The following is a 72,089-nucleotide window of genomic DNA, read 5'->3' as shown; positions in this document are numbered from 1 at the left end:
TAGCCAGGCATTTCACTAGCACGGGGAAATATCAATCACGGGGAAATAAAATTATATCAACGGGCGCTGCCGAAGATAATGGCCGACTATAACGACTCGGTACACTCCGTCACGGGCGAAAAGCCGAAAAACGTGAACGCCGGACATGAAGTAGCTCTGTTCAACAGATTGAATCGTAAGACGACCCTGCGCGAGAGCAAGTATAAAGCAGGGGACCAGATGGGGCTCGCGTTAGATCGCGGCGTGTTCGCCGAAGGCTACGATCAAAGGTCGACGGCCGAAGTGTTCGAGGTGTCGCGAACGAGAAAGACCGATCCACCCGCAATGTACGTGAAAGATTCGACGTGAAAAGAAATACTGGGATCATTCTACGAGCAGGAGCTGCAGCTCGTCCACCATCTTTCCTCGTACGATAAGCGACTCATATCCGTGGTGATTAGAAAGAAGAAAATTAGCGGGGTATTGCACTACTTGGTTCGTTGGTTCGGATACGCCAAAGATCACGATTCTTGGGTGCCCACCAGCGATGTCAGAAAATGAATTTTACGTGTATCTGCTCTCGAACCCCAGCATGGACCTGCACCCGTCCAACACGCTGAATGACTTCACGATCGCGTTCACTACACCTGGATGATTCGTACGTCGTCGGTCTAGACGGATTTTCCATTCCCAACAGCTTCCTGAACGTGAACCAAGCGCCTAATAACCTGATAACGCTATCAACGGAGAAGTGGCAAACAAAATAGCTCACGTTCGAAGACACGGACACGCTATTGAATAAAATATTCACCGAATATGGGATAGAGTGGACTTACCGAGGAAGATCACTACATGTTTAATCTACCGTCGCGCGTGCGCTCGGTGAAATTAATCGACAGACCGCTGCATCTGGCCTTTGGAATCGTCGACATCGATGGAGATCACCCGGAGGGCGGTAGAGTACGCGCCGTCCCAAACGTGTTAGCGCTCGCGGAGGAAAGAGCCGTTATGATGCGAGTTCGCCGGTTGATAGTGATCAATAATTATCTAATTTTGGAACCCCGATCGCTAATTACCGACACATCGAATTCTTCAGAGCGACGAACGATACAGAATCAAGGGTGGAATACAAAGACAACACTTACTCGCTCTCTGTCCCGGTGAATTTCAACTTGTCGACTGAGTTCCTGGACCTCATTCAGGTGAAGCACATCCACGTTGAAGGATCCCGAAAGCGCGTCACGTGTAATCCCATAGTAAAGACGTACCGCATCCACATAAACACTCGAGAGAGAGAGAGTCGGCGCATTGCACTTCCACCAAATTACTCACACAAAGTACATTACAACAATTAATTACGACAATTACAAACACCCGAAGCTCTCGTGAGCGCCATCCATGAGCGTCTGCAGCTGGAGGCTTCCCTCACGTACGATGCATGGGCGAGGAAGTGTTCGTTGAGTTTGCGGGAAAACGTGTCGCTTACATTATAAGATTACTTTGCGTACCTACTGGGTTTCGGCGCGAAAACCGTATTTACCGAAAACGATACGGGCGTCGACGAAGTGACCATAGATCTTCCCATTAACTGTATTATAATATACACGGATCTTGTCACGCCCTCCGTAGTGGGAAACGGGCGGCATCCGATACTGAAATTAATTCCATTCGTATACGATAGAACGAAAACACAACTGAGTTTCAGCTTTCTTCCCGTTCAGTATTTTAAGTTAGTGCAGCGCGAAATTTCCTCAATCACCGTCTCTATACGCGACGACACGGGTCGCAAGCTACCGCTACAAAATCGCGGTAGATCGACGCTGACGCTGCACTTTAGTACACTAAAGCGGTACCAATCTACGGATTTGGCGTTCCGACGGTATACAGGTCGCACCTGTACCAGAGGGGAGGCAATTTCTTTTCTCAGCTCGGGCGTTTCGCTATTCCACTCTTTAAACACGTATCGCCCTACTTAAAAAAGACGGCTGTTGCGGCCGCTAAGCGCGTGGCCAAAAATCTGAAGAAGGGAGACTCTTTCCGAAGTGCGCTTAAAAGATCGGCGAAAGATACGGGCCACGAAATTCTCCGAGACCTCGGAGGGGCCGGGCGAAGAAAGACGAGAAAACCGGACGTCTTCGACAACATAAATCACGCCGGTTGCGCGGCCACAATTTAGTTGCGAGATGGACACGATTAACGTCGTACATCCCTAGACTCCTCTGTTGGATAAGTCGGAAACACAGTTATTTTCCGTGCCGGGAACGCAGTGGTATATACTGAAGGGGGAATATGAGGTATTCTACCTGGTCGCTGGCATATCCTCCGTCATAGAGTTCCAGCTTTCGAATTTGGGGCATCACTATCTCGATTTGAACTCCGCGTACATAGTGACGAAAGTCGGCATCGTACGTGACAATGGTTCGCTACCGGAAACACACGCTGGCGATCTGACGATCTACGACGAGGTCTACCCCGTCAACGCGTTCGCCAGCTCGCTTTTCAAGAACGTAGCCGTCTTCTTGAATCAGACCATGATTACGAATAATGATTTGTATAGCTATAGAAGCTACCTGGATATTTTGCTTCACGCCAGCATCACGGAGCAAAATACCGTCCATAAAGCGGGTCTGTACACGCAAGAAGAAGCGCGACAATCGGAAAACAACATTCGCGCTCGTGGACCGACCGAACGATACAACCTCACACGGGACGGCAAGACCGTCGACCTGGTTTCCAAGATCAACTCGGACATTTTCCTGCAGCCTAAGCTACTCATATCGGGAGTGGAAATTAGGCTTGTTTTTTATCAAGGCTCCGACGAATTTATTCCGCATTATGAAGACCGATCAGGAGCAGCACACGCATAAAGTGGAAATCATGAGTGCCACCTTGTACATAAAGAAAATCACCGTGTCTCCCAGCCTATTCCTCTGGCACGAAACGGAATTGCAGCAGCGCACACACACTGGCCGGAAGTGAATCGCGTATTCGTTCGCTACCAGTTGGCAACCTGGATGCATGCCTGGAAGATTTATTTCCAGAGAAGATACCGTCTAAGGTGGTGGTCGCATTCGTGCCCACCCTAGCCTACCAGGGAGCATTCAATCGGGACCCGTACCGATTTGTAAACTGCGACATTGAGTCGGCGACGCTCAACGCAGCGAATAGACACGTTCGACTTCAACAATAACCTGAACCACTGAAGCTACTTCAACCTCTTGGAGCAGCTCTGTGAGAAGCACGTCTCCTACGAATACGACCACTACGTTGGAAACGAGTTCCTACTGTACTACGACCTGGATCCCGATCAATCCTCCGTCCACCTGTCACCGATCAGGCGTGGAAGCGTTCGTCTGCAACTCAAGTTCCGACGTGCGTTGGCCGAACCCACGACCGTATTGATACTGTCCGAGAGTGTGCGAATTATGTCCATCGATAAGAACAGGAACGTCACACTGGATTAGCGATGTTCGAGCAAGATATCGAGAGACTCCTGAAGTACAACGATTACACTTCGGCACTCTTCCGTGGTGTATACGCTCGAGACAACCGTCTGCCAGCGCTGGATAGACCAGGAATAATCGTGGTGAACACCGATCGGCGACAGCAAGCCGGGAAGCACTGGATTCTGTACGCGAAAATGAAGGATGACCTCATCTACTTTGATTCCTTCGGATTGCCACCCATCGAACCCGAGTTGAAACGCCTCACCGTCGACGAATATAATGATGTCTGTATTCAAAGCCTGTATTCTCCCATGTGTGGTGTGTACTGTTGTATCGTGGCGACATTGTTGGTGAAAGGGAAATCACTGAAGAGCATTGTATTCCTGTTTTCCCATAATCTCGCCGCTAATGACCTAAAATCAATAAAGCTGCTAGAAAAGTTGTTTGTCGCTTAAAAAAGTGTGGTGTCCTTTATTCTCCCCCACTGCAAACTATCACGAACGCATAGAACACTGTTTTTTATCGCTGTGTTTTATTCACTTTTGTTTACAGTGCGCGTCGTTGTCCTCGACCGGCGACGGCGAAAGGTTGCTGGTCGCTCGTGTGCGTATTGAGCGCCAACCCGCGCCCGCGACCCCTACCGAGTGGTTGTTGTTGTTGTTGTTGCTCTAAATACCTCGGTGGAGGCGGTTCACTATAGGGAGGCGGTGAAGCCTCCGGGCCTCTCACCACGAGCACGCGAAGATGTGAACCCTCAGGTAATGGGTGGCTGCAGGTGGGTCATTGCATCTGAAATATGCGCGCAAATCTATAGCTAATGGAGTGAAAATAAGTTGGTACTCACGGTTGCTCTTTCCATGGCGAGACTGAGGCGAGTAACGCTCTAGGGGTACCACCCACGGAAATAAAGATTTACAACTTCGCGAGGGGAGCTTTTTCTTTTTTTGATAAAGCGCGTCGCTTCACTTAAAGGGACTATGAAACGATTTTTTTCTTCGTTTCGTTCGAAAGAAGCCATTTTTCTGAGTCTAGAACCGAAATTTTACTTTCGTCGCGCGAGCGGATTTCTCGGGAGCGAATTTAAACGGAGCGGCGAAGGGAGGACAGCTGGCGCCGCGCCGTGATGAGCTGCCGAGCGGAGACACAACGGGTAACTTGACGCGACCACGGCCGGCTCAGCAACACGTCATCGTGACGTGTTGCCGAGCCGAGGAATCCCGCCAGGAGCATGCGCCGTAGGATCCCGCGTATGCGTTCATCGGGAGTGGAAATCTCCATGACACCAGCTTTCGCGCGATCGGCAGATTTCGGCAGTGGCGGCAGCCACAGCGGGAGCTCGCGGCATTACTTGCCATTGTGCAACACCGGTGACGTAACGGGGAACCGAAGAGCGGTCCGTACAGTTACACCATCGGCAGGGAAATATGCGCGGGAGAGGAGGAACGGGGAAGAGACATTTCCAGCGCGCGCTCCTCGCAGAGTGGAGCGATTTCGTCCGGAAAAATTTGTGGCATATTAGTTTCTCTGCGGGAAGAACGGTTTCCATCGAAAAAAAGTATGGGGGTTCGGGAAATTTCATAGTCCCTTTAATGCGAACCCCTCCTCAACAAACTACGATTTATAGGCAATGGCTGGAAACGTTTATTTGCTAAGCAGCGGTTGATAGCATGAAAAAAAAAAAAACATACATGGCTTAGAAGCGACGCTCCTCATATGTGGCACGAGCGCAGCTCAGGTCCACACGTATTCCAGCGATAGTAGAAAAAAGAGGAAGACATGGAAGCGATGTTACGACCGGTCCATAGTTCAGCGATAGTTGAACACAGAAGAAGGCAGCGCGTGCACTTGATGGCTCAGCTGTTGGGCGGTGTTGGCGGTAGCAGTGGTGAGAGTGCATTCAAGTCGATACATATGTATTCAGGCTCTGGCGAGGGCTGCAGTGGTGGGGGTGGTGTTGCATCCTGTACCTTAGGTCCCACGACCAAAACTCGGAAGTGTGATCCTTCGGGTAACGGTTGGGAGCAGGTTGAACAATTCATCTGAAACACGTGGGGAAAAAAACTTTACCCATTGGATAACGTGTAATCTATTTGGTACTTACGATTTCAGTCTGGAAGTGACGATGGTTGCAATCGGGTGAGCAGTGGATGAAGTCTGGGCTCACGAGATCGTTTTTGTAGGCAACCCCTCCTTTCCAACCTCGCGCAATCTTTTTTCGTCTGAATGCGCCAACTTGTTTTGAGCACGCAGAACGCATAAAGTTCGCGATGGTTGTTTACATGGTGCCGTGATATAAAAACGTCTACCGGTCTCCTAGTTGTTGAAACCGAAATTTGTTTACATCATCTTGAGAACATTTTCTTCGATTGAGCTCAGCATAGAGTTCTCATTTTGGCCCTGACGGGGTGGAAGTGTGTTTTGATAATAGACAGGTGGCCCCAACGTGGCCTCATCCTCAAGGTGACCGAATTTCTCGGAGACAGCCTATTTACATCACCTTGAAACATATGCAACATTTTCTTCGACGGTGATAAAACAAAGCTCACCATAGAGTTCTCATTTTGGTCATGACGGGGTGGAAGTGCGTTCTGATATTAAACAGATGGCACCATCGTGCTGGGGCTTGTCTCAAGGTGACACAATTTCTCCGAGAAGGCCTATTTACATCACCTTGAAACATACGCAACATTTTCTTCGATGGTTATAAAACAAAGCTCACCATAGAGTTCTCATTTTTGGCCATGACTGGTGGAAGTGCATTTTTGATATAAAACATGTGGCCCCAACGTGTTGGAACTTGTAGCCGACTCATCCTCAAGGTGACCCAATTTTTCGGAGAAGGTCTATTTACATCACCTTGAAACATACGCAACATTTTCTTCGACGATGATAAAACAAAGCTCACCATAGAGTTCTGATTTTGGCCGTGACGGGTGGAAGCGCGTTTTTATATTAGACAGATGGCCCCAACGTGGCTTCATCCTCGAGGTGACACATGATTTACGACTGTGCAGAAACAAGCAAGCCCCAACGTGTTGGCCCATGCAGCGTGGATGCTGGTTTATAAGCCGCGCGATCGCCTCAGGGGGGGAACAGTCTGCTTTCACCCCCTTCACAAGTAAGCTATTCCCTTTACTTGTTGCACATTTCTTACGGATCCGTTTATTTTCAGTGCCTCGGTGTGTATTCTGCTTTTTTGATCCTCACGATATCGAGGATGAATCGGACGACGATTCTCGGGACAGTGCACCTCCTACACTGTCTGCTCATGTGATGCGATCGCACCCCGACGTGGATATATCCTTCCTGCCCTTCTTCCAGACTGACACCGCATTTAGAGGTGTCGTCAAAAGATAGGTGCTATTGGCATCTGTTCACGATCACGGAGTAGAGGATTTGCGACAATATTTAATGAGTCACTTTCACGATATGGTCGCTATATTGAGAGCGCAAAGAATACCCTTTAGGTTTTGCATTTGTTCCGATGTTTTAATGGTAAAGGTAACTCGGGGGGAGATAATCGCGCACATCGCCCACTTTATGGCGTTTGCTCGCGAAGTCCACAGCGACGGAGCCGTCGCGAATACCCTGATGGACGTGATTCAGGAGTCCACAGGGCGCGTCGAAAATTATCAGCGGGAAGGGAGTGTATTCGTGTCCACCGACGTCCAAAACGTTCAAATATGTATTTCTGCGGTGAAAACTAAAAAATTCGGATGCAATGGGGCGCTTCCTGATCATTTGGCTAAGCGCAGGAACGTGCTGACGAATATTCATTTACCGGCACGTAAGGAGGGCGAGTGTTTTAAATACAATACGCTCGCCCTCCTGCACCCACAGGAAAGGAATAGATGGAAAAAATATGAAAACTACGCTGCGGAGTGCTGGTGGCCTAGCCGCTTCCCCGTTTCCTACTCTGATCTGGATGAATTTGAAGACAAAAACAAGATATCCGTGTCCGTATACGAGTACGTCGATCAGGGAGTGCACGTGTCGCGACCCCCAAAACTCGAGTATGAAAAGAAAATTCACTTATTGGCTATAGATGAACATTTTTTCGGAATCAACCCTCTCGAGCGGTTACTGATGAGAGACAATAGGCGTTTCGTATGCGAGCGTTGCACCCGCTCTTTTAACGAGGAAAAGAGCATGGCGAAACATCGTCGCCTGTGCACGGACGTAAACGAAATCATTTTGGAATTTTGCGAGCCCTGCAAAAACTTTGTAGAATTTACTAAAATACAGTACAAGCAGCAGTACAACTACGTCGTCGCGTTGGACACACTCTTAACTCCGTACCCTTTAGTAAAGGGTAAAAAATCGCAATATTTTACCCTCTATTTCAGAAGCTACCAGGTACCCTCTGAGTGACACATTTTATAAAAGTTACAAGGAAACCCACTAATTAGAGGTTACGGCCTTCAATCCAGCACCTGCCCGTAAAGGTTACGCCAACGTGCGGCTTTTTATACAGGTTGTTCAGTTTTATTCGCAACAGAGTAGCGCTCATTTGGCAGGTGGGTTATGTGAATCTTTGCTAATTAGTCGATCCGTAGTTACAAACACATGCGTCAGGAAATGTCGGAAATATTTGTAACTACGGATGGGTTAATTTGCGAAAATTAACATAACCCACCTGTCAAATGAGCGCTGGTGTGATGCGAATAAAAACAAACACCCTGTGCGTGGGATATGGACAGACATTTACAGAACACACCAAGGTACCAAAATGAACCAGCAGAAAAGGAGATCTTGAACATATGTATATTACAAAAACAGAAGTCTGTCGAGAGGTGACACATTGTGCACAAGTGCGATTCTGGTGTGAGGAGAAACCATGGTCGCTTTACCATGTATGTGGAAAAAAGAACTATCTTCTAAATGAGAAGCAATGCATAAAAGTGCGAGGAAGCTAGCGAGTCAAAACAACTGACCTATGTTTGCTAAGCTGAACACACCCAACGAAATGGAGAACTGCAGCAGAAAAAAATTTATTTCACATTCGTGTTGCAGAGGCGAGCGCAAATGGCAATACAGTATTACATAAAACGCACACAACCTTGAGGAATATGAGTGTACAGTAACGCAGGAGACACTACATTACTGCGTTATCAGCGTTGGAGGCGCTCTGGGACGAGTTTGTGAGGTACTGCATTGCGCTGGTGACGGTATGTGAACCTGCATGTGGGATCCTGGGAACAAAAGTTTGGGCAATGAGAGTAACATTTACGGAACCATTCAAATCCGTACAAAGCACAAGGTACAAAGCAGCATAAATGCGGGAAGGCGTTCACTCCGCGATTGAGTCTTAGAATATCGTAAGAATACAACAAGTAGGAAGCTGCGAATTATATATCTCGATGCATATATCCGCAGCTCGCAAAATGCACGCCGGTGTATTGACTTGGCGACCAAGTAAGAGCAGAAAAGTAGCAAGCGTAAGTGGCGTTCATATGCAGGACCGCAAAACGCTTGCCATAATCACTACAAACCTGCGCTAAGAGCTCTTGCTATCAAAATAACGCACGTACCTAGCACAAAATGTACACTTACCAGTGTATGAAGTGTGTGAATTAGGGCTGCGGTGGTGACGTTCGTTTTCGGTTATATATTCTTTGCAATCTTCGCACTCACTACACTTTCCCCTGAGAACACCGAAAATATACTTGTTTGCTAGCGACATCTAGCTTTTCCGTTGTTCCTGACGATACTATGATAAACGCGAGGAAAACCACTGATTAAAACAGATTACACTTGTTAACGGACGGACGACGAGCGTTAAAGGTCAGCTACGCCGATTTCCCGATGTGTTGAAACGGTTGTGATATTCAGAACGAGCACATCCTACTGCCCCCGAAACGCACCTCCATTTCTCAATTTTGTCTTCCTATTACGAGAATTAATTCAACAAAGAAACCAAAACAAGCCATGGGCGCAGCCATTTTTGTGACGTAGATGGGATAAACCTGCTCCATCTACGTAGATAGGGAATCGTGCGTCTGATTGGATGAAAGCTGAGGCTTTCTCCGACTTCCCTGGCGTCTTCTCCCGTTTGCGAGGAAATCCAGTTATGGCCGCCGGCTACGATGAGCGTTTCGTGTGGTTTCGTCCGAGGTAATCCCGAACTATTGAATGATGGAAACAACAACCGCGAACTCACCTCAACATCATTTTCGACGTGAAATTGTGATTCTGTGCTCGAGAACTTCGCCGTTCAACCGTTCAGCTGCCATTCACGTCAACCCGTTTGCTGCTTTTACTACAAGTGCAGGAATAGGAGCGATTGAGCAACAACGTGAGACTCGGTGATCGTTTGAGCATATACCTGCAGAGGACTGGTCTTCAAAGAAAGAAGGCCGTATTTCTGCCCATGCACATCGTGCGATTGCCAGGCTTGTTACACGAGATACATATATTGTGCAGCATCATAGCGCGACTGCAATGAACGCCGTAGGAATGTATCGTGACCACTCGAACTGCATTCGTTGAACCATTCGTCGGTTATATGAAAGTGCTCATTAGAGTTGCCCCGCACAAAAAGTGTTGGATATAGTTTTGTTGTGTGTTGTTTATCTCGTAGAGCGCATCGCGGCATGTAGGTCGAGAGCCCTTATACGTATTTTTTGCATGTTTACTTGAGTGTGCGCATTGTTCTATACCACACAGGCCATATTTCATTCATAATAGTTTCACACGTACGGGTCGTCACACGTTCACACGTACGGGTCGATCTCATATTGCTTTTGAGTTAGGCATAGTGTCTTCAGATCAGGGTATGTGTATCCTGTTTGCTGGGCCCAACAGATGTTATTAAGGGTAGTGCAACATTTCCCACTTCTTGAACCATGCTAACATTGCCAGAATAAGGAACGTTACACTGTGCTGTGTATTCCACACTCAGTTGTCTCGCGACGTAAACCCCCAATTATTATATTGGGTACTCCACATGTTCAACCAGTCAGCACTTCCCATATCCTATTTTTTTTAAACATGTGCTTAAAATTGCACAACTGCCACTCAAGTAACTTTGCCACCAAATTAGTCAGTGACAAAAGGTACATGTACTTTATCACAAATTTAATAACCTTGGTGGAAATGGTTGATGGTGTCCTCTGCCTTTGCGGTGCACTTCATAGCAAAATACACAATAGTCCAAATGTTTTCCTTGTCCACAAATGCCCTGTCAAAGCTGAAAGACTCTTATCAAAATGGGGAAGCGGGCTTGCTTGTCCAGAGAAACAAATATGGAACTGCAGTGCTCAACGTAAATAACTGCATGCTCAACTAAGGCTGGTGATGCCGAAGACCTAATATTTCTAGGTTAAAAGGAACAAAGGAGAAAAGACCACTGCAGCGTATTAATGTTGTTTCAAAAGTATAACACCACAAAATTTGTGTGAGTCAGTTGGTGTATTTAGTTATGTTGGTCACCTCCTGCACCAATTTTTAATAAGATTCAAATGCGTTGCTACCAACCAGGACCTAAGCCTGACCTATGATCTAATAATAATATTAGTATCTATCTATGACCTATATGGACCTTGACCATTAGTTTGGTCTAGGTTTCACACGTGGCTTCTAGTGAAATTTGAAGCTGCTCTGTAGAGCTGATAGGAGACTTGCAGAGTAGAGAATTTTTTATTTATATTTTCCAAAGAACATATAAAAAAACAATGTGCTGTACCAACTGTATTCAAAGAAATACAAATATACTTTGTTTTAGCTATGTGCATATTAGCAGATTACAGGTGACCGATGACACACAATGGGCGTCAAGGGTGAGAACACAAGAATACTACCACTGCAGGCACTGTCCTGAAATTCTAAGTCATCATTTGTCAGAAAACAATGACCACACACAGCCTAAGGATCATATTGAGCTCCTTCCATTATTTTTTTTATTGACAGCATGTTGGCTGCCATCCAGTCCATGAAAATGACCCTTATCGTTGCAAGAACGGTTCAACACCAAGCGAGCTGGTGATGGAGTCCATGATGGCGAGACCTGAAGAGGAGATACAAGAAGAGACATAAACACGCTATGTTGAGACATTATGTATGTCCCTTCCTATCCCTCGTCTCAGGGTTTTTCGCTATGGACCTTCATGATGTTTCCTTCGGCAAACTTTACGTATTTTTATGTAGAATTGTGAAGGTACATCCAGGCGCTGTTAGCAAATCACACAGTACTTTTCTTGAATCAAGAATCCATAGAAGGTACAGAGTCATCTTCAGCATTGCACACATCTATGGGACATGTTAATCACTTTGGAATGTCACAGACGTGTCATGGAGGCCGGCACATGATTAGTGGTGCTGAACAGACAACTATTTGTCATAGTTTAGGCATAAAAAGCAGTTTTGTCACCTGCATATTGAGACAGATGTATCTCTACATACTTTGCCATGACACAAATATATGAAGCAACAAATGTACCCTCTACTTTAATATGGTTATTAGTCAACACTGCCAAGAATGTGGGAACACAGTCTTATACCACCTACTCTCTCCAAAATGACCTTCACACACGACACATTGTAGGTCAACGAGACTCCAGAATGATGTCCTCTCCCTCCCCATTAGCTGAAAACATTTTTCAACAACCTTGCATAAGGGGAAGTTACTACAAGAAACACACACATTCCTTTTTTGAGCAAATCAGTATTCAGAGTGTTACCATACTGTGGTAGGCCTGCAGTGCATTACGTGGTACAGCACACACTGTAAAAAATTTCACCGTAGAACATGTCCCCCATTGTAATGACAGTCTTCTCCAGTTTTTCAAACTGCCATTTCCCATAGTGCTTTATGGTATGACACAGTATTTCTAAATCATTACTGTAGTTTACTGGTTGTAGCATAAAAAAGACAGCACTGTTTCCGATCACAGGACGCAAGCCATAAGTGCTATACGGAAACAGTACATGCTGCTCTCTAGCAGTTGTTCGTGTTTGGACATGGTATGGTGCATGCAGGGTAAATTCCATGGTTAAAATATCCAAACGTGAACAACTGTTAGATTACATGATGTAGAATGCTCTATAGTACAGTAAAACCTCCAAAGTCGGACACCTCCCTACCTCGGACAACTCCCCATGATTTCATTGCTCGGGCAGGCTCCCATTGAAACTACATGGGGACAAAATTCTCTATGTCGGACACCTCCCTATCTTGGAAGTAGGATAGGGTTTTCCCTGCAAAGTCGGACAAAACCCTGGCCAAATTACCTCAATGTCGGCCCATCTTTGCACCAAAAACACCCAAAATGAGCCAGTGGCCTTGACTTTTTTCCTCTATACTGGTCTCAGCATTTTGTTGCTTTAGTTTTTAGAGTCCAAAAACAAGTGCTGTCAGTCTACATTGTAATTCTTTATGTGAGCACTTGTCTTCAGTTTGTCTAGAGCCTTTGAACGAGCACTGCACCAAAGCTATGAGAAGTGGGCTGACGCTTCAGAGACAAGTCCTTGCTGCTCGAAAAGCTCCAGAGGTAATGCCATTGAGTAGAATCTGAACGGAATTGAATATACTAAAATCAGTAATAATTATCAGTGAAGAGTGGGTAGAGGTACCACTACCAGGCACCACCACCAGGTACCACTAAGGACCTTAAATTGAAGAAGGGGGACATTTCTCACAGCTGTGATCTCTTCCATTTTTTGTTGCCGTCATATTCTGTAACTCGGACACCTCTATAAGTAGGAGACGCTTCGGCTGCACCGCGGGTGTTCAACATAGGAAGGTTTAACTGTATTTATGTTCCATGTCATCTGACCACAAACAATATATGCTTTTGCTCACGCTGCACAGTGCAGGCGAACTGAGCTGCATGTGAGGATAATAACATGAAACCCGAGGCATGGAGGAAAAGGCATGACTTTACGGTCTCTGTGTCAGTTGTTTCATGTTGTAATTGCGTACCAGATGGCCTGTACCTGAGAATAGGTTTGATGCATTGTACACGCACCATAGACATGCAGTATGTGGTGTGTTGTGATAGTAATGCCACTGCCAATTGAAGAATAATGCTCCAGGTGGATTGTTTCGGTACAATCTTGAACTATGCATACCAAGGGGTAGGGCATCTGCGTGACAGGTTTACCTGGAAGTAAGAATGTAAATGTTAGCTGAAGTCATTGAATAATTAACATTATCAATATACTGCTGCATATGATACAAACAAGAGCACACAAGATGCTCCGATATGTTCTGCAGGAATGTCTCTGTACTCACAATATTAGTACAGCAGCTACAGAAAGGCATAAAACAAGTTTTTGTATACATGATACCACTTGAATGCAACACAAGCTTCTGCTGCACTGCCAGAACACCACGGCGGACAGATTTACCTTACTTTACCTGAGAAAAAGTATGTACTGTTGCACATATGATGCTGATTGAATGTCTCAAAAAACAATTTATGACCGAAAGACATCAACTGGAAGATTTCGATTTACCTTAGCCAAAACTGAGAAAAAGTATGTGCTGTTGCACACATGAAACTGCCTGAACTGCCCTTGAGCGCTCTGGAAGAACACCTTATTTGTGACCAAAATACAACAGCTGAGCCAACATTGAATTCATACCTTACTCAAAATACACAAGATGTGCTGCCGTGCATAGGATACGATGATACTGCTTAAATGTGCTCTGAAAGCGCTGGCACCTCAGGCATGGTTGCTCTAAGCTAGCGAGCAACAGCAAGGGTATACGAACACAAGAAGTCGAGCACAAGTGATGGAATGCACTTGATTAATCAGAAAATGAAATGCCTCAGTACCAGGTGTCACTGTTCCGTCAACAAAAACAGATGAACTTTGAAGGGGCGTCTGGTTGGCACTGGTGACAGCCTTCAGCTTGAAACCCAGACGGTGACAGTTGAGACGTGGAGTGCAAGCTTTTCGGTGGTGCCAGAATGCCTGCGAAATCATTTAACAAATAAGGCAATTCCAAATCTGTACTGAGAATACACCCGCTGGGGCGTAATCTCTAAAGGATGAAGCAGTAACTGACAGATAGCGTATTTTTCTCTTCTACGTGATGCAATTTGCACCGCATGACTGACTTGTCTAACATTACGCGTCTTACCTTTATCTGCTGCCTAGTCCTGCCCCTGCAATCTCCTGCTGCAGATAAGGTTTGCACCGCATCCCGGACGAGACATCTTCGGCTTCTTGTGAAACAAGTTGTGCATTGCTTCCGTAACATATTCGTATGAGCCAGATGAACAGATCAAATCGCTGCTTTCGAAGGTGGCACACAGTCGGAGTTGTAACCGATTGTTGCAGTCAATAGATTTCTCTTTCGCCTTTAGGAAAATTGTGGTTTGAAACATCGGAACTGCATGCTGAAGTGTTCTTGCAGACGGGAGCAAAACGCTCACGCATTCTCGGCACGCAGCACAGAACACGAATCACACCAGGAAGTCTGTACTGGCATAGCAAAGGCTTTGCAGTCGAAGGAAGCAAAACTCACGTTCCTCGTGGGTTTAGTGAAGTCCAGAAATGTACTGGCTCCCTAATAGCGAACTGTTTATCACTTCCCCCATGTGAATCTGCGCAGCAGACGGCTCGGCAGAAGAAACTGGCCGGCTTGGCGGAAGAAACCAGTCAAAAGTCATGCCAAGCCGGAGCGCTGGCAGACCACGAATGTGTCGTCGACACAGGGTTTGCGGGCCACAAGACGGGATGTCAGTGAAACTAAAAATTCACTTTTTCGGAAAACCGCGAGGAGTTTGGGATAACTATTTTGCATACATAATCAGTGTTCCCTTATGAACACATCGTGTGAGTACCATTCCATTCTGTAACACTCGAAAATCGGCGTAGCTGAGCTTTAAGCGTTTCAAGGAAACCGCTCTCAGTGTGGATAGACCTAGACCAGGCTCGGCTACGAAGCGAAATCGGAAATCTTGGTGGTTGCGGCATTGACAGTTGTTTTCCACCCTTTAGAAAGAAACATACTATCAGTATTTCAGACTGCGAACTTATAATCTGTGTTCATACAGCATTGATAACATGTAGTTGACGTATAGGTGACGCTGAAACAGATAAAAAATAACAGCGTAGATTCGCAACTGTCGTCTCGAATGGGAGGCTGAAACGCGGCATTATGCTGAAAAACAAAAGGAAAACAAACGATAAGAAACTAACAAAGAGATTATCGTTGGAGATTTCGCTTAGAAGTTACAGTGTCGGAGTAGAGGGTACATTTATAAGTTACAACAAGCTGTTTTTGTTTTTTCCGAGATGTAACTTCTATTCGTGTTGTAAAGACATGACCTTGGTCGCTTTTAACCTCTAAATATACGTTACAGTGGTGTAACCTATAAGAAATCTCGAAATCTACGTCTATACAGAAGTTACATGTTTCTAAAAGTTACAATAAAAGGTACGGGTTTAAGAGTGCACGGAGAGCGTTCTCGCGCCCAGTTGTGTTGGCATGCAGTGTCACGTCACCTCGAGCTTCTGTGCCGTGCTCGTGCGCACTCACGACTCGAAGGTGATGCGCATCAGGACGCACCACGGTGAAGATTCCGCGAGGCAGTGCGTGAAAGCTTTGACGGAAATGCGGGACGAGATGATCGCCCTAAACGCATGCGAACGAGCACGGCACAGAGCCGCCATTCACTGCGCGTACTGTAGGCGGGAGTTCGCGCAACATTTGCCGCGTGTCCGGCACCGTGACCATTCCAAGCGTTGTAGTGCCGGCGAAACAAATTACATCGCGACGGTGTGCAACTCCTGTAATGTGGCATGCACGACGAGGGAAAAACTGCCCATCATGGTGCACAATCTGGCCTACGATTTGGCCGGGCTGCTGCGGGAATTTCACCTTCTCGCGTGGAAGCGAGCTCCCTTCATCGTGGCCAGTTCCATGGAAAAAATCCGATCGTTCGAAATTGGTACCTTCCTATTCAGAGATACCATGCAGTACCTAAATTCGTCGCTGGGAGAGCTTGTGGAAACCGTCAAATCCATGGGGGGCGCAGAGGCGTTCCAATGCCTGAAGCAGGTATTTGGAGACGACTACGAAATTTTGCTTCGTAAAGGTGTATTTCCGTACAGCCACGTTAGCTCGTTCGCGGTCTATGACGAATTGGCTCTGCCGGCAAAATCCGCCTTCCGAAACAATCTGACGGGTGAGGATATAAGCGATGAAGACTATCAGTACGTGCAGCACGTATTTGAACGTTTTGGATGCTCGCTTCTGAGGGATTATAATGCATTGTACCTGAAAATGGATGCCCTGTTACATGCTGATGTAATGCAGCACTTCCGACGCCTGTGCTACGACGCGCGCGGTTTGGAATTCCTTCATTGCATTTCTCTGGTATCCTATTCGTGGCAATGCGCTCTAAATTACACGCAGGAAAAAAAGGAACAGATCATCGACGAGGACATGTACCGGACCATCGAATTGGGTGTTAGAGGCTGGCTCTGTCAGGCGAGCAGGTGTCATTTACAGGCTAACAACCCGCTGTCCAGTGGCTACGATCCCGATGAAGAGGAGGTGTACCCATATCGTACATAGATTGCAACAATCTTTACGGATTCAGTATGGGCCCTCGTCGCTAATGCACCAAAAAAACTTCAATCATCGTCATCATCAGGATTCAGTATGATAAAGCACCTCCCCGTCGGCGATTTCGAATGGGTCGAGGAATTTAGCTCCGTGGATTTTATGCATCACCCCACGGATTCGGACATGGGATACGTGTACGTGTGCGACTTGGAGTATCCAAAATCTATCCACGCGCTGACGCGGTACTTCCTCCTGGCTCCCGAGAAGGCGGTCGTCCCGAAGGAATGGCTCTCACCATTTCAGCGGGGGCTCCTCGAAGAATTGATGTATCAGCCGGCAAACAGCAAAAAGCTGCTGCTCACATGCAAGGACAAGGTCGAGTACGTCGTTCATTACGCGCTGCTCGCGCTGTATTGTAGACGGGCATGAGGATGACGAAAATTCACCGAATTCTCAAATTTCGTCAGGCACCATTCCTGCGTCCTTACATCGAGGACAATGTTGCCAGACGCGTCGCCTCGGGCACGACGTTCGAGATAAATTTCTATAAAATCCCAAGTAATGCGGTCTTCGGGCGTACGTTGCTAAATAAATTTAATATGCGAGACATTCGAGTAGCCTTCGATGAGGAGATGGCAAGTCGCCTTGGGAGTCAAGCGGAATGCATGCGAATGGAAATTTTGTCCCCCGATTGTGTCATGTACGAAATGCGCAAGAGAAAAGTGCGATGCGATTTCCCCCTGCAGATTGGCTTCACGATTTTAGAACTGAGTAAGTTAACCATGTAGTCGTTCTACTATGAAACCCTGTTGAGTAAGCTTACTTGCCCGGTGATTACCTGCTACTTTGACACGGATTCTCTGATCCTCGGCCTATTCTGTAAGGACTACAGAGATCAGTTACGAGCTATCGCCGACGACCATTTAGACTTGTCTTCCTTCGATCGTGATCATCCACTGTATAGCGAGAGGAATCGCGGTAGACTTGGCGCGTTCAAAAGTGAAACGGGTAGCATACCCATAAAGGAAGTAATATGCTTGAAAGCCATAATGTATTCCATCAAATTAGCCGGGGGAGAACAAATTGCAAGAGCAAAAGGGGTCAAAAAGAACATTGTGCGCAAACACCTCCTCCATGATACGTACCGCGATACCCTATTCAAGCATGCTAGCGTATCGCACGAACAGGTGTCAATAGTGGGAAAGAAACAGTACATGTACACCATCAGAAATGTGAAAAAAAGTCTGATGGCGTACGACGACAAACGATACCTCTACAAGGACGTGAACTCCTACCCGTATGGAAGCTGCGAATATGGTAAGCTCGAGTGGATGACGTAGATAGCGGAATTTCACCTGGCGTTCTTTCCACCCCGCACAGATAATGCAGTGGGTGAGTAGGAGTAGCATCATTTGGACTGCGTTACTGGAAGGATGTGGTACCTCGTTCTCTTCTCGCTCGTCTCCTGCGCGCTGGCGTTGGACGCTGGCAACTGTACTGTGAGCATCAAGCTTGAGTTGTCCGACTTGAGTGTGAGGGTTAAAACTGAAACAGTTGCTAGCTTTCCTTGTGACCCTACAAACACAGGAATAATACAACATTCACTGCGACGAATATATACGCATTCTCAACGCGCGCGTCATCACCTCTGCCACGCTTGACGTTTCTCTTCCTGCGTACCCGCCCTGAAATTCGTGGCTATTCTTGTAATAGAAGAACAAACATCCAACCACACAGAAATAAAACTGCACACGCGCGTTCAACATACATAATGATGATACCTGAACGGCTAAGACAACCGCAGCTCTCATCGGTTGCTTTATGTGATCCTGGTGTCGGGAACTTGGCGCCCCCATCGCCCGGCAGCAGCCGCAGTAGCCCCCTCCTGCACCAACGGTTGGGTCGCCGCAGGAGGGAGACCCCCACGTACAGCTGTGCGTGGCTTTCTTGTGTCTGGGGAAAGGGGGATCCTGGCAGTTGAGTGAAGTCAGAGGTTGGTTTGGACCCTTCGGGGCCCCTCCGGGAAAACAACACACTGCTTTGGCCCCTGCTTCCCATAGACGGGTGGTCCTGGAAGGCCCTGCCAGGACTATTCAGCTAGTCGCCATCTCTCCTTTCATTGCTTTCTCTTTATCTTCTCCCCCCTTGCTCCCTTTCTCTTTTCACCTTCTTTGGCGGCAAGGGTCAACCTTGGGCAGTCTTTCACCCTCCAGAAGCTGCACGTGGGTATAGTGTGAACGTATCTGCTACGGCGCTAGGCGCGGTCCCCTGGTTGGGCTCCGTGGTGGGCGGCAGAACTTTTACACCGAATAGTTCCATTATATGTATGGCTTCTAATTCTTTACCACCCAATGATCGGAGCCTGAAAAGGTCCCGCACCGAGCATAAGAGTACCTTCCTATACAGACCTGAACCTGAACCATGGTATGCAAAGATACTCCTGGTACACTGCAAAGACGAAACAAAACCACTTTCGAAAATGTCACCATTTGCAGTTGCTAAAGCATTGGAAAGTGTAGTTGGCAAGAACTACAGCGCCAAGAAGCTGAGCAGTGGTGACATTCAAGTCCAAGTGGAGAACCGAAAACAAAGTAATGCACTGTATTCCCTCACCCACATCGGAGAAACAGCTGTAACCGTAAGCTCTCACTGCACTTTGAACATCGTAAGAGGTGTGATATCTGAGAGCCAACTACTTGAATGCTTGGACTCCGAACTTGAGGAAGGGCTGGCTGACGAGGGTGTAGTCTCGGCAAAACGAATCGTGATGCGCAGAAATGGGAAAGAGATTCCCACGAAACATGTAGTCCTGTCTTTCAAGCTCCACAGTCTTCCATCAACAATCAAAGCTGGCTATCTAAACTGTCATGTGAGGGCATATATCCCCAATCCGAGACGCTGCTACAAGTGTCAGAAGTTTGGCCACGGTTCGCATGTGTGTCGTGGACAGGCTGTCTGTGCAAGGTGTGCTTGCAAAGACCACTCATCAGAGACAGGCTCAAATGATATCCGTTGCACCAACTGTGAAGGTAGCCACCCCGCGTACTCCAGATCCTGTCCTTTCTGGCAGGAGGAGAAACAGGTACTCAAAATAAAGGTTGAGCAAAACGTCACGTACCGAGCAGCGAGAGCCCAGTTACAGTTCCAGAAGAAAGGAACTTTCTCTGATGTGGTGCGCAGGGGAGTGGCACCACTCAGAGTTTCAGTGGAGACCCAGACCTCTGGGCCTCCACACCACACTTCCCAACTCAAAGAGAGGGTCACAGAGGTGCTCCCTCCAGTGGCCACACAGCCAATCACCCAGGGAGAGGCCGCCATAGCCTCAAAGGAGGTTGTTGTATCTCCCTCCGTTTGGGGACGGGATTGCCAAGGGCCCGTCCCAAAGTACAAGTCAAGAAATGGATGTCGATGATGACGACTGCATATCGCAGAAGTCGTCATCGAGTCTTCCAAGTACTACTTCGTCCTTGGGCAAAGAGCAGAGAAAGAAAAACACCGGCAGAGGACGGGGTCTGAAAGGCAAAGAACAGCAAAAGGCCCCTCCACCAAGGATATAAGCTCCTTGATTCTCCACATTCATGTTTCAACATTTCACAGGGTCTTCACGTTTTCAGGTTGCATTTCAGTCCTTCCTGATCCCCTTCTTCTGCTTACTCCTAATGACTTCCAGTTGCAAGAGTATCGTTCAGTGGAACTGTCGTGGTCTTCTGGGGAATCTTGATGACATCGATCAGACAGACACAGTGCTGTCTGTTTTTGTCTTCAAGAAACTAATCGAACTTTGAAAATCCATGCCACCTCCGACGGTGGAACGTATACAGAAAATACCGAACGAATGCTGCACGTGCTTCTGGAGGTGTGGCCATCCTCACGGCGAGAGCACTCCCCACGAGAGATGTCCCACTTTCTACAAATCTTGAGGCTGTTGCAGTGCAGATTTGCACTGACCGTGTGATGACGGTGTGTTCTCTGTACCTGCCACCATCAGCTAAGGTTGAAGAAAAGCAACTTCAAGACCTTCTCAGACAGCTGCCACAGCCTTTTCTGCTGCTTGGTGATTTTAATGCACACCATCCTCTGTGGGGTTGCTCAAAGGTTGACACACGAGGTAGGATGTTAGAGAAAATGCTAACATCTTTGCCAGTCTGCCTTCTCAACACAGGGAGTGCAACACATGTCAATTCGGCTTCACAGACTTTCTCAGCTATTGACATTTCACTATGTAGTCCATCTGTATTTCAAGACATTTCATGGACAGTTGCCGACAGTCCTTACAGTAGCGACCACTTCCCTCTTGTATTAAAACTCAATCAACTGGCAGCTACCCTCACTACCCGACCACCGCGTTGGAAAACACAATTTGCCGATTGGGGCTCCTTTAAACAAGAAGCCATTCTGCCAGCAGAATCACTTCATGGACTCGGCATTAATGAAGCAAATGACATTATTACAGACATTATTATTAACGCAGCCACTAAATCCATTCCGCAATCTTCAGGTCGTCTTCCTAGACGCTGCAAGCCCTGGTGGACGAGTGATTGTGCGAACACCAGACGGGAACAGAACCGTGCATGGGGTAAGTTTAACCCAACCCCAGCAAACTTACTCGCTTTTAAAAGAGCCCGTGCGAAAGCAAGGTGGACACGGCAACAAGCGAAACGGCAATCTTGGGAAAATTTCGTATCCACCTTAAATAGTAGCACTCCATCCAAGTTTGTATGGGACAGACTGAAAACAATCAGAGGCGACTACAAGAGCTTCTCTGTTCCACTTCTGCAAATAAATGGAAGCACGTGTCAGAGCATCGAAGACCAAGCTGACGCCTTAGGTGAACATTTCCAAAACGTTTCCTCTTCTGCTCATTACACACGGGAGTTCTTGAAGATCAAGGATTCTGCCGAGAAGTGCACCCTGTCATGTGGTACTGGCGACAACTACGCTTACAATAGGCCTTTTACCATAACAGAACTTTTAAGAGCACTGAGCGTTTCAAAACAGACAGCTCCAGGGCCAGATCGCATCACGTACTCTATGCTGCAGCATTTAACACCTTCATCGCTAGAAACTCTTCTATGCTTCTTTAACTCTCTCATTAATGAGGGCTGCCTCCCGTCCCACTGGAAGGAGGCGATCATCATTCCACTGCTAAAACCAGGGAAAAGTCCTTCCAGTCCAAGCAGTTACAGGCCTATTGCCCTTACCAGTTGCTTAAGAAAAACTTTTGAACGTATGGTGAACTGCAGGCTTATGTACTACCTTGAAGAAAATGAATGCCTAGACCGATATCAGCGTGGCTTTAGAACTGCATGCTCAACAACAGACCAGCTATTGCGTTTGGAGACTGTTATTAGGGAGGCCTTGTCAGACGGCAGCATTGTGTATCCATCTTTTTCGACCTCGAAAAGGCATACGATACCGCCTGGCGGTATGGCATCCTTCGTGACCTACACTCTTTTGGGATACGTGGTCGACTCTTCCGTTGCGTTGCAAACTTTCTTCAGGGGAGAACATTTAGGGTGCAGCTGGGAACTGTACAGTCCCGCCTGTTCACACAAGAGAATGGAGTCCCGCAGGGGTCTGTTCTAAGCGTAACACTCTTTATTGTAAAGATGAACTCTGTCGTCCATGAACTTCCACCGTCTGTCACGTACTCCTTATATGTGGATGACATTCAAATATCCTGTTCTTCCACAAGCGTTTCTAGGTGTGAGAGACAGCTCCAGCTCACCATAAACAAACTTTCAGACTGGTCCACCAAAAACGGTTTCAAGTTTACTCCCGAGAAAACTGTTTGTGTTCCATTCTCAAGAGTGAGGGGTGTGTTTCCTGAGCCCACACTCAGAATGAATGGCCAGGATATTACTGTCATGCCTGAACACAAATTCCTTGGTGTCATCTTTGACCAAAAGCTCAATTTCGTGTCTCACATAAAAACTCTCAGAGTCAGGTCAATGAAGGCCTTAAATATACTCAAGATTTTGTCGCACAGGTCTTGGGGTGCAGACCGGGAAGTCCTGCGTCGTATTTATATTTCCGTCATTCGCTCAAAGCTTGACTACGGGTCTTTGGTTTATGGCTCTGCACGGAGGTCTGCCCTGGCGATTTTAGACCCAGTTCATCACCAGGGTCTCCGTCTGGTGTTAGGAGCTTTTCGAACATCTCCAGTTGAAAGCTTGTATGCAGAGTGCAATGAATGGTCGCTGGAAAAACGGAGATCTTACCTTGCCTCTACATATGCAATGAAGGTGAGATCTTACCCGCAGCACCCTGCCCTAGCCTGTGCCACAGAAACCCGTTTACAGCAGCTGTTTTTGAACAGACCTTCTGTCATCGCTCCTTTTAGTATGCGACTGTCCCTGGAAATGGAAGCTTACGGCTTCCCTGACCAGGGCAGGGTGACTCTAGTAGCAAGTGGTGGGAGGCTTCCCCCATGGCAACCACCAACAACACACAACACATCGTTATTAAAATATAAAAAGCAATAAACTTCTACAGTTGTGCTCCAGCAGGAGTTCTTATCATTAAAGGACAGTTTTGGAGACCATGTCGCCCTTTACACGGATGGCTCTAAAGCGGGCTCAAAAGTTTCCTGTGCAATGGTCACAGGCACGTCTGTTGTGTCTCGCCGCCTGCCAAACACTTTTTCCATTTTCAGTGCAGAGGTATATGCTGTGATCCTTGCTTTTAATCATGTGTTACACTCTGACATTGATACGTCAGTCGTGTACATTGATTCCCTGAGCTGTCTACAAGCTATATGTAGCTTACGGAAACAAAAGAACCCGTTTGTGCAACAGGCAAGCATTTATTCAGCCAAATTACAAACAAAGGTTTCGCTCTAACACTCTGCTGGGTGCCAAGTCACGTAGGTATACGCATAGCTGGGCGAACTCACTCATGAGGGCCCTCATGAGTGCCCCTCACCCTCACCTCACGCCTTTGACGTGAGGGTGAGAGAGGGCAAGCCCGCGATCAGGCCATCCGTGAGTGCACTCATGAGGTTCATACCCTCATGAGGTCTCCTGTGAGTGCACTCATGAGGTCTTACCCTCACGAAGTCCCCTGTGAGTGCACTCATGAGGTTTTGCCCCTCATGAGACCTCCTGTGAGTGAACCCATGAGGTCTGAGGGACGCCAGGTCTGTGTGAGTGAAGTCACTGGTGAGGCCTGAGGGGTGTGAGGTCAGTATGAGTGCATTCAGAAATGAGGTTAAATGACGCTTACTAGACGTGGGCAAATTATGAAGGCACTAGTGATATGGTTCCAGCGATCCAGCTACCGGCAGGGTGCACTTTAAAGGGCTGGTGTTCCCGTTTTTAGCAATTTCATCTACGTCGCGCTGGGAACACAGCCAAGCGTCCTGAACTGACGGATTAGTTGGTGATATGGTTCCAGCGACCTAACTACACGCAGTGTGCACTTTAAAGGGCTGGTGTCCCCGTTTTTAGCAATTTCATCTACGTCGCGCTGGAAACACAGCAAAGCGTCCTGAGCTGATGGATTAGTTGGTGATATGGTTCCATCGACCCACCTACACGCAGTGTGTACTTTAAAGGGCTGGTGTGCCTGTTTTAGCAGTTTCGTATATGTCGCGCTGGGAACAGAGCAAAGCGTCTTGGCTGACTGATTACTTGGTGACATGGTCCCAGCGACCCAACTACTGGCAGGGTGCACTTTAAAGGGCTGATGTGCACGTTTTTAGCAATTTCATCTACGTCGCGCTGGGAACACAGCCAAGTGTCCTGGGCTTTGTTGGGTTCCCAGCGCGACATAGACAAAATTGGTAAAAACCGGCGCACCTGCCCTTTAAAGCGCACGCTCTCGGTAGTTGGGTCGCTGGAACCCTATCACAAAGTAATCAGTCAGCTCAGGAGGCTTTGCTGTGTTCCCAGCGCTACGTAGACGATATTGCTCAAAACGGGCACACCAGCCCTGTGCACCCTGCCTGTATATGGGTCGATGGAACCATATCGCCAACTAATCAGTCAGCTCAGGACGATTAGCTGCGTTCCCAGCGCGACGTATACCAAATTGCTAAAAACGGGCACACCAGCCCTTTAAAGTGCACCCTGCTGGTAGTTCGGTCACTAGAACCATATCGCCAAGTAATCAGTCAGCTCAGGTCGCTTTGCTGTGTTCCCAGCGCGACATAGACTAAATTTGTAAAAACGGGCACACCAGCCCTTTAAAGTGCACCCTGCCGGTAGTTCGGTCACTGGAACCACATCGCCAAGTAATCAGTCAGCTCAGGACGCTTTGCTGTGTTCCCAGCGCGACATAGACTAAATTTGTAAAAACGTGCACACCAGTCCTTTAAGGTGCACCCTGCCTGTAGTTGGGTCGCTGGAACCATATCACCAAGTAATCAGTCAGCTCAGGACGCTTTGCTGTGTTCCCAGCGCGACGTAGATGAAATTGCTAAATACGTGCACACCAGCCCTTTAAAGTGTACACAGCCAGTGTAACCATATCATCAATGTTCATAATTTAATTTGCGCGCGTCTGGTATGCGTCATTTGACCTCATTTCTGAATGCCCTCATACTGACCTCACATACCTCAGGCCTCACCAGTAACTTCACTCACAGAGACCTGGCGTCCCTCAGACTTCATGAGTGCACTCACAGCAGGTCTCATGAGGGGAACAACCTCATGAGTGCACTCACAGGAGACCTTATGAGGGTAAGACCCTCAGGGCTTGCGTTTGTGAGTGCCGTGGGGGTGAGTGTGAGTGAGGGCCAGTGCTCGTGAGGGCGGTGAGGGTGAGGGCGATTGAGGGCATGTGTCTGTGAGGGCCGTGAGGGTGAGGGCGAGTGAGGGCCTGTGCTCGTGAGGGCGGTGAGGGTGAGGGCGAGTGAGGGCATGTGCTCGTGAGGGCGGTGAGGGCATGTGCCTGTGAGGGCCGCGAGGGTGAGGGCGAGTGAGGTTTCACCAAAATGCCCACCTATGGGTATACGTGGCAACGAGCAAGCCGACAAGGGCGCTGTCAAGGCACTGTCTGGCGACCTCGCATTTACAGAAGTGGCAGCTGAAGACTTGCGCTCAGTCACACGAAAGACGATTAATGAGAAATGGCAAAAACAATGGAACACACAGAACACTAATAAACTCCATCTAATCAAACATGACATAGGCAAGCCCACACATGCTTTCAGTAACCGGCTTCACGAAATTCTGTCAGCTCGGTTGCGTATTGGCCACACCTACCTGACACACGGATTCCTTTTACGGGAGGAGGATCCACCCCAGTGTGTGCCTTGCAGGGAACCGCTTTCTGTTCTGCATATTCTGGTAATGTGCCCACTCCACGAAGCTCACAGTCGCCGCCACTTTCCCGTCTTTTATATAACATTCCCTTCCATCCCGCACTTTTGCTGGGTGATGAGCCCCTGGTTACTTTTAATTGCGTATACAATTTTTTAAACGATCTTGGTTGCATCAAGTACCTTTAAACTAAATTTTAACTGAATTATTCCCCTTTTTAAATAGATAACATTTTATCATTGTCTTGGCGCATAATAGCCGTAGTCGCTCATGCGCCAGAAAAACCTCAATCACTCACTCACTTTATGTGATGGGACCCGCCATGTTCTTGGGCTCACATGGGCGGTCACGTGTTAGACAAGAGCATCCCAGAACGCAACCTCGAACTGTAAAGCTTTGTTTTAACTAAATCACTATACTTTTAACTTGTACTTTTTTTACCATTGTCTTGGCGCATTATGGCCTTCGTCGCTTATGCGCCAGGAAAACCTGAATCATCATCATCATCACCAGAACGCAACGCGAAGATTGCCACGCCCGTCCCAATAAAAAGCTGGCGGGAGGGCCGCTCCTGTGTTTCGTTCCTCATTGTATCATTGTTACAGCACTTGGTGTATCAGACTCATTGGCTTCAGCAGCAGCAGCAACAGAAGATGCCTTCTGGGAATTCGTAACATGACTCCCATCGTGATACAAACGTGAAAACTTTGAATTGCACTTGCAACAAGTGCTTATGATCCGGAAAAATGCTGAAAAGTACACTTGCAAAGTTAAATCCCGCGCAGCGATCGCGTTCCCTGCTGCTTGATGGAGCTTGCGTCTTCTTTTCTTTCTCGTCAGTACCTGTAGGCTTTCAAAATGTAACTAGAAAGAATCGCACACGTTAATAATGCCACTAAATTTTCTGAAAGATGCTACAATTTCCTGCTGCTCTGTGTCTGCATCAGTAAACACCTCTGCCTAAATTCAAGGAGGCTCTACATACGAATATGCAAAGCAGTATGTAGAGGAGATGGTTTTCCTCTACACAAGTCCTGACCAACGATGACGGAATGTCCCAACGGGCAGATGTGCGTGGCCTAACGCTAGGATGGTGCCGTTGGAACTGGCTGCCAGGCGCAGTAGCGCGCGGCAGCAGAGACGCGTCGTCGTCGTCCACGGGCCGCCACATCACTCACCTCAGACGCACAGCCGTGCATGCGGTTTAGGTCCGCGTCGATACCATGAAGAGGAGAATGAGGAGGACTCGTGGATGATGGACGACTGGACACACGTCTTTGTGATTGTGGCAGCTGATGCGGCAGCAGCGGGATGTCAGGTACATGAGCGCTGCGACCCGGGTGGGTTCCAGAGATGACGTGGGAGAGCCGAGTGGTTGTGTGGTTGCTAATTGCGTTCAGTGGCTGCTGATTCCGTTGAGTGCGTTGAGTTGTGTTGAGTGATCCCTCCTGAGCGTTGATTGCTACTGAGTGTTGCTGAGTGAGTGCGTTGAGTTGCGTTGAGTGATTGTTGCTGAGTGGGCGACAGTACCGCGACCGGTACAAGAGCGTGAATGCTTGTTGTCGTCAGAGAAATGCCGGGGAGGACCATCATGACGCAGGTGGAGGCCGTAAAATGAGCTTGCTCTGGTTTCCCTGCAGGTCTCCGGTGGAACGTGGTCCCGGTGCGACTTGCCTGCTAGAAGGTGGTTCGCTGCTGGTTTGCGGAAAAATTTAGGATTGTGAATGGCCGAATTATGACGCCGAACATGGTGTTCGTTGTTCGGGTCACCAAATGTAGAGGAGGTGGTTTTCCTCTACACGAGTCCTAACCGGCGATGATCGAATGTCCCCGCGGGCAGATGTGCGTGGCAGTACGCTAGGACAGTGCCGGTAGAACTGGCTGGCGGGCGCAGTAGCCCGCTGCAGCAGAGGCGCGTCGTCGTCGTCCACAGGCCGCCACAAGTATAACTTACGGCAATTTAAAAGCTCGAATGTGCAATGTTTCACATTTCCTTGTGTATTAGAGTGTCGGTAGCGCAAACCGTTCCTGCTGTGTCGATCTAACTTACGTGTATCAGTGTACCAGCCTGGAACGCGTGTAATTGTCAATATTCTTTGTCACTTTTTATTCACTTACTAACGTACTGTAATATACTGTCCGGATCCCTTAACGAGGTCGACTCTCGCCTCCTCTCTCACACAAAATCGCTTGGTCCCTGGCCACATCCAGTCCACCAACGTTCTGCCCTCAAAGCTCTCTTCACCTTTCTGGATACCATAGGATTTCGATTCGTATTGTGAAGGGGCTCTTTATTTCATTCCCCGAAGGGTCCGGAGGTCCGCAGGTCCGGAGGGTATTACATAGAAACACATCGCTGGCTTTTGACCCTCCGCTCTGAAGGCATCGTTAGGCATCATTAATAAGAGTTGGAACGACGGCAAGCTCCCAAGCTGAAAAATCAATAAAGTGGTACCTTTGTTGAAACCAGGAAAATCTCCCAGGAATATAGAGTGTTTCAGGCCAATTATCTTATCAAGGAAGGTATTGGATAGCAGGCCTCCGCGAGGAAGGCTGTCCTTCCATACCTCATAATAAGCAAGCACGCAATGTATGTCTGGTTTCCGACAGGGCAGGGCTACTATGGATGGTGTTTTAGACCTCGTCACTTTTGTTGAACACGAACGCGCCCAGAACCGAACTACTCTGGCATCTTTCCTTGACATTAAAAAAGCATATGATACGATGAGCTACAGATACGTGCTACATGGCCTGTACATTCGGGAGATAAGGGCTCGGGCTCTGCGGTGGATTGCTGACTACCTTCAAGGAAGGTCTGTGTACATACAGACCGAGGACGGGAACAGGTACCTCGGTAACCTCAGTAACATCGGTAGCGGAGTGCCACAGGGTGGGGTCCTAAGCCCTCTGCTGTTCAATGTAATCATGGCAGACTTACCGCGCCGTTTACACAAGAACGTGTACATCATCATTTACGCTGACGATATATCTATATGGCCATCCGTGTCGCAATTGCCTGCTTTGCAACAGCGACTCCAGAATGCGATAGATTGCGCGGTATCCTTCCTCTCGGACACAGACATGGACGTATCTGTCGAGAAGACTGTATTTCTCTCGTTTACTCGAAAAAGAAGGAAGAGTCTTCAGCTTACTCTCAATGGTCTGCCAATTCAGATGGTGTTTTCATACCGCGTCTTAGTAGTCATCATTGACGCACAATTATCATGGTCTGCTGACATAAAACATCTTCAGGAGCGGTCTGAGGCACGGGTCAACATCTTTCGACGTCTCTCCGGCCCCCGTTGGGGAATGTCAACGAAGTCCATACTTACGGTACATCGGGCGCTTATTCGGCAAATGGTGGCTTACCATATACCTGTACTCTATGGGATAAGCAACACAGCAGAGAGGACACTACAGAGATTTTAACAAGAGGCCTGAAAATCTGCCTCGGGGCACCTCGAGCCACCTCCAATGTTTTGGCAACAGCAGATGCTAGAGAACTGCCTGTAGACGTGCCGTGAACGCAAGAAATAGTGCGCCACTATCTGCGCCTGCCTATGCGCCATGACAAGCACCCCCTGGCACGGAAATTGAGATGCCAAAATTCTGACTGCAACTTGCCAAAAACACAGCCTCCGAGAGCGACTCAGCATCCCCCTTAAACTCGAGAGCTACCGCAGATTTGCATCTCCGTGCCTGGAGTACACCACCCCAAGTCCACTTTGCCCACAGCAGTGCTGCGACAGCATTGTCTATCTTCGATGGAGCGTCAGTGTAGCAGCACTGCAGCACTGACGGATCGACGACGGCATTAGGCTCAGCACCTGCTTTTGTGGTTCGACTGCATAGGAAAGAAGGTATGGCACTACTGTCGCAGAAAACATCTTCAACAGCAGAATTGGTAGCCATCCCGCTGGAAATACAGTACGTAGTAGCGCAGTATCATACTTTCCCTGCGTGTAAGAGCACATTGCTGCTGTACCGAGTAAAACAAGTGCTCGGGGTAAAGTGGCCAAACACAAAACAGCTCAAAAGCTTGACGTAACCTGTCGTCCAAGGGACTATAATGGCCAATCTCATTGCCAGAGATGGGGTCAAGTATTGCTCCGGGGAGCTGCAAAAATTCGATCAGCCAGGTCAGCCGCGGAGTGCTTCATTGAGGGAGGAGAGACAAGAGATTTGCTCCGAGGGTCAATACCTTTTGAGTAACCAATTTGGGAGGGCATGTCGCAAAACGAGAGGGTGATTGAATACGCGCCACAAATGAGGGCGGTAAGGTCTGAGGGTGTTTCCGTGTTGGTAGTGTGGGTGGCGTCAGCATTACTGCTGCCCCAAGAAACCGCGGGTTGTACCATGTATTAGGTCGCGTTTCAGAGGAACCCTGGATCGGCTATGTTGCGAAGTGCACAGCGTGTTCAATCGAATCCAAGAAAGGATAATCCGATTGCAGCGCTGAGCACTCTCCAAGATGCGTTTTTGCACCTGCAGGGGGCAAATTGAATGCCATTGAGGACATAAATCCACATGACACCGCAGAAAGTAGGCACTTGACCAACACGTGTTGTGGGGCAGAGTCTGCTGTCTCAATGGAATTCGCCATAGGACTGTCGCGAGATGCACACAATAAACGTACCGTCTCCTGCCGGAGCCACCGGTAAGCTCTTATTTCATGTGAATCGTGTGATTCCTGTAAAGGCTCACAAGTAGCCAGTCGTTTTGTCCTTGATCATCCATGTCTCTGTGGGGCACGTGCCGTCATGACCAAATGACATTAAAAAAGTGTACTTCAAGTGAAGTACCAAGACCCTGACATCCTTGGTGCTTGAATTATACCCTAGTTACACTAGCTTTCTCAACCACGGTTGAGTCGACTGCAGTCGAATGGCTCAACCACGGTTGAGTGAACTGAGCAACGAAATCAGTTACACGGGCTTCTGTGAGCTCAGTTGAGAGCAGCGCTAGCAGCGTCGGCTGATGAGCAAACAGAGAAACCCCAAAACCCATAACAATTTTAAATATTACATCGTCAGAAAAAGATAACGCTTTTGACGCTTTCTAGAGGTGTATAATGCCCCAAGAACGTGTGTTACGGTGTATTGGAAGGATTTCGTACGCAACTCGACATTTTTACTACTGTTTCGCATTTCCAAATTTACATTTCAGCGGAATCGCGAAATATGTTCACAACACTAATTCGCACGAACGCTTCTGTTGTACTTCGCTTCGCGTCGCTTCGTGCGTCGCCGTGCATTTTTCTTATCCGCGTTATTTAGACTTTTATTTTGTTGTACATGTCATTGTCCTCGTTGAGTTCTACATATTTCGTGTAAATATTTCTTGTGCTGCCGTGTCTCTACTGTGCGTGTACGTTCTGTTGGACAAGCGATGTGTTTGAGCAAACCGAAGAACGACGTGGTGCGACAGAGGGTCAGGAATGTTTTTCTGTACCTCCCCTACTTCCAGTCTCGACTGAGGAAAACAGAGTGTGAGCTGGATGCTGTGCGCGCGCGATAGATAAGCGACGAAAGCGGAAACCAGCACGGCAACAGGTGAAAATTCTGACAGCAACAGCCCTGCGATTGTGCACAAGGGAGAAGCAACTGCGCAGCTATCGACGGCCAGCGTCTTGGTCGGAAACCACACTGCCCAACCTCGCTGACGAGTTCTTTAAACCGAATCGGGACTATCGCGTCACCTGTGCAACGTTCAGCTACATGGTGGGTGTTTGCCAAAGCATAGCTAGGCGAGACACGGACATGAGGCAGGCTGTGCCTTTGCAAAAGAGTGGGAGGTGCCCTTTATCGCCTATTTGCATCTGCAGAACAGCCTTTTTGGTGTCAGCAGGCATTTTGTGAACTATGTGTACTGGGAGTTTTTACTTAGTGATTGTACAAACTACAATCCCAGTTTGTGAAGCTCACAACACAAGCAGAGCCACCTACGTCGGTTTGACGGAGTAACAGGACTCTCTCAAGATTCTGGACGGATGCCACATTGAGATGTGCTCTCAAAGAACCAAGGCTCAGACTATTACAACTACAAGGGCTGGTACTTAGAGACAATGCAAGGGTTCATCGTGAGTCTAGTCATCCTATGTGACCAAGTGTTTCCTTTGCAGCCGTATATGATGAAGCTATACTCTGACAGCAATTTAATGCTTGACTGTCAGATGCAAGACAGGTGGTTGAAAATGCCTTTGGGAGAGTGAAAGCACAACTCTGCATCCTTCTAAAGGGGATTGAATGCAACATCAATAACTTGACATGATAATCATGATAATTAGAGGTTGCAGCATTCTACATAACATGTGCAAAGGCATGAATGACAGTGCAGGACAGAATGCAGGACTACCGCCGTCATGTCAGGGAAATGCCACAACATTCGACACCAGTTTCCGCTGAAGGTGGGGCACGTGTGCAGGATGCCATCGCATTGCACATTTATGGAGCAACGCCTTCATGAAGTCGACATCTAACGCGTCACCCCCACACCAAAAAGGGCCTCGAAAAGGCCAACACAATTGTCTCCACCAAAGGACATCTCAGCATTAAACAAACCCTGCTTAAATGCTAAGCATTTGCTTGTGAAGTAAATTATTTTAATGCCCATAAACCAATTAGATTGATTAGCATAGCAAAACGGTGCAGTATTGAAAATTTTTGCCGTAGCAAATAATAATGATTTTAGATGAGAGGTGCTGAAAGCGCCCATCATGCTTCAATAACATGGACGATTTCCCTCCCTCGTCAGGAAAAGCCACCCTAGCTCTACGAGTTGGGAGATTGTGTACGTGTACATGTGCAGCCAAGGGCAACTGTGTGTCCTGTTGTATGAGGTTCGGTCATGTCCGTTGCACTTAGCTGCAACTTTAGCAGGCAAAAACTATCCATCATAAGAAACAAATGTCCACATTATGAAAAAAAAAAAAAAAAAGATGAAGAAAGCAACACCAATGACATTTTACAGTCTATGTTCATTTGAACTCTTATTTCAATTACTGGACACATCCATCAGGTGGACCCTGTTTGTTTGTTTTGTATGTTTTTTCTTCTTTGCCTCTTCGTCATCTTGAGGTTGGCTTTTCTACTGTTCTCTATTCACGAGTTCTGGAGCACCTGACCCGAACACCTCCACATTTATTTAAATCTCAATCAATCCAACAACGTTTTACAACACTATGACAGCATATTTATTGCGGGCAAGTACATTTCTCTAAAGTGGATAATTTTACTGTCATGTTTCCTTATATGTAGATTTTATAACTACGGTAATATGCCTATGTTTTCTTGTTTTTTTGTGTGTGTTTTTTTTTTCACGCAATGACCCCTTTTCAGCTTAAGTAACAAAAGCCGAGAATCACTGACATAATGCATTACACATATACATTTAATGAAGCTTTGCAAGAACAATGCACTGTTATAAAGCTAAAAAACAAACTATGTATGCAAGATTTCTCTGTTATAGAAAAAAGAAAATTATTGTGGTGGCGATGATTGAAAATAAGTCTGCATCGAATGAAACATTTCTTTGAAGGAGGAAACATTTGCTTGAGTTTGAGGAACACACAGTATGAACTGAAGAAAATGTTAGCTCTTTCCACAGTACACCATCTATCGAAGCATTTCTTGTTGCATTCTATTAACTCCTTCCTGCAGCCTCAGTACTTTGCTTTGAAATCTTCCTTCCTTTTTTCAGCTTTTGTAGCTCTCATTTCCACAGCTTTTTAAAGCTCTAGGACCTGCATCATAACAGTCTGGTTTTTGGGCTACTTTCTCTGTGAGGTCTGTGCAGGTTCCGAACTTGTCTCTTGTTGCTCAGTTGTTTGTTCTTCAGGCTGGGATGCTGCAACGATGGTTTCCATCTGGCTGTTCGTGTACAATTGGAACCTTGAAGATACACAAGAACGTGTGAAGCATGCAGTGAGACAACATATTACTGAGGAAGATGCCTCGATGTTTCCTCTGCAGTTTTTTTTATTTGTTTTGTCACTCCTTCGAAGTTTATCGGGACAACTTCCAACATAGCATGCTTTTAGTGCATCACATATACATACACAGGGGATAAACAGCATGCATAACAAATGACATACAATACACACAAGCTACTATTATGTCTTTTCTTGTTGCACATAAATCTCCTGACTATGGATCCCCACCCGCTAGTTGCCTTGCTATGCTTAGTAGTAATATGCATATGATTACATGCAGCATTGCCAGCACTGGCACTGATTTCCAGCTTAGTAAATGCTCATCCATATTTATCATTTTAGTGACTTCAAAATTGTTGCTCTTTTATTTTTTACCACTTAATAATGCCTTTACAAACTATTACATGTTTTAAGCACATGCTTGGTTCACAAGAGTTCAGAACAAGCAGTGATATACTAACTGCAACACATATTCCAGCGAAGAGGATGTACACACTCCATTTCCATATCCCCTCATCATCCTGAAGCAGATCAGTCAGATGCAGAGTTCCACACATCATATCAGCACACAGATTTACATTTCAGCTGTGGTTATGCTCACCAATCATGACATCACTGTTTCTGAAGTAGTCGTTTTGTAGCAGTGCGAAACCGTGCAGTGTGGCTGTAGTTTTCATAGGTGAAGCTGGAAATTCAAGTATGACATGTCATCAGTTGTACCAAATAGTATGAAACATCGAAAAGGGCACCAAACAGCATGTACATCATATACGCGCTCGCAGGAATGCGACGAAAACGCCACTGATCGCACGGAATCATCTACCAGCATGTTGTGGTAGCTGGATAAAATAGGCGTAAGTAACTATGACATACCCAACAAAGCAAGCAGAAACAAGAAATGAACTAACTGAGTTTCCTACCTGTATTCCATCGTCAGACTTTCCATTTTAACCCGCACTTGCATCCCGACGAAAACCGCAGTAGCTGTCTCGACGCGGTCGTAATCGGCGGCGTTTCTTTTCTGGCCTCTTTGGTCCCCGATACGGCTACACTGTCTTCCCAGGGGTTTATCAAATGCATCGTCATGGCATCTGACCAAACGAAGTGTTTTTTACTGGAACTGAACCGGTTACCAAAAATTTACTGATGACTTTTAATGTTTCAGCTCAAGTTCAGCTCATAGATGACGCCAATAGTTTCGGTCTGGTTCAGTTCAGATAGACTCTCTAGAAACTGTAATGAATACATTTTGACCGAGTAATGCTGGGTGTCATTACTCACGACTTTCGTTGAATTTGAAATGTGATGATAATTATGCGAAACAATAAAATAATGCTACCTGGCTCTGCTCAACCTGAAGTTGAATATCCTCTTCTCACTGTCCAGCCCTTGACCAGGGAATGGTCTCAAGAAGTTTGGCCGTAATTGGAATGCCTCATCTCCCAGAAACACACATGGGGCTGTGCAGCTAGTGCCAGGTAGCTGTTAAGGTCCTGGTAACTGCAGTGTTCCAGCGTCCAGCTTCTGTCCAAACTGAGACTGCCTCAGGATGCCACCGTCACTCTGCTTCCCATAGGCACCGACATCAACTACCACAAACTTGTAGTCTCCGTCGGCTACAGCCAGTAGAACGATTGAGAAATTGTCCTGAAATGGAAATGAATTGGAAATATGATGAAATGGAATGAAATGAATTGGAAATACTGATGCTTGTGGAGCGAACCTGAGCAGGGCACTGCGGTTATTCCTGCATCACCTGCACACAGACATTGATGATTTATTGACATCAGAAGTATGCATACCTTGTAGTGATGATACATGCTCCCAGAATTTGGTGGAGCACGGATTCGGACATGTTTCCCGTCGACAGCTCCCAAACAATTGGGAAACTGCCAGTTTCGCTGAAAGCTCTCCGTTATTTTCTGCCAGTCTGCAGTGCCAGGTTTCTAAAAAGAAGTTACAGTTACGGATTTGGTTATAGTGTGTTGAACGGTCTATGCTTTCTGTAGTGTTGTCAGGTGCAGAATTTAATGGTAGGCCAAGGTGCAGCCTGGTTAGAACAGGTGTTACATGCAAGGGACACAGGAGATTAAAAGATGTTCAGCAGCCCTATAGTTTTCATAGAAATACTTATTGCAATTTGCATAGAAAAATAATACAGAGCAACTGTCGCACCTTCATGTATAATGGCTGCAATCTCGTCCACAAGGCCCTGCACGTTTCACGGATGGACTCACTTGCTGTGGAGATGCCCACTCGGAAAGCAAGGGCAATCTCCTTAACGAGGTCACCAGACGACAGGTACCTGCAAAATCATATACCACTAGCCTTTCAAAGCACAGCCCTGAATTGGCCACCATTACACAAATACAAATTCAATTACATTAATGCGGTTAAGGTTAACTGCAATTAAATATAATTACAATGTCCTGAAATGCTCGTATTTGCTTGACTAACAATCGTTACAGTTTGACCAGTACACCACAGTAGTTTTACAGTAGACCACAAGTAGAAGGCGAAATCGTTCACGTGTCACTGAAACTGTGAAAATTGCTAGACTTTTGTACCTCAGTGTCATGGCCAATCGTTGTGCAGGACAAAGCGGCTCCCTGCACAAATGCTCCCTTTGCAGGTCAGCTCTGATTAGGCCGACAAGGATGTCGAACTGCAGCTCAGGTGTCATCCTGTAGTACTTTTTGAAGTACTCCAGGTCACCTTGTCACATCAGCTGCATATGCAAATCATTCAGGAACGTTCATCTGGTGAGATAGTCAGTACCATCCAATCATTCCGCTTACCGAAGTATACAGGGTGTCCCAGAAAACGTGTCATTGAATTATAATAAAAAAAACTACACCACCTAGAATCATGCGGTGAACCGCATTTGTTCTTACTAGGTTTTTGCCACCTCCTGATGTGAAGGTCGTGTAACGTACGTTCAATGATGTAAATTTTTTCGCACTGAAGTCGGAAATTTGCCAAGTAAAGGTCACTTTTTTACCCCACCAATGTGAAGAGCGTGTCTGATTTATTCAAATAATGATAATTGACAGGAATATTCAGGGGCTATCCCATCAGAGAAAAATAGCCAAACATCATGCTCTACGGAGCTAGCGCGCGACAAATCTTTCAGCGCAATCCTTGTCATCCGATGAAAGGAGGTTGGAAACCCAGCCCACACCTGCAACGCAAAAGTGATAACACAGGTATGGCTTATCGCGTCCAACTTTCGGTGGGATCGCACTTTCCCTCTCCCAATTTCAGGAACTGTCACTTTTTCTACTATCACTCTGTGGGCTGGGTTTGGAACCTCCTTTCCGTCGGACTGCGAGCGATTGCTCTCAAAAAGTCGTCGCGCGTTATGGTTCGGTGCTACGAAAAGCATGATGTTCGGCTATTTTTCCCGATGGGATAGCTCGCGAATATCACTGTCAATTATCATGAACATGAGTGAATTCGGTACGCTCTTCATATTGGTGGGGTAAAAAAGTGACCTTTATTTGGCAAATTTCTGAGTTCAGTTCGCAAATATTTACATAATTAAACTTTCGATACATGACGTTCACGTCAGGAGTTGGCAAAAACCTAGTAAGAACAAATGCCGTTGACCGCATTATTCTAGGTGGCGTAGTTTTTTTATTATAATTCAATGACACGTTTTCTGGGACACCCTGTAGAACTCGCTCTCGTTATGCCTGTTCCTCCAGGGAGGCCTCACCCACCAAGTTCGCTTTTTTTTTCTTGCGCTGCCCTTTCAGCAACAGCACTTTCTTCTTGAGCAGCAAAAGTTTCGTGCGATGGCTGATGTGATACATTGTAACACGGGCGAAAATCACAGGAATGAAGCCCTGATACGAACGATCTGTAGCGAGCGTGAGCGGCTGCACAACAGACAGGGTTCCCAACACAAGCCCCCGCAGTGCGCCTAACTGTAGACAAACGCGATAAATGGTTCGGCGCGGGTTCAGTTTTCGGATGGGTATCATGGAAGGCCTATGAAACACTAAAAAAAGTGTTTTAGAATAATGAGTTTTATTCTGTGGGCACATTTTGTTTCGTGAAATGAAACGCAACCAAGCATTCCAGTCGCCTACTCTGGCCACGCTGTTTCAACGACACGACGGTCGACTGCGGCACGTCGTGAGGGTGTCGTATCTCGTGTGTCCCAGGGTGGGAGATACGACATGTCGCAACGCGCGTATGGTACGACACGTCGCATGTCGTGTCGCGTGTTTTGTCGTACATGTGTCTTGCCCTTAAAGCAGGTGATATCACCATTGCCAAGATTGAATTTGATAACTTCCTTTATCCTATCGTTTTCGTTCTTCGTTAGTTCTTCGTTTCGTTCAGTTCTTCCGATGTACAGTGCTGAACAAAAGCTTATGGAACATGCTCCAGTGCATTCCTTCCTCAGAGTGACACGCTTGCAGCCAACGGTACCATGCGGACTTACAAATAGGTGACTGGGTTACGTAGGTCTGCAAGTCCGTACGATCCCATTCACAGCTGGCGTGTCACTCTGAGGAATGAATGTGCCGGAGAGTGTCCCGTAAATTTTTGTCCGGTACGTAGAGTGCTGGACAAAAGTTTACGGAGTGTTGTCCATACGGGGCATTTTCTTCTCGGCGCCACACCCTTGCGGCGGGCGGAAGCGGACTAGATCACTCGTTCAGAGGGTTGAGCGACTGTGCTTGTTGCGACATACCAAGATAGTTTCGGCATCGCTTGAACGGGCTCGCGAAGTGGTCTGGATTAGTGTGGCTACCGGCGCACTCCCCCCCGAACAAGTGAACGAGCCCGCTTACGCACGCCGCTAGGGTGTCGTGTCGAGAAAACGTTCTTGATGACCTTGAGGCGAAAAAACTCGCACTAGAGCAGCAGAAACTGAAATGCTTGTTGACGGTTTCACTAAGGGCGGTAAGACAAATTTATAGAAGTGAGCGAGCGGTGGCGTGTTTCCTCATTTTTTAAAAATTCACATTATCGTCAAAAGTTCGACAAATAGTGTTTATTGCTGAACTATACGCTCTGTCGATTATTCTAGCTATGATTGTGGCAAAAACAGCCAAATAAGCTTCACGAGTCATCAAACGTACCAGCGAACTCCTCGCTGCAGGATAAGAGCTTGCACTGAAGGCTTGCCTGCGTTGAGCAAAAACAAGGCAGTGTCCTTTGCTGGAGAGCAAATCTGCGTTTTCTTGTACAATATGAACAAGGCAGCTCCATGGCATGTCACTGCTCTCCGCGTAGTAGGTTATGCACATACAGTATCACGTAGATAGTATCCATTCGGGTGAATTTCCTTTTTTACTCGTCTTCTACGTACTACCTTTTAAACCGGTTTAAAATTTCATTCTGTGGTAAAAGAGCTGAAATGAAATCTGTCTCGGATGAGACTTTCGGACGAAAGATGGTGTGGCGGGATCCTCAGAGCGAGGGGGGGGGGGGGGGACAGAGCCAGCCACCATGAAAACTCGAGGAGGGGTGGGTCCCCCCTGCCCCGACATTCCGAAGCCCTGATTGCCCCAATTTCCGACGATACCGAAACTAAACGGGAGCAGTTTTCGAAGCGAGGGCTCCGGAACGAACCGACAACAGTAAAAAACGATAAAGAAAAAAAGAAAAGAGAGGACGGAAGCAGTAAAAAAGGTATATTCGCTGAAACCGCAACGGGACGAAAACCATATTGCAAATACGTCATCGGCATTTAGCAGCCTTGCCGAACACTGATGTGGATTACGGGCCCAAATAATGACAAATGAGCAAGCAATCATCCTCGCTGCTCACTTATTGGTGTTTTACGTCGTTTGAAGTGCAAATTGGTGCGCCCAACACAAGCGCCACCTTCGCGTTCACCTAAAATTGCTCCTCTGTTGAACTGTCCTTCTCGGCTCGCATGGCCGCGCACATGAAATCAGCAATCAGCTGTTCTCGTTTTCTGGAGTATTCACCGAACTGTTTACAGTTCAGGGTACAGGTTCTTAATACGAGTGGGAGAGCTTCGGCAGTCTTACTGTGGATTCGTGGGTGCATCAACGAAGATGGACATAGCTTTCGGGATGGCTGCGTGTGCGACAGCTGATATCTTTCTTCGTCTGTGCATGTGTGCGTGTGTGTGCCCTGACACATATACAATAATATAAATGTTAGACTTCTGTGCGCAAGTGACGTATGCTGTAGGTTCGGGGGTCTCGTCAATTGTACAGTGAGAAATGATGCGACGGACCTGGGGGAGACGGAAAGCACGTTAGCTCGGTTCCCGAGTGTTTGTGTGCTCAACTGAACCTATATATTTTTGTAAAACAACTTCAATATATTGCAGTTGTAGCGAGATAGTTTCCTTGGTTTTGTCGCATATTGCTTTCACTTCATCTGCTTTCTCTTTTCGCCAAGTGGGGTAACCTCTGCTTTGACTATTGCGGCCTCCCTAAGGTTCATGCGTCAGTTTTGGAAACACTGAGGAATACTAATATTGTTACATGTAACACATTGTAATGTATTGCAGCCAGCTTCACTGTTTGACTGGTAATCTGCACGCTTACTTCTTTAATATTATTTGAATAACTTTTATCAACTTTCATGAACCATTAAATAGGATGGGAATCTATTATGGTATAGAATTTTTCCTTTTGCGATGTTCGCACACTAATCTCGGTGACAAGTTCTCTCTCATTAAGTTCCTTTTGAGTTGTATTTCACAGTGCCTACCGCATAATGTGAGAATGAGAAAATGTGGGCTTCACACGTTCTCAGCATCCTCTACAGCAACTGCTCTTGGGCTAAAAATCCAGAAACTACACACGAAAAACAAAAAAACAAATGTAGAACAGACGACACAGAAAAACGGACACGACAAAATGATTGGGACTGTGTTATGCTGTAATTTTTTTTATGTGTGTACGTCTCTCGTTCTGTATTTTGGTGAACGTGTGTTGCCGGCACCCTTGCCCTCTTGTCACAAAATGAGCCTCAGACATAAAAATTCAGGTTGTGAGAGGCACATAAACACTGCTTACATTGCTAACCTGTCTATCACAAGACATGTGAAAGGATGACCAAATTAATACATATACAATTAATGAATTAATTAATAATACAATACAATTAATCAATAATACAAAAATGAGGCTGAAATACATAATTCCAATAGAAGGGAGAGGAAACGTTGGAATAACAGGTAAATGTAAAGCGCTGAAGTGTTGGCATTCTTCTGATGTGTATGATAGGCTTCTCTATTTAACCCATGACATATACGTTGTCAAACATTGTAACTTCTTGTATACAGCATCAACGTGCTATACCTATTCCATCTAAGCGACTCGTCTTTACATGGGCACATGGCACATAATTTTGGCACAAAGATTCGATACCTCTGCTTGTTGGATATATCAAGCAAATACTGTGCCAAAATTGTGTTACCTATATGACATGCTGCATCTGCTGAAATATGTTACGGGAGAGAAAGACTCCTGGAGCGATTAAAGGAAGTGCATACGAGTACATATGCTTTGCAAACAAGTTGTTCTAAAGTATAATTATGTTCGTGTTGAATTGGCAAAGCATTAGTCATCTCATAACAAAGCGATAAAATAAACTAGTGAGAAATGCAAAGCCGCAAGCACTGTTGCATGACCATGTTCACAATGGGCAATGATGCGTTTCACTTTCCGTACCGCGGACCGACTATGCTCAATGAGTCGTTTGCAGTGTTTATGATTGATGTAGGCCATGGCAACTACAGATGAAGTTTGCAGAGTGTGCAATGATTTCTTTTGTGAACAAGACAAACCTCAATATATTCCCTTGTAATTTTGGTCCTACTATTAATTGAGTTTAGGGTTTCTGGTATTTAGGTGTGCACCTCTCTTCCGATCTTTAGTGGAAATCACACATTAGTTACGTGTCTTCTAAGGCTCTTAAAAAAATTGTCTTCTTGAAGTGCACACGAAAACTGCCTTTCGCAGACGCTACGCTGCTGGCATACAAAACCCTTGTACAAAGTGCCTTGGAAACTGTTTGGAAATGGTTCAGTTGAAGGCTGTTAGGTTTATCACTAAACAGTATGCTAAGGATCAGCATAGAGGATTCATACTTTGTCCTCCCAGGATCCTCTTCACTAGGCTGTGCAGATCATCTTGGATATTGTGCCCTGGGTTCAGGTGTCAACGTTTTTAAATACAGCTTTTTGCTTTCTAGAATTGCCAAACAGAATGCTATTGGTGGTGGAAACAGCTAGGAAACATACTTTGAACAAACCTTTGCAGACTGCTTGTTCCTGCCATAGCCATGGTAATGGCTGCAGTATCTATAAATAAGTTTGTAAAACGCTGAACAAACAGGCAACACGTATTGTCATATTCTGGCTTGGGTATGGTGAATGGGCGCAAAATAAGTACTGTTTCCCAAATTGCGGGTTGAATCTCCCGAAGACAGCTGCAGAAGTAGCACAGGAAACAAAGAGAGCTTAAGAAAATGGATAGAACTGCACAGAAGTATGTGGACTTTATATCCTGCTGCATCAATAGATCTCTTCCGGTTTGTAAACAAATGACATTATACTGTTCAACAGGGCCACCAATTTGGTGGAGTTGAGCTACGCTCAAATCTAGCGACAGACAAGGTCGCGCCTAAAAGGCACGGTGTTGAGGGGATTACAGTGGTCTCTGAAAGGGCACGCGACTTTCGGTCCTACTTTTCTTTCAAGCGGAGGCAGCGAACAAGTGCCCATTCGAGGAACCCAGCTCTCCCCTTCCGATTCGTTTCGGTTTCAATCTGTCTACCAACGTCAGGATGACATTTATATTCTGTTGAGTTTCTTACCGGCCGTCCGGGACATGTATGTAAGTAGGTATAAATAGTTATGCCAAGAATTTTTTTTATTATTAACCTTTTTTGTAGTTTTAATCCCTTGAAAAACCATTGCACAGCACTGAACTAAGCATCTGAACTAAGATGAACGGTCATTAAACTCTCTGCTTCACTAAAGGAGTTATTATTACTGAAACATTCACCACATCACCGATGTAAAAAAGAAGTGTGTGTTAAGTTCAAGAATTGGCAACCCTCGATCTTGGTTCAGTTGACCAGAGTTGGTGAAACCGGGCCTACGGAAGTCACCGAAACATTCATCACATCACCAACCAAAGGTTTTAAAAAGAATTGAGTGCTAGCATGAATTTTTGGCAATTGTGAGTAGCATTTTAACTACTGCCTATGTAGCTGCAGCATAATTACAACTAATTCAGAAAAAGTAGTACACAATTTGAAGGTACTCTACTCTATCTTCCTCTGCCTTCCACTAAAAATTGTGATCATTCGAGGTGCTCATCCTCTTCGCCCTGATTCTGTAATTGTGACATGTGTGTAATTGTGACATGATTGTGTAATGTGATTTATCAGCCATTTGTGTTCCTATTTCTGGTACTGTGGCAAACTAGCCACATCACCCACATACCAGCATTCCTAGGTTACATAGAACACATAGTTAGAAGAGTGGTTTAAACCACCTCGCACAAGTTGCAGATGCTGTTCAAGAAAGTTATGAGAAATGGAGTTATTCGTTCCAACATCAACTTTATTTTGAGATGGACAGGTAGTTTCATCGCCACGGGCAACACTCTACCCCATAGCTGCTGGTGGTGTGAGGAAGGAAATAATGGCTCATGGAGTCCAAAATTGTCAAAAGAGCTTTGAGGGCAGGCATTCGTGGGCTCGATTTAGCCATGGGCCAAGCAATTTTAGAGAGAGGGGCAGGAGTCCAGATTATTGAGAGATCCGAAAATGGCAGTTTGGAAAGCTCGGTAGTGTGGGCAATGACGAAGAATATGCTCTAGGTCTTCTAGAGCACTGCAGTGACAGCACCTGAGGCGGTCAACTTGCCTCAGGTGGTAATGCCACTGAGCTGTAAATGCCCCATTGAATCACAGTCCATGAGTCACAGTGCACCATCTCGGCGAGAAGTGTTTTGCGGCATCCAGAAACCAAGCTCTGGGTCAACATTTCTCAGTATAGACGGGAGAAAAATGTCAGTTGTCCATTGACAGGAAGACAATTTGTACAATCCACTGATCCGCTGGTCAACGAGATCTGCTTTCTACATGACCAGTGACAGTCCTTTGCTATCTTTCACTGTGATGTAATTAAACACGTCCCTCCTACGGACACAGTTTTACCTTGCTGAATCACTTTTCGCGGCACTTATCAAACATAACATTAGCGGTTCTTCGTAGGCTGAGGCCCAGGAAAAGAAGAGACGTTCACATGATGTTTACGTGATTAACGTCGTGACAAATGGTTGACACAGGAGTTTTGCGGTACGTTTTATATGTTGCTCATCCTGGACATTTTTCACTACCTCATTTCCTGTCTAGAACAGCTACGACCACTACGACTGCATCAATGTGACTTCACCCATGAATTCCTTCATGAGTTGCACGCGTGTTAGCGCACCAAGTCGTTACACGTCTGAAAAATACCTGACGAAATCGGCTGAAGAAGCATATGCTTTACTAGGGCTTGCAGTGATTATCCTTTTTTATGCAGCACATTCGCAACACCGTACGAACCATACGGCTCCGTCGTTACTCCATTTTCTCAGATAGCCTCGTTCCCAATGGTAGCCTGACGGCCGAACCGCTGAAGCGTTGTTTTCCTAGTATTCATACGCATTATTTACACCTATAAGTTAATTAAATTAATGAATAATTGAGATACATCCTGAATACGACACAGAATTGCATAAAGACTCGTTATTCTGGAGTGTGACCCTCTTAAACACTGATTTTCTCATGTGAAACCATGCTTAACACTGGACTGCATAAACTCATTGTGATTTATCTATTTTGACAGCGTGAATTTCAAAGGGATGCATTTTGAAGAGTGGATTTCTTAGCGTGGATTTCAAAAGTTTTATTATTAAGAGTGGGTAACAGGGTACACCCATGGTCGTCTGATGCCGCTGCCTCGACCCGTGTCGTGTCCCGTGTGTGTGTTTGTGCGAGGAAATATGTAGGAAGGAACATGAGTTTGAGAATAGGTTTTCAGCAAAAAGAAGAGAAACGAAAAATTATATCGGGGTTATTTTGAAACGCCTAATTTGTGTATCTGTTAGAGGCGGCAGGCAAAACCAGGCATTTCGTTAAATGGCTGAACGATTCCAGGCATTTTATGAAATGCCCGTTCGCGGCGGGCACCTTGCAAAATATTTCGGGAATGCTATTTGTACAAGGAACGGAATGCAAAGAGTGAGTGAGTAAAAAGAAGAAGAACATGGACAAATTGGCACCCCCAACGTGCAAGTCGGAACGCAAAGGAACGGATCATATGGACTTCTTTTCCAACGAGTAATGTGCGCAAAAAAAGAAAAGAAAAAGAAAACATCAGGTGACAGCTGTAATAAAGCACGAGAGTGACCATATAGACTAATTACGATGTGCATGATTTGGAATGAAATACAAAATACTTTACTCGTCATAGCTGTCGTAGAATCGCCCATCTCATCATCACACCGTGTGTGTGCATGCGCTTTTACTTGATGAACATGACATGCCAGTCTGTCATTTCTTCTCGTACTGTATGTTCTCTCAACTCAAGAAAATGTTAAAGACGTCACGCATTTAATTGCCCGTTGAACAACGAGATGCGGACACGAAATGACACTTCGTGTCACACCACCGATCGATTGCCGGTTTGGGCATTGTTTTAGTAGGCGTCACCATTCCGCAACTCGGCTTCATCATAGAAACGGATTTCCGGAGGCGAGGCAAGCTGTTAGAGCCAAACTAACCTAACTTATCGCTAAACCAACCAAGTTTATGATGTCTTAGGTTAGTTTAGTGATAGGTTGCGTTAGGTCAGTGCGGCAGGTGCAGCTTGCCTCGCCTTCCCAACTTCGTTTCAAAAGGAAATTGGGGGACGATGCAAGCTGTCACAGCCTCACCAACCTAACATCAACTAATACTAAACTAACCTAGCATATGATCTCATAGGTTAGTTTAGGTTAGGTTAGTGCGGCTGTGGGAGCTTGCCTCGCCTCCCCACATCCGTTTCAAAAGGATGTTGGGGGCAGTACAAGCTGCCACAGCCGCACCAACCAAACGTAAGCTATGTTATTAACTAACCTGATTTATGATGTCTTAAGTTAGTTTAGTGAAAGGTTAGGTTACGGTGGGTTACCGCGTCTGTCCGGCTGTTTTGGGCATTTTGCCTGTAACATGTACACTTAAGACACCGGCGATGGCGTAGTTTCCTCAGAGGCGCGCACGACCGCCAAAACACTGAGTGCTGCTCTTTTTATAAAACCCAACCATACTGTACAGTGTACACACAACGCCCGCCTTTCCGTTTCGTGCACCGATCGAAACGAAAAAACAAGTCTAATTGGTTCGGCCTGACGACTGGCACATTCCAACATCTTCCTAAATGCCCGACGCGAACAGGCACTTCACGAAAGGCGTGGGTCGCTTCACCCTGGCATTTCATAAAATGCTGGAATCGTTCAGTCATTTAACGAAATGCACGATTTTGCCTGTTGCCTGTAACATATCAACGTCACTTCATCGATAAAAAGCAAACACGTCTCGCGCACGCAGTGTCCCGAAGAGCATGCATGGATCGACCGGTGCGGTTTCACATCAGGCCCCTTTCATTCTTCAGTCCCTAAATGTTTCCTGGGGTTTTACTCGTTTCGGTTCAAGAGCCCAAATGGCGCATGTGCTGATGGCATCGCTTCCGCTTTGTTCCTTGTGGCCGGTTTTTCTTCTTTCGCCTCCTTATATCGGTAATTACCTCCGGTACTATGCCGAAAACGTTGTTCACTTCGGTCCAGTGCACATACACGTGCTTATTGCTTTAAGAAGGTTTGTGAAAGTGGGATTACGTACACAGTGACACAGAAAAGTGTCTTTCTTGTTACGTTCGGGGATTCGGGGATCATGATGGTTGTGTTAGTGGTGGTAAAGAAAAATATGAGAAACGGGAACAGGCTATGGTGCATAAAACAGATAGTCATATTCCGTAACAACATTTGGTTTCGCATGATTTAATAAAACATGGAAAGGAAGGAGGGCAAAAGCATCATAGCTCTCGACACCGACTACCTGTCATACCCATTCCGATACTTATGGTGGGACGTTGTAAGAACCTATTGTCGGTCTGTGCATTTTTTAGTGGCGTACCTGTCGCTGTAGCTCAGCCGGTAGCCTGCTGGCTTGCTGAGACCGATGCGGGCCGTGGACGGTGGCAATATGGGGGAGGTAAACGTTGCTTCCAGAACCGCGTGTGGGAGATTTCCGGCACGCGTTAAGGAACACCAGTTATCACTTATCATTTATTAGTTATTAATTGTCCACAGTCGCACCCTGCGTCACGTGCAGCAGGTAGCCCCATAAGTGTGGACGGACTCACCTTGTTTGCAAATCCGCTCCGAACGTTAAACCTTACTGGCTTGTGTCGCGGCAATGATTTCCAACACACTCAGTATGGTGGCTACACTTTACATTTCTCGTGACACGATGATGGGTCTTGCCGTAAAAAAAAGAGTACATTATGTACGTGAGTATGAATGGGTTGTAGGGTTTCGATCATTGTAGGTATGCGAGATATCGAAAAAAAAAAAAGAACGGAAAAATTTGGGGGTTATAACCGGTTTCTGTCCGTGTTTTCGTCGGCATGGCAATCTTCTAAAATTTCCGGTCTCGAAATATTCCATTGAATATATCTGGCAAAATATAATGGATGACGATCAAACTATAATCAAACTGAAACTCAATGCATGACGGGTTCAATATATGAACGCAACGTATGCCTTTGGAGATAGAGCAAATAAAGCTAGTCCAGCTTTTAGGGTCGTTGTTGTCTCGCGACGCTAAAGCAAGGAATTACGCTCAGCGCTTAGGAATTAGCAAGGAAAGCTCGTGCTCTTAACAATACTGAAAAGAAAGTCTGAAACAGCCCTTCTTCTGTTTCAGCAAATCAAATTTACCGTGACTTTTTAATTTTACCGATAATTTTACTGATAATGGCATTACTCAGTGGCGGGCAGTACGTGAAGTACCAAGTACTCAAGAATTACTTCAAGTACATTTCTGAACACTTTTACTTTACTTTAAGTACTTTTGTGCAGTACTTCCTTATCAAGTATTCAAGTACCCGACTGGCAATGCAAAGACAAAGAAAAGGGGGAAATATTAAGTAAGTTACGTGTCCAGAACGAGAAAATGGATTGCTGTCCCCCTTTTTCCAAGAGATGCAAGCAGGGGCGCATCTAGAAGAGGGGGGAGGGGTCCGGATGTCTTCTCCCCTCCCCAAATTTCTGTCGTTACATAGTCGTGCCTCGTTAATAGGCCATTTGAAAAAGTTCCAGGGAGCAGCGCGCGCTCTGGCAGGGCGTGCCGGGAAATGCAGTGCAAAACGACAGCGATTTGCTATTTACCAGCTCCGGTGGCGCAGCGGTAACGCGTGCGCTTGGAGACTGGGAGGTCCGCGGTTGGAATCCGCGGGCCGGCTGTGCCGTCTGGGGTTTTTCCTGGGTTTCCCTCAGATGTGTAATAGGCGTATGCCGGCACAGTTCCCCTGAAGTCGGCCCATGGACGCAGCTATCCTCCCCCCGAGCGGATTCCGCTCGGTCTTCCACTTCACCCTTTCCTCTCCTCCTCTCCACCACCTTTCCCTTCCCGAGGAACATGCCGCCTAATCAGGCAGGCAGACCTCTCGGGTTCTTCCCAACGACACTCCTCCTCCCCTCCCTCCTCGATTTGCTATCGTCTCTGATCGTCGTCGTCGTCGTACTGGCGCATGCGCCGTCGCTGTCGGTTTGCACAGCATTTCCCGGCATGCGCGCTTCTCCCTGGAACTTTTGCAAATAGCCTATATGGACCCCGTTAATATGGACAACTCGAATTATGGCCGATTTTTGTGAGGACCAAACTTTTTCAATGCATTTTTGTCTCGTTAATATGGAAACTCGCTTTTCGGACAATGGACGGTCCAGCAAGGTACAAACCATATGCAGTCCACGTATTTTTTTCTCGTTATTATGTACGGTTTCGGTATGGAGGGCAAGCCTCTCCTCACATTCTACGGGAGAACTTTTGAAAGTAGGACGTTTCCTTGCCTATGCCCTCTCCTTCGCAACCGTCCACAAGTACTATAAGAGGAAAGGAGGTTATTTGTGGACATGAAGAGCCTGGAAAATCCTGTATGACGTCATGACTGTTCTAAACACGTCCACGGGCGATTGGCCCTTGTGCAGGAAGTTGTGCCTTTAGTTAAGCATAGTGCAGTCACTCGTCAGCTTACGAGAACAGAGGCTGCACAGTTGTCAAGGCAAGTTGTCAGGCTCTGGCGGCGACGACTTCAGGAACGCCGAGCGAACGGTCACGTCTGCTATAGCTGAAGTGGGACTACAGACGGCTCTTCAATTCTTGGAGGACAATGGGCTGCAGGCTCTACGTGCTGCCGACGTTTTGCTAATGTGCAACGAAGCATGTCTTCAAGCAAGCACTAATTCGGGATTTTTTCCAATAAACCTTCCGCATTGTTTTTGTTATTCCCTTGGTATTCGATAATATGGATGACTCGATTTATGGACAATTTCGGTCGGGGACGAAAGTGTCCATATTAACGAGGCACGACTGTAGTTCACTTGACCTGTACTGTGTAGTAGCATGCTATGCAAGGCAGCCCCCCCCCCCCTCCCTCAGAAAATTCCTGGATCCGCCTCTGGGAAAGATGAATAAGTCAGGAAATAAAATACTTTCCACTAGAACAGCTGGTTTCCTCAGCTGCTGTGAATTGAAATTATATCTGCTACAGTTAACATTAATGAGTAAGAAATACATAACTAGCTCGGCTTCAGAACTGGCTTTGCAAAAAACCCAGGCATTGGCATTTAGCCAATCAAAACATGAGCACTTTATAAAATTCTGTCACCACGAAAAAGTTACATCCGGCGCTACGCAAACGTTGCAATGTACTTGACAAGTACCTCGAACTTCACCTTAAGCAGATTTACAAAGTGGTGTTTTGTACTGTACTTCAAGTACCGTTCACGCAAGTACTTTATACGTTATTTTAAGCATAGTCTTGGGGTACTTTGCCCATCCGTTATATAGTTCTAGCCTAAACTAGCGCTAATGGTTACATTCACCTATATGTGTGATATTTCGCATTTGCCTGCTAAACAAATAAAATATATATTTATACTTTATATTGCACCAAGATTTGTTCCCTGACGTTCACTAATACACGTATGTCGTACAAAAAATGAAAATTTCGTTCTTTTTCATCTGAAAAAAACAAACAAAAAAACACACACACACACAGAAACAAAATGAAGAAACCGCTTTTTCTCCAGCACTTAAATAATTCCAGAAATTTTCCCTCTCTGTGTATGGTGTGTTTTGTGGTAACATGTGACCCCATTATTAGAATTAATTTGTCGAAAGGTGCTGTGTATGACGCACTAAACGAAAAACTGCTCATTTCCTGGTTTAACCTGCATCCATCTACGGTAAGGCGGAGTTTGGGAAATCACTTTTATTTTGTAATACGTTACAGGTGAGTAATTTTGATATTCCTTCCCGAGCGTGTATATATATTCAATGATCATATGTGCTTTGCTCAGTGTGTGTTCGGATTGATCGTCATGTTGCCTGACACTTTTTCAGCATCGTATGAAAATGCAGTATCACCAAGTGTCTTTGTGTAATACACGCAGGTGACCATGACGACTTTGGCACGGCATCTTATCACCGCCCGCCGGAAGTTATTATAGTATCCGCTTCGAAAATGAAGAAACGGGGCCATGCATACGGTGAGTCACTGTTTGATGGAAGAAGGCACTCATGGCTCGAGTCTTGGTTTTTGGACAGTCTCTGTGTTATTATTTTGGCTTGGCTTGTGTGCCCGGCCGGGATAGACAGCCGCCGCCTTCTTTTTGTATGCTTATTTCTGAGGAGTGAAACATGCACCGTCGTTATTATTTATCGCTTATTTTAACAGCTCTATTCATTTACATTTCAGTTGGATTGGTAACCTATACGCCCTGCCATGTGTTCCCCCGGGCAGATATTACACACCGAGCGGACATTGGTGTGTATTTAGAGTGACACAATAGTGTGAAACGCCAAACCTTCACAAGTTATCCCCCCGTACCGTTGTGGTGATGAATGGATGTTGAATTTATGTGCAGGACAGTCTATGCAAGTGCTAGAGACCGTGGAAGTGCTCTGCAGTGTGATGGATGCAACGATGGAGTCGTCCGCGTTGTGGCGTGTTTTCTTTCGTGTCTCCGTGCTCAGGCTCTTTCAATATGGATGTACCATTCGCATTGGTAAGCCCAAGCGCACGATTCCAATTGTGACGTGGTAATAAAATGTTGTGACCTGCAACAGTTGTCTCTGTATTCTATCTCATACACACAAATACGGTTACGTCTTGTTCTTCTCAAAAGGGCAGAAGCCATTCACGAGAGGCGGACTAAATACTTCCCAACAAGGTCTGCATGCTCCCTCATTCTGGGTAGAACACGGGTAGAAATATGCCACCAAGGTACAGCACCAATGATAGTAGAGATTCTCACCATTTCGGGTAAAAAAATATCTTCCAATAAGGGAGAACATTTCTACTGCCTTCTGGGAATGGCAGCTTCAAGATGGAGACATATTTCTCATCTTTGGGATAGATGTGTCTCCCATGTGGAGAGAAAAGATAAACCCCCAGAGGAACAACACTTCACCATGTGTTGTCCCTCTTCCATGGGAAGAATTTCGTCACTAAGAGGTCTACACACTCCGGGGTAGAAGTGTTTCTACCCCTCACTTTCTACCCCAAGAGGATTGAGAATCTGTAACAAGACAGTTCTACCCAAAATGGTAGAAAATTGCACCTTTGTTTCTTCGAGTGTACCAGCACCATTGATGTAACGGCACGTTGGGTATAGTAACATGGGATCAGCACTCCACGCCCTTAGTGACGGATGTGTTAATGGCTTATCAGCATGTGTGCGAAGCAGGACATAGGTGGTGGTGGTGCTCTTGAAAGAGCTCGCCGTTGTCGGCCTACACTCTTAGCTTCCTACCCTTATAGTAAAGGCAAAAAAATGGCCAAGAAATTATCTCTATTTAGTAGTGTTCCCTTTCGTTTCTTTTGAATGAAAGCTACGGAGTAGCTCTTAAAATATCACGGTTACGTTGATGTTTCGAGTACGGTCCCTTTTACAAAGTGTAACTCTTATGTAGAGGCTTGTGTGTAGCCTTATGGAATTATCACCGCTACCTTTCTATTAAGGTTACTGTTGCCTTGAATTCGGTACCCTCTGGTTAGAGGCCTTATCGTAGCCCTAAGGAAGTATATTCCAGTTGCCTTTATGTTAAGGATACATTGACACGCTTACACATACACGCTGAAGAAAAATTACGGCGATCTCGCGTCCCGTAATCCTATGTCGCGCACCGTACCTCAATTTCTGGGACCAGGTCGCTAGTAAATGCCAGTCATAAAGACTGATTTGCGAGACTTATGCGATTAGGACCTTTAGTTAGCCACAAAATGACTAACTATAACAACAAGTCAGGTCCATCTCAGACGTCAGCGTTTGTGACTGGCTTTCACTAGCGACCTGGGTAACGTGGTGATGACGTTGATGTCAGTGTACACAGACCACAAGAAATGACAGACAGTAACTTTTTTCCTTACATACATTTACAACCATTCTTCGGTACAAAATCTCAAAACAGTCTTCGGAGCGGCTACGCCACACACAGAAGGCTCAAGTGACACTCAAGGTACTCAAGTGACAGAATACAGCAGCCATCCGAATAAATTTGAACGCGTCCTCAGAGCGAAATATATTTTGAAGGCGATGCTCAACTTTAAAGGTTGTTTTACTTTCCTAACTAAAGTTAAAAGAAAAATTTGTAATTCGGGATTGTATCACACGCAATGCATCTCGCTTTCGCTATAGACCACCGCACCGTGAGCTTTTCGCTTAAAGCTGCGCCAGAAAGAAATTATTTGCGAATTTGGCGTCCGTGTTTGCAGTTCTGCTTGTCGGTAAAGTCACTTTTAACGCGTTAATTAAATCAATAAAATCAACAGACAGAGTATTCATGGCGTGAGGGAAGATGCCCTAGGTCGCTTAATATAATCGGGAAGTTCGCCTCGTTTTGGGATCTAGTCAAATGACGGCAAAATCATTACGCTGCAAAGCAGAGAATCTTTACAAGTCGTTACAATCGTTACAATTATGTCCTGCATAATTGAGACAGAAAAGGTTGTGACAAAAAAGATATATACAGGGTGTGTGCAGAAAAACGTGGCCCGCATTTTTACATGTAACTCGTTGTCTACTTACCCGAGGAACATCCGGTGGCGTACGATGGCGTATTTATGCGTGCGAAAGCTACAAAAAAATCCTAGAAGCCATACTGAGCGTAAAAAAATAAACAGAGCGCGAAAACATGGGCTTCCATGCATTAGAATAGGGTGGTCATCACAGTGAATGGTAGTGCATTTCGGTCTCAGGAGAGTTATGTGTAGGCACCGCTAGGGGTACTGCCGATGAGCATCCATGTGGAACATCGTTTCGATTTATGCACCGATAGCTCCTCTAGCGGTACACAACTCTCCTACGTCCACCATGTTGCCCTATTCTGATGCACGGAGGCCGACGTTTTCGTTGATCCGTTTATTTTTTTAGCTGAGTATGGCTTCCACAATTTTTCTGCAGATTTCGCACGCATAAATGCGCCATCGTGCGCCACCGGAAGTTCGTTAATTAGGTAGACAACAAGCTATGTGCCTAAATGCGGGTCATGTTTTTCTGCACACACCCTGTAGATTCATGTGTATGTCTTAGACACTAGTAGTCCTAACAGTTTTCAGTTACAGTTGTTGTTGTTACTTCGTGACTCGAGAAAATCCAGATCATTGTTGCAGGGCACGACTTTTTCGGCAAGCAAAAGGAAGTCTACGAAGCTAATAAATGAAGAAAAAAGAGGAAAATAGTTCTTATGTTCATGCACAACATGCAAAGTTCCGCACTTAATTCCGTGTGAACCGTTATTCGAACCGGTATTTTTTTACCGGTTTAGTTCCAGTTCAGCTCCAAGGTGGCGTCGACTCTTTTGGTTCGGTTGAGTTCCGGTTCAGCCAAAAATAACGGTTAATAACGGTTTTCTGTTCGGGTTCGATTCGACTCTCTGCTCTGAAGATACAGTGCTACACTGAATACACAGACGATACTCCAAAACAATACCGAAGAGCAAATGCACCACACGTTACATACGTGAAAAGCAAACAAATACACGCCCTACACTGGGGATAACCGAGTTATCACTTAACGGCCCCACAGGCGCTACTCCAACCAACTTAAAAACGGCCACACAGGCAACACTCGCGGAAACTCTTACAACGGCCACACAGGCAACACTCGCGGTAACTCACACAACGGCCACACAGGCAATACTCGCGGGAACTCTTTCAACGGCCACACAGGCAACTCTCGCGGAAACTCTTACAACGACAGTCAACCAAAACCAAAAGTTCGTATCTGGCCGGGCGGGAAGTCCTCGGACTTGCGGAGTAGCTCGATGTTCACAAAAGTTCGGGTACGGCGGAGAGACCCGACGAAACTCAAGTCGATACCAGGTCTGTTACACACAGAGCACGACACTTCACGCACATGTGAAACTGAAGAAGACCTTACTTTTCCTTAACTGGACGAACGTGCATCGTCGATTTTAACTGTACCAAGTCATAGCTTAGTCCCCATATCTGTCCCCATTTTTTTTCCTTTTTTCGTTCTCTTTCCTCTTTTTCGTTTCTTTCCTTTTTTTTGTTTCATTCTTTTTTTTCTTTTCTTTCTTTTTTTTCGTTTTCTCTCTATTTTTTCGTTTTCTTTCCTCTATTTCGTTTTCTCCTTTTTTTTCGCTTTCTTTCTTTCGTTTTTTTTTCGTTTTCTTTCTTGCCGCCTTCTTTCCTTTTTTCGTTTTCTTGCTATCTTTTCGTCCCCTTCCCTTTTCCGTTCCTCTTTACGAAAGGAATAGCAAGTCGGCCTTTGCCTGACTAACCTTTCCTTGTTTTTTTTTTCTCAATAAACATATCCCCCCCCCCCCCCATATCTGTCGGCCCTTCCCTGACGGATTGCCGCCAAAACCCTCCGGCCACGTCCCCGAGGGGCCGTGGACCGCTCGACTTCTCTCTCTGAGCTCTGAACACGAACTGTCTCGAAAACAACGCGCGCTCCACCATGGAACAAACAGCCATCCTAAACTGTTAAAGTATATATATAAAAAAGAAAGAAACACACTTTTCTTGGCCCAGTGTCTGCCAGCTCACAGAATCCTCCTCTTCGCAACTGTAGCTGCGTTAATTAGTATATGATCGATTCCCGGAACACGGGAAAACGTCGCACGTTCTGAGAAATGCCGCCCCCTTTACGCGTTGTGCGTGCCCTCTGTCTTCGACGCGCCCCTTCTTTATTGTCTTTCTCCTCTACTTTTCTTTTACAGAGGTGGTCAATTCTGAGCCTGGATGCTTTCTCCTGTCTCAGTTTCTTCCCCCACCCAAAACACAGCTGCAAACGACCAAATTCTGGGAAACGACAGTCCAAAAAAAACTGGCAACGCATGCAAATATTTGTCGTACTGTGACGATTAACCATGATGAGGTCAGATCAGGAATCCACTGCGTCAATTTAGGATCTTCATCAGGAGTCACTCATTAATGTGACAGCATATGTGCAACATAGAGCAGTATTTTACGAGTTGTAGTATGTGTGAGCTGCGTTGCTATTATTTATGATGCAATATTTTATTGCAGGTTTCTTGAAACTGGTGCCGACATGCACAGAGTCTCGCACGGGTTCCGCATAGGGCACACTCCAGCACACAATGTCAAACTAGAGACATGTGGCGCTATATGCCAGAAGCTTCAGCCGCTCTACCTGCCTGTGAGTGGATAACCACATCATTCTTTCTACTTGGTCAACATTTCATTCCCCTTATTTGCAGTCTCCTACTGCTGCTGACTGGAAGCAAGCAACAGTGGAGTTTGAGAAAGTCTGGCAGTTTCCGTGCTGCTGCTGCGCCGTTGATGGAAAACATGTACACATTCAACAGCCAGGGAAGAGTGGATCTGAAGATCTCAGAAATTACAGCTGGTGAAGAGTTCTGCTGTCTCCTCACACGGCCATCTTGCGCCTCTTCGACTGACGCCCACAAGCAATCGGTTGTTGATGCTCTTAGGGGGGTTGATTTTGGCTGCATGGCTTGTGACCCTGTCATGGACCTGGAATTTACCATCAACGAGTTGCAGTCAGCAATCTCCCACTCTAGGAAAGGATCCTCACCTGGGGCCGATGGGATTACGTATCAGGCCATAGCCTCCTTAGGGGATGCGTCGCTCGAAAAACTGCTGTGCTTCATTAATGACTCCTGGAGAACTGGTGTCGTGCCTGACGTATGGAAAGCGGCTCGAGTTATCTCAGTTTTGAAGCCAGGGAAGTCGCCAAGGGAGCTGGCTTCATTTCGTCCCATTAGCCTTACAAGCTGCTTGGGCAAGGTAATGGAAAGGCTAATATTGGACCGCCTTGACTGGTTTCTGGAGTCCCGGACGCTCCTACACCCGGCGCAGGCAGGTTTCAGGAGAGCTCGTTGTACAATGGATTGTGTCTTGAATGTGGTAACCCACGTAGAACAGTCTAGATCGGATGGTCTACTAACCGTGGCAGCATTCCTTGATATTAAGCGAGCCTATGACACTACAAGCCACGGCCATGTACTCCATGAGCTTTCCTCCCTGAGCGTCACTGGGCGAGCTCTCAGGTGGATAGCCAACTATCTACGTGGTAGAACTGTCTTTGTGATGACTTCGGATGGTGAAACGTCTCATCACAGCACAACAGCAGGTGTCCCACAGGGCGGGGTCCTCAGCCCACTCCTCTTCAATGTCGTGATGGCTGCTCTACCAGCTCTCTTGCCACGGGGCGTCAACATCAGCTTGTATGCTGACGATATATGCATATGGACATCCGGCAAGCAGTGGCCAGCGCTACAGCGCCGCTTACAGTGTGCCCTTGATGTTGCTGCTTTCCTGGAAAACAGAGGCATGGACCTCTCTCATGAGAAGACTGTTTTTTTGCCTTTTACTCGCCGTCATTTGAAGAACTTTCAGCTTCATATAGGTGGGAATGTCGTGCGGCGTGTTACACACCATAAGTTTCTTGGTGTGGTTCTTGACCGCTGTCTGTCCTGGAGAGCGGAGGTTCCTTGTCTGAGAGGTAGAGCTGAGTCTCGACTGAGTGTCCTGCGATACCTCTGTGGTGCCCGCTGGGGGCTTTCTAAAAGGGCATTGCTTGGTCTGCACCGGTCCCTCATACGACAAATGTTAATGTACCATCTTCCAGTGTTGCATAGTCTTTGTCCTTCGTCTGAACAAGTAATGGAAACCGTCCTTGCAAAGAGCATGCAACAGTGCCTTGGTGTCCACAAATCAACGCCAACTGCCCCTGTCATGGCCGAAGCCAAGGAGCCTTCGCTGGTCTTTATGCGGACGGCACAATCTCTTGGGCACTACATGAGGCTCTCCACTCGCCACTACCGTCACACATTAGTGCGCGACATTCTTCGGCGACCAGCATCCGGATACTGCCAAGCTGTTTTGGCTCACCGCAGCCTCATTCCAAAGCATAAAAAACTGGTTCTACCCGCAGTCCCACCATGGGCCCTTCAGGCACCACCTGTGCATGTCAATGTCCCTGGCTTGACTTCCAGAAAATCGGCTACAACAATTGTCCTTCGCCAACTCACTCTGAGTCTGCTTCATCGCGATGAAGGCAGAATTAAAATCTTTACTGATGGCTCATCGACACAGACCGGCTCTACCTGTGCATTCGTAATCCCTGAACTGTCGATTGAACGAAGCGCTAAGCTGTCGCACCCGACGTCGGCTGCTGTGGCCGAGCTGCATTCCATTCTTATGGCGCTTTCCTTCATTGTGTCCCGTCAACCACCGATGCACTGGGCCATATACAGTGACTCCAAAACCGCCCTCCAAGCTCTGCAGTGCACCCTGGGCTCGAGCTCCCTCGCTCCACTGGTGTGTGACGTCCTCAGCGAGTATTCATGTGCTGTCACACAGACACATAACATCGCCTTGCAGTGGATCCCAGGTCATTGTGGCGTCCCTGGAAATGAGGCTGCCGACCTACTTGCGAGAGGGGCTCATGTGGCACGTGGCGTACCGACGCACCCTACGTATTTCACCCAAGCGGACGCGAAGCAAGCAATTGGTACCCTTATGAGACGTCTGTGCAGTGAACACTGGCGCAGAAGTGTCCCTTCTACGTCGTTCCTGCGCAAGGTGGACCCAGATCTCCGTTTTTATATGCCGTCAGCGCTTCCTCGAACCATCACGTCGCTCATCTACAGGCTTCGCCTCAACGTGCCATACAGTGGACGACTTTTGTTTAAGCTCGGCATGGTCCCGTCCCCCAACTGCGGTCTGTGTGATGTAGTTGAGGACGTGGATCATATACTCCAAGACTGCCCGAGGCACAGTGCACACCGATGTACCCTTGTGTCGTCCCTGTCTCGCCTGGATAATCGGCCATACTCCACCGAAAAGGTTCTTGGGTGCTGGTCAGCAAATCAACTCACACCTGCCATGCGCGCCCTTGTGCAATTTCTCGTCTCGACGGACCTCTTTGACACAATGTGACGCTCTTTGTTTTTAGTGCCTTGAGACTTCGCTTTTGGTGCCAAGCTAGGGGATGATGTTCTCATTTATTCTTTCAAAGCGTTTCAAAGCGTCGAGGTTAGTGTAGTTTCCCTTTCTTTTATTAATAACGCGTCCTGGAGTAGCCAGTCCCGAGTGGCTCGAGACTACCATCTCCATTTTTTTATTTTAAAATCAATCAATCAGTGGATCCAAATATTATAACTACAAGGTGTGTCAACGTACTTTTCTATAGTTTTATCAGTCCCGTGCATTTTGGACTGTGTATACACCCACACGAAGTGCAAATTTTGGCATGCAGGTGCAACTCTGATATAAAAAATTCTGATCCTGCTCTAGCATACATTTTTGTTAAAACTATGATGCGTCATTCATCTGGACATATTTACACAACGTTGATGGGCATGTTCAAATAAATAAATACACGTCATTCCTATGCTTCTAAAAATATTAACATGCTGGAGTTCAATTCGGCTTTCCTTCCCAATCAAGTGTGAATTCTGCCTACTGAATACCTGCTTAGCCTATACAGACAGTTATTTTCTAATGCAACAAAACATTGAATACTTTTTCAGGGAACAAACTCCATTGTGCTGATGGCAGTGGTAGATGCCAATACCGCTTCATAGCTGTTGACATAGCAGGGTATGGTTCCAGTTCTGATGGAGGGATATGGAAGTCGTCTCCTATGGGTCGCAGACTTGGAAGCGGATGCATGGACTTCCCAGAGGCAACTACACTGCCTGGCTCTGACGTTCGTGTTCCGTACGTATTAGTTGGAGATGAGGCTTTCCAGCTAAAAGAGAACTTCATGAGACCCTTCCCGGCACCTTGTCTTGACAGACCCAGCAGAGCCAGGTATGACTGAGCACATAGTGTACCGCAGCCAACCAACGTTTGACAAATTAGGTGGAAGCTGCAGCAAAAGTTTTATGCGGGATAGCAACCGCAGCAGCAATGGTAAAACTGCGTTATTTTCCTTCTAGGCGGTGCGTAGAAAACGCTTTCGGCATTTTGGCAAGCCGGTGGCGGATTTACCGTGGACCGATGCTGCTGAAGCCAAAAAATGTGGACAAGGTTGTGAAAGCAACAGTTGCTCTCCATAATTTTCTGTTGAAGGAGGAGCGCGGGTGTCGCGGGAACGTGTACTGTCCGCAAGGGTATGGAGATTACTCCCTTGGAAACGTGTGCGAGGGGAGGTGTCGAGAAAAAGGCCCTAGTAATCTCAGACATGGCAGTGAAGATAGGAGTGTTACGTATGCACGTAACTTCTCTGTTAGAGCTGGAGACGTGAGGGAAGCATTTAAACGCTACTTTGCATCTCCTACAGGCAGTGTACCTTGGCAATGGAAGCTGCAAGGTGTTCCTGGTACTTCAAGATTGGCTGATAATTTTTTTTTATGTTTGTGTGCCTTGTATAATTAAATGAAACACTGAAAAATAATGCACATTGTTTGTCCACACTCTGAAAACGGGACCGCAACACATGCATGGATCCTCTGATACAGAGCTGGAGATGTAAGGGAAACATTCAAACAATACTTTGTGTTTGCTGAAGGGTGCGAATCTTGGCAGTGGTAGCTACCTGGTGTTTGTAACAGTGTTTGAAAGTATCGTCGATTTTGTTGATGCACATCAGGAAGAAACACAAATACTTGTAATCTTGCAGTAGAACCACTATCTAATGAACCTGTGTATAATGAAGTAAATCAGTGGTTCCAATGTGTTGCAACCTGGACCATAAATTACTGGTTTAGTGAAGGTTATTAGTGGTCCCAGACACACAATAAAGAGGTGCACAATAAAGTGGTACAATAAAGAGGTCCCAGTGTATAATGAAATACAACCCGATAAGAATGGAGAACATCTGTCGACAAACTTTATTTACAATAATGGTTCGGTATATACACATCCCCCTTTTGCAAATGTGTGAACACTTTTATAACTTTCTATTCACACGCGCGGACAAGGTGACTTGGGACATTTTCCATCAGGTAGCCACAGTAATCCCCAAACCGCTGATGTTTCCTCTCTTCTTGGACGAGGGAGCTACATAAAGAAAAGAAAAGTATTACCCATTCACCATTTTATAACATGTACAATGTCTTTTTTTTTTAATTCTCTGGTAGTTAGTGCCGCGAAGCAACTGCTGCTATGAGCGGCATATCGACGTGAATAAATTGAGAGAAGACAGCAGGAAGGAGTAGGGGGACGGGGATCTGTATAGTGTCATGTATATAACATGTACAGATGTAACTCGTACCGTGACACTGCATTGAAGTTTTCCAGGATAGCTCCATTGTCGTCCCTCTTCCTTTTCTTGTGTCCCAAAGCCTGACGGCTGCGTAGAGGAGGGGATGGTGGTGCTGGAGACGGGCGGACTTGGCGGTGTCATATTATATGTGGTGCTATCCTGTGGAAATTGAAAAAAAAAGAAAGAAAGAAAAGCATGTTGCTAATGCATTTTACATGGTGCTAACAGTGTCTACGTACGTCGCCAAGCAGGTCGCTACATGTGGAAGCTCTATCCTGTATTGAGCTATTGGTGCACTGTTGGGCATCTTCAATGTTGCTCGCGGTACTGCAATGTACAGTTATCATTAATAATTGCCATTAAGTACTGGCAAACTTTAGAATGTCATAACTCACTCCCTTTGTGCAAAAACATCCTTTAAGAAGAGGAGGCTTTTGACGAAGGTCCACTTCACAGCTGCTGCTACGGCTTCTACATCATCAAGACCACTGCCATTTCTCTGGCACTTCACCTCCTGATAATTGGTCCTGAACTGATCCGTCAGGTTCTTCCACAATTTCTTGCATTCGTTTTCTAACATGTGGAGAAAACAAGGCCATATATATACGTAATGCAAAAAGAAGTACATACATGTCGTGTTCATCTCTCGTACTCCACCTCATGTGGGGCTGCGATGCGCGATCTCTTTTGGCCATTCATCGAGCCTTGGTGCGTGGTCCGCTCCTATACAGCCTTCCAGTATTACACGGGATTTCGCCATCCTCCGAGTCCAAGCTTCAGTGTCTTTTGGCACGTAGCCTTCGTGTGTGCCTGGGCGTGCCAAGAACAACGGATACTTGTTTAGTCATGGCAGAAGCGAGAGAGCCTCCGCTTGCTATCCAGCGCTTTAATGAGACGAGCCGTCACTATCTCCGTTTGTTGGCTCATCACCGGCAGCACCCTTCACTGCTGAAGCTTTCCCGTCGCAGGAATAACAAGTTCAGGTCCTGCATTCAACAGCTAAAGCCTCACCTGCCACGTTTTCAAGTTGAACCCCAGGCGCGTTCAACTCCACCTTGGACCCTCCCTCTGCCATCTGCTTCACTATCTGTTCCCGGGCTGCAGAGAAAGGATGATGTCGCTGCAGGTGTGTCCAAGGCGCTCACACTGGATATGATGAGCGAGCTGTATGCAGGCTTTACTCCTGTTTTTACGGATGGCTCGTCCACAAAATCCAGCTCTGCATGCGCCTATATTATTCCGTCCGAAGACATAACTGGTATCTTCCGTCTCTCGCATCTGACGTCGTCAACATGTGCTGAGCTACATGCTTTGCTCTTTGCCATGAGCAAGATCCTGCAGTGTTCAGCTCGGCCATGGGTCTTCTACACAGACTCGAAAACTGCTATCCAATGCCTCGCAACAATGGGCATTCGAGGTCCTCTCGTGTCCATTGTCGCTGACGTGCTTGAAACTTACAAGGAGCTGCTAGAGCTGGGCCACTGCATAGTATTACAGTGGGTACCTGGTCATGTCGGCGTACCCGGCAATGAAGAGGCCGACCGGGCGGCCCTGCGGGGTCATCATATAGCTTCAGCCCACTCTATCATCTTGCCCAAAGGTGATCGTCAGGCCCTCGTCCGTGCTCTCTCTGCAGACAAGACAAGAACACAGTGGCTGCATGATATTACACCCTACTCTCTGCTCCACGCAGTGGATCCTTCTCTTTCACTGTCGCTTCCTCATCGCCTTCCGCGACACTATGCATCCCTGCTGCACCGCATGCGGCTGAATGTTGCATTTACACCAGTTATGAGGCAGCGTCTTGGCCGCGCGCCCTCGGACCTTTGTGCAGCATGCAGTGTGCATGCAGACCTGCACTACCTACTTATGGACTGCCCGGACTACCAGCGGGAGCGTGCGATCTTGCAGCACGAACTGCATGCGATTAATCATCGCCCCTTTACCATAGGCAAGGTGCTGGACCCATGGTCCAGTCCAGCTCATACACGCCAAGGTCTGCGTCACCTCTGGGACTTCTTGTCATCAACAGGCCTCTCCACCCTGCTTTGATTACCGGACCCCTGATCATATCCATCATCATCTCTCATCACGTACAAGTGGCACTGGGGCAGCGCCCAGCCTGCTGGCCGGCATCAGCCCCATCTCATCATCGTATCTCTATTTGTGTGTGTGTGTGTGTGTGTCATCTCTCGTGCGACGATCTCCCATGCCTTGTCTATCAGGATACGGTTTCTGTGTTCCTGGATGCGGCGGTCCCATATACATGGGTGATCTCTTACATGAGAAATTAGGCGTTCTTTTCTTTCAACTTCGTCCTGCCTCTTATTCAATCTGTCTGCCTTCATAGACGCATTGAGGTCCATCGTGGAGTCGCGGTGACCAAAACGGGCGTTGAAAATTACAAAATATTCACTCCTTGACATCTGAAAGAAGCAGACGACAGCGGACGAGACGCCGAAGATGAGAAGAGGAGAGGAGAAAACGGGACTTAACGAGAGGAGAAAAGAGAAAAGATCTATCGGGTGGCGAAAGCGTCAAGACGTTTACGTTTCGAATGAAGTTTTATTTTCCGCCTAATCTGGGACATCCCCTTGAGCTATCCCCATTGCCCCTTGGGGGTCCATACACGAAGTCATTGCTTTGTAACAATGCGTCTTGGAGTGCTCTCTGTTTCAAGTTGTGGAGCTGCAACAAACACAAAAAGACTGGAAGATTCCCACGTGAGAGAAAAAAATCGAGGGCGTGAAAGTCTGTTCCGCGCAGGCGGTAGCGACGCAGCTTTCTCGCACGCTGATGGCTTGGTTGTCGCCATCGCTCCCGCTCGCATGTGAATCGTTCAACAAGAACCCGGGGCGAGAAAAAATTGTCGCCGTCGCTGACGCTCCCGCAAATCGCGTGCTTGGGAACGCGCCTTTACGCTAGCGACGAGAATTTGATAATCCTTGCGCTCCAAACCCGTCACCCGGAAGTGACGGTGTTGCTCGCGGGAACGACAGCCTCGACCATGTCGTTAAACTGTCGTTAAGCGGAGCGAGGCAGTCAATATGGCTACAAGTTAGTACGCGTGGCTCCTATCAATACCGCCTCCGTCGGCGCCAGTTTGTAGATCGCGCTACAATAGGCGTTTGAACTAAATGACACGACTCCCGTGAAACTGTTCCGGCTCACGAAGGAAGCAGCATGGGACTTGTGTGAGGAGCGCTGCACCATACACAGAAATTTGCCCATTAGAGAGTTGCCGTGACCGCTTCCGATGGAAGCGGCTAATTACGGGTAACGGCTAATTCTCTCCACTTTATATTTGCCTGTGTAATTGCGTGTAGGACGGCGACAAAACGCTCGTGAATAAATCTCGGTGCTCGATCCTGAATTGTAACATTTCATGTTTGTGTTGCGTTGGGCGAGAAGCGCGAAACTTTTGCTATGTGGTCACCGTGTTGATATGTCGTCTGTTTTCGAACCAAGCGGCGTTCCACGTGATCATTATCCTCCTGCGCGATTGGCTGAGAACACGGCGTCTCGTTCCCAGACGTGTGACCTCTGTAGCCAACTCGAGCGACACTCAACCAAGCGCACTATGGCCGAAGACAACATGGGAATACCAAAACTGGCAAGTATTGCTCCCGGTGGTCGTACTCGTTCCCTACCGATAATCCTCTCTTGACACTGTCGGTGGCGTTCGATGGGGAATCGGAATAGGGCCCCAGGTGCAGACAAAGCGTGTCTCGGCGACAAAGATCAACAACGGGATCGCTTGTGTCCAGATTGCGAACGACATTACGCACTTCAAGGAGGATTGACGCAGGCGCAGTGGCTCCCGTTCTCCCTCGCCCTGCTGGTTCCGGCCTTGCAAGATGGCGGCGATGGCGTAAGATTACACTGTTAAAACAGAACTTCACCACATAGCACGTTCCTAGCCAACCATCATACCGAATGATATCATTCTGTGTCATGATTTGTTCAAAACGGGGGGAGGCGCCTATCTGGGACAAGATAATCTGTCCCAGATAGGCGCCTCCTCCCATTTTCAACAAATCAATGCACAGAATGATATCATTCGGTGTGATGGTTGGCTAGGAGCGTGCAATGTGGTGAAGTTCTGTTTTAACAGTGTAGGATTCAGATGGGCGTAAGATTTGCTATGGTCGGTTGGTTTTAAGAAAAAATAAAATGGAGATTTTGGCTTCACTAGTGTGAAGCCCGCAACTCCACATCACTTGCACCAGTTACTTTGGTTGGAAAACGCAGTAATGATGACGCAAATAAAGAGGAGGAGGATTGTGATGATGATAGTGATGAGTAGTGGTGGGGGTGATTCCGACAGCAAAACAATTGCACACACACTGAGATGTCAGAGAACGCGCAAACACGCAACACGTACACAGTCGGACAGTAAGACCTACAAAACACACATAGGCTCAAAACTTGTTGTCTGCATCAATGTCCCGGAAAAATTCCGCTACGGCGAAGAACGCCCGGTGTCTGACGCTGTGATTCCAGGGCACAAGTACGTGTGAAACTTTCGGCAATTACCTTCTGGAAACTTTTGCCACCATTTAGGAAGGCTTTGGACAGTGTTTAATGGGCCTTTTCCGACAACCCAGCCCTTGCGTCCGCCATCTTTGAGTGGAAAACATCACTATGGACCCACCTGCGGGCGACTGTCATGTTCATTCGGGGGAGATAATCGGTTTCAAGGTTACGCGGACGTTTGAGGCCTACATTTGACAACCCTTTGTACTGGTAATGAGTACAATGCGCTTTCACTCTTTCCGCATTCTTCTTCCAATCTTCTCTTGCTACTTTCTCACGCAACGTGCCAGTCCGAAAAGCGTCACCATGTTTATTGTCCCTTCAGATGACGCACCCTGGAAGTCGCTGAGAAGGCGTGTTAGCTTAGCTCAATTGGTAGAGCCCTGGACCGGCAATCCAGAAGATGTGGGTTCGACTCCTACAGCTGGCTAACCTTTTCAGTGACTTTCATCTTTCATCGTTAAAGACAGACGTTCGGCATTCCGCCGCCAGGGGCGACGCGAATATGGAAATGTGGAATGGTCTATTGGGTTTTTTTTTTTTTCAATCGAACTGTGAAAATTACCAAGCCAACCTCACTTTTTTACAGAAATATGAAGTCCTCCACGGATAACCGGAGACACTGCAAGAACTATGCCCAGTATAACAACAGAAATAGTCGGGAAAAAAATTAGTAAAGGTGCTGCTTTAGCCCCGCCTGCTTTACCGTCGCAAAAAATAAAAAAATAAAAAGCGCACGACATGTGCGGCAAGAGGAAGAAGTGTCGCTGCCTTCATTTGTTTTGCTTTCTTGTGATCAGACTGTCGTTTTGTTTTCTCTGTGATGATAAGACGGTCGTCATCAGCATCATGGTCAAAGCGAGGGAAAGAAAAATATAAACAGAGGCGGGAACCACACAAGATAGTAATCACAACACACAAGCTTCATTTTTCTATGATCCTTCTCTTTGGAAGTGCCGCACGACCAGAGGTCTCGCTGCAACTTACTGCTCATAACGTCGAAACTCTATGTAGACTTCGTTACAAAAACAACCTTGTTTTGGACTTTGAACTCTCGAAACTTTGTTTCAAACTCTGAGAAACTGCCGAACTTCTCACCGAAGGGCAATGCCATAGTGGGTTTCGGTACCGACATGCGTCGAGTCGGGTCAAATGTGCCGTGCACGGACGGAGACGGCGTAAGCTGGTGCAGCGCGCATGCGTCGAATCGTGCCGAATGTACAGCGCACAGGCGAAGGACGCGTCAGGTGACGCGGCGGTCGCATCGTGCATATAACTACTTCCTGTTTGAGTGCACGGCATCCTGTGAAAGAGTTGTGCATATGAACGACGCGGAAGGCGAAGAGCATGCAAGCTGCATGTCAGTCAAGGACTCTCGAGCACTCCATCTTGTGTGCATGGTTTACGCTCCGGCTGGCCGACCTCGAGTCACTGCGTGGTGACCCTCATGGCGACCTCGCCTTTGTGGTCAGCTTAGATAATCCCTTGATCCCCAAGCAGAGGTGGTCACAATGCCCTCACGATCTTTGCCCTCACCTCAATTTTCGTAACAGGTGTTTTTCCTCACCTCACCTCTTTTTTGGGGGGGACTTCGTTCCTCACCACACCTCCAACCTCCTTTTAAAATTATTTTCCTCACCTCGCCTCAATTTGTTTCTGAAAAATGTTCCTCAACTCACCTCACCTCAACATTTTCCAGAACACTTTTTCCTCACCTCACCTTACCTCATTTTTTTTTAAAAAATTTTTCTCACCTCACCTCAACCTTCTTTCTAAAATATATTCATCTACTTGTTATAATTTTTGTCTCGTCGAGCTCACCTTAACCAGTTTCTGTAAAACGTTTTCACTTCACAATTGCTCTTTCAATTAGGAGTGGCGTTGCTCATAGCCACAGTTGCTTCGCGGCGCTAACAGGAAATCAAAAAAAGTATTAGGAGCGGGTAGGTGTATACGTGGCAGTTGGCTTTTTATTGCTTCCTTGGTTGACTCCTGACAACAAGTTACAAGTACCCACAGCTAAGGTTCATTGCCTTGGTTAGTCCTTCTTGCAGCAAGTATCCACTGCATGTACGATCAGTAAAAATTGGACGTAGGGTACATGGGTAGAGAAGTTGCACAAACCGAGTCGTCCTGGGGCCCATCATACACTGACCTTCGCCAGGTGCATACCTCACTCGTCCTAGGGCCCCTGCGTTACAGCTTACCGGTATTGCACGGTCTGAGTTCAATAACAGAGCGCGAACTGTTGAACATCCAGGCGCGAAGCCTTCGAGTGTGCCTTGGTGTCCCCAAAACGACCGACACCTTCCTGGTCTTCGCTGAGGTGAAGGAGACGCCAGCCCACGTCCTACGCGACATGGAGACCCTGCGCGCTTGTGCGCGGTACCGCACACGACGTGCTGCCCACTACCTACGGGACATTCACCTACTATATGAAAGCTCAGCTTTCGGGGCTGCTGTTTGCAGACTGGCACAGTCTCTTCCACCCCCTCCGTCGCACCTGCTATACGCTCCACCTTTGTGGACCCTCGAGCTGCCTCCGACGGACCTGCATATCCCCGACATGCCCCGCAAAAACGACATTCCTGTCCTCGCTGCGCGCCAGTTTGCTCTTGACCATTTGAACTCTGTCCACGGTCAGCGGAAAGCAATTTTCACAGATGGCTCGGTTGTGTACGGCGCGTCGTCTGCAGCTTTCTACATACCTCACAGCGACACTACGCAGACTTGCAAGCTGCCGCATGAAACTTCATCCACCGAAGCGGAACTGACAGCCACCTATGAAGCGCTCAACGCCATATCCGGTTCACAGGCCGACTCGTGGTCTATCTTCACGGACAGCAAGTCAACATTGGAGACCTTGGCGTCGTACCGGTGCAGTGCTATTTGCGATCTCCGCACGCTTGTAATCGCCAGGTACAACGAGCTCTTGGCTTCGGGCCACAGCGTACGGCTCCAGTGGGTACCCAGTCACGTCGGGTTGCCCGGAAATACCCGTGCCGACATTGCTGCGAAACGTGCCCATACCAAGGCTGCTTTGAGTCTCAGCATCCCGCTTTCAATGTCTGCCTGCCTGCTCCAAATACGTCGCTTGCGCTCTCGCTGTGTCCAAGATTTCACAGAACGTGCCATCTCGCCCAATACATTTCTGCACTCCATCGACCCAAAAGTGAATACGTCCCTCCCCCAAACATCACGAGGAGGGAGGCGTCCGTTATCCACCGTCTGCGGCTAAGCGTGGCTCGAACGCCAACACGGCTCTTCCAACTCAGCACGCTTGACACCCCTACATGTGCAGCCTGCTCTACCGAGGGCAACACTTCCCACCTACTCCTCCACTGTCGGCTGTTTGCCGCTCCCCGTGCCACTCTGATGGAGCGGCTAGCTGCCCTAGGGCTCAGGGAGGTCACGCTGGCAACGCTACTGGGCCCTCTGCAACGCCCCATTCAGTGGCGCGTCGGAAGGGAACTCGTACGCTTCCTTACTGACACAGGGCTCGCGCTGAGCCTGTGACTGCGCCTCTTCTTTCGCTCTTTTCGATTTGTCTTTCTTTCTTCTTCTTTCTTTTTATTTTTCCTTCTTTTCCTTTTCCTTTTGTAAGCGGGAATAGCAAGTCGGCTGCTGGAGCCAGGCTAACCTTTCCCCTCTTTCGTGCTTTTTTTCTGTTTTGTTTTGCAATAAACCTATATCCCCCCCCCCCCCCGAGTAATTTTGAGTTGTTTTTCATACTGGCAAGGCAGGAATGGCTTTTGTCGAGTATCTCTCAAACGATAATGATAATAGAGCTGCGAAAGTCGTTTTCGGGTCAATTACTTGTACATTTTGCATTTTTGTTTGTTATGACTTTATATTATCGATCAATATTATTTAAATAGCAGACGTATTAATTTGTAACCGGAATTCGGGGACCTTTTTTTCATGACCCTTGTTTTGAAGCAATCAGGTAGACGTGCTGTACGGATTACTAGTGACTTATGTGTTGACTTACTAATTAAATTACTTTATGCAGACACAGACCTCTTGTGCCTTTTCACCTAACTTCATTGCCGTACTAAAAGCTCAATGTTTCAACTTGTGGCAATACGGAATATATGCCATTATTTGCGCTTATCGCACTGAAAGCGCGTGTTGTTGCCTCCATTTCTTACATCAGTCTCTGATAAGGTCATTGGTTGTCATGTACTATCGTTCCAAATAACACGTGAAAGGCATCTGTTTACAGACCGACTAGTTTGAAATCTAAACACTCAAAGCACACGGAACTATACTGACTTGTTCATGTGTCTCACATCATGTATGTGACTCAACTAACAGTTTGATTGTGTTGAAATCTGAGCTAAATACATAAAGCACACATAAGCTATATTCACTTGTACGTGTATCTGATCTGACACGTCTATCATGTATCTGACTCAACTGAAAGTCTGAAACTAACGCTCTTACAGCGAACACATTTTAGTGTAGAGAGCCTATGCTCACAGTAACATTTCTGCTACATTGGTAATAGAAAAAACTGGCTGTCGGTGCCCTTTTAAGAGATCGCGCAATTGAAAATGGCCGCTCCATATCTCCTCAACCTCCCTTTCAAAACTTTTTCGTCACCTCACCTCAATCTCAATTTCGGAAATTTTTCCTCACTCACCTCACCTCAAAGTCCTTGTAAAAAAATTTCCCTCACCTAACCTCACCTCAACCGCCTTCTCGAAACATTTTCCTCACCTCACCTCACCTCAATCTCTCTTTTGAGCATTGTTCCTCACCTCACCTCAATTTCCCTTTTAGAAATTTTTCCTCACTTCACCTCACCTCAATGTGCGTGAGGTGAGGGTGAGGGCAGCCTCACCCTCATTTGCCCTCGTGAGGATGCCCACCTCTGTCCCCAAGCGCTGTGGAAACTACGTTGTGGTCAAGATGGCGGACGAGATTATTAGATCTAACTTGAGTGGGGGTGAAGTTTTCGACGTATTGTTACGTGACTAACCTAGTTCATTTTGCCAATTAAATGGTTAGTTCCGTTTTCCTGTACACGTTCCCATTGGGACGTGAAAGTAATGGGCAGTGTCCAATTTTGGGCTATTTAAGTCGGCGCACGCCGATTTTGGGTAGCTCGGGCGGGGAGTTCAACTACCAGAAGGCCTGGGACCTAGTCTTCACTCTTCTCCCCCGCCGGGTTTGTGTTCACGACGTGCCGTAAGCCAATTTTGTTCTTGTTGTAAATAGTGTGAACAAATCCTGTTGTTGAGTGCTTTGCCCGTCGGATGTTACCTCATCGAACCAGCCCCGATCATCGAACACCACAACGGACCAAACTCTCAGAAGACAAAGAGGCACGGGGAAAGAAATTGTACTTCCTGCATATAGCATTATGCATGCAAAAGATCTATCAATAGCTTGTGAATGAAACCTAGGATACAGGGTGTCTCACGTAACGTGTCAAAAAAATTATATTTAAAAATCTACACATCGGAAAATTAAGAAGTCAACGGTATTCACCTTCAGAGAGTTTTTGCCGTCGTGTGAGAACACTTTGATGAATTTTTCGCCATGAGAAATTTAATTTCCGAAATAAAGTCCGGAAAATGCCTAGTCAACCTAACATTTTTTCGACAGATTCGGGAAGCATGGGTCAGGTTTAACCCACCACGGAAAAATTCATTTCGTGGTGCAAAAGTAAGGAGCGGAACAAAAATTGGGAAAATCGGGGCGGGGGGAGGATATAGGTTTATTGCAAAAAAAAAAGAAAAAAAAAAGAGAGAGGGGAAAGGTTAGCCTGGCTCCAGAAGCCGACTTGCTATTCCCGCTTACAAAAAAGGAAAAATAAAAAGAAGAAAAAGAAAGAAAAAAACGAAAAGAGCGAAAGAAAAGAGGCGTAGTCACAGGCTCAGTCACAGGCGCAGTCACGAGCCCTGTGTCAGTAAGGAAGCGTACGAGTTCCCTTCCGACGCGCCACTGAGTGGGGCGTTGCAGAGGGCCCAGTTGCGTTGCCAGCGAGACCTCCCTCAGCCCTAGGGCAGCTAGCCGCTCCATGAGAGTGGCACGAGGAGCGGCGAACAGGCGACAGTAGAGGAGCAGGTGGGAAGTGTTGCCCTCGGTAGAGCAGGCTGCACATGTAGGGGTGTCAAGCGTGCTGAGTTGGAAAAGCCGTGTTGGCGTTCGAGCCACGCTTAACCGCAGACGGTGGATAACAGACGCCTCCCTCGTCGTGATGTGGGGTGGGAGGGACGTATTGCATTTTTGGGTCGATGGAGGGCAGAAATGTATTGGGCGAGATGGCACGTTCTATGAAATCTTGGACACAACGAGAGCGCAAGCGACGTATTTGGAGCAGGCAGGCTGACATTGAAAGCGGGATGCTGAGACTCAAGGCAGTCGTGGTATGGGCACGTATTCGGGCTTTTTCTGACGCGCGTATTTCAAC

At 46.8% G+C, this 72,089-nt stretch overlaps 2 protein-coding genes across 2 annotated transcripts; one reads left to right on the top strand and one right to left on the bottom strand.

Annotated features, from left to right (window-relative positions):
* Positions 1–19,426: 19,426 nt before the first annotated feature.
* On the top strand, positions 19,427–20,359 carry LOC135377280 (uncharacterized). Its single transcript, XM_064609603.1, has one exon. The coding sequence runs from the start codon at positions 19,427–19,429 to the stop codon at positions 20,357–20,359; it is 933 nt and encodes a 310-aa protein (XP_064465673.1).
* A 15,266-nt stretch (positions 20,360–35,625) lies between these two features.
* Positions 35,626–61,712, bottom strand: LOC135377272 (uncharacterized). The gene is made up of 4 exons (XM_064609591.1): positions 61,528–61,712; positions 36,316–36,445; positions 35,943–36,086; positions 35,626–35,787 (listed from the first exon to the last, which is right to left on the bottom strand). The coding sequence occupies exons 1-4, from the start codon at positions 61,710–61,712 to the stop codon at positions 35,626–35,628; spliced, it is 621 nt and encodes a 206-aa protein (XP_064465661.1).
* Between the last annotated feature and the right edge of the window lie 10,377 nt (positions 61,713–72,089).

This window comes from Ornithodoros turicata, chromosome 1 (genome assembly GCF_037126465.1).
Source record: "Ornithodoros turicata isolate Travis chromosome 1, ASM3712646v1, whole genome shotgun sequence".
Taxonomy (NCBI): Eukaryota; Metazoa; Arthropoda; class Arachnida; order Ixodida; family Argasidae; genus Ornithodoros; species Ornithodoros turicata.
The sequence above is the reverse complement of the archived record's forward strand: the minus strand, read 5'-3'. Positions and strand labels throughout refer to the sequence as shown.

Coding starts and splice junctions, on each gene's coding strand:
- LOC135377280 (XM_064609603.1), top strand. CDS start 19,427: ATGTCACCATTTGCAGTTGCTAAAGCATTGGAAAGTGTAGTTGGCAAG.
- LOC135377272 (XM_064609591.1), bottom strand. CDS start 61,712: ATGTTAGAAAACGAATGCAAGAAATTGTGGAAGAACCTGACGGATCAG. Junction 36,087..36,315: donor TGCAGCCATTATACATGAAG/GTGCGACAGTTG, acceptor ACTTCTTTTTAG/AAACCTGGCACTGCAGACTG. Junction 35,788..35,942: donor GCATGTATCATCACTACAAG/GTATGCATACTT, acceptor TTTCCATTTCAG/GACAATTTCTCAATCGTTCT.